This window comes from Petromyzon marinus, chromosome 77 (genome assembly GCF_048934315.1).
Source record: "Petromyzon marinus isolate PM22_M1 ecotype Great Lakes invasive population chromosome 77, UKy_Petmar_22M1.pri1.0, whole genome shotgun sequence".
NCBI lineage: Eukaryota > Metazoa > Chordata > Hyperoartia > Petromyzontiformes > Petromyzontidae > Petromyzon > Petromyzon marinus.
In genome coordinates this window covers 4570746-4642834 of record NC_133743.1, presented here as the reverse complement: position 1 = coordinate 4642834, position 72089 = coordinate 4570746, and the positions used below count along the sequence as shown (strand labels likewise).

General features: G+C 50.4%; 2 long non-coding RNA genes across 3 annotated transcripts; one reads left to right on the top strand and one right to left on the bottom strand.

Moving 5' to 3' along the window:
- Window positions 1-19870: 19870 nt before the first annotated feature.
- LOC142907319 (uncharacterized) lies at window positions 19871-58054 on the top strand. Of its 2 annotated transcripts, XR_012930944.1 has the most exons (6): window positions 19871-20013; window positions 26988-27120; window positions 27635-27737; window positions 29497-29895; window positions 40171-40307; window positions 51788-58054. It is a non-coding gene; the product is annotated as an uncharacterized LOC142907319 (long non-coding RNA). The 2 variants fall into 2 exon arrangements; XR_012930943.1 differs by having other exon boundaries at window positions 27635-29895.
- Window positions 58055-60266: 2212 nt separating this feature from the next.
- LOC116957583 (uncharacterized) lies at window positions 60267-66531 on the bottom strand. Its single transcript, XR_004405198.2, has 3 exons — window positions 64813-66531; window positions 62833-62926; window positions 60267-61056 (listed from the first exon to the last, which is right to left on the bottom strand). It is a non-coding gene; the product is annotated as an uncharacterized LOC116957583 (long non-coding RNA).
- Between the last annotated feature and the right edge of the window lie 5558 nt (window positions 66532-72089).

Sequence of the window (72089 nt, the reverse complement as noted above, 5' to 3'; positions counted from 1 at the left end):
ATACCATTAACCGTGGTGTGAGAGGTATTAAGAGTCAATGCCAGCGAAAGAGCTGCGGTCTGAAGGTCATCGTAAAATACAATTGATTAAGAACGGAAATGGTTTAAAACATCTTTCCAATGGCTACTAAGCCAGAATCCATCTTCTCGGTTGAAATTGTCTCTGTGCTTGTATATGTGAATGGTCTCATGAACGAATCTCTCATGGTAGCCGGTTGGTTTGCAAAGAACCTCCGTCCTGGAGAAGTCAATGTCATGTGAGCCCACTGAATTATAACAATGATCTGCCACGGCAGAGGAGTTCGTTCTACCGTGTTTCAAGTCTGTTTTATGTTCGCGGATGCGGTACGAGATATGTCGTTTGGTTTCTCCAATGTAGCTACTACCACAGAGGCACTTTAGTTTGTAAACGCCCGGGTACTGTATGTCTGGAACAGCATCTTTTACAGATGGAACCAGATCACGGATTTTATGTACTGTGTTGAATCGGACCTGGATCTTGTGTTTATTCAGGATTTTGGAGATATTTTTAGTGACCCCTGCAATGTAGGGTAAGGTGATGGTTTTGAGTGGCTCCACAAGAGGATCCTTCTTCATGACTGGAGTGATGGCTTTGCGGATTGTGAAGTCAGAGTAACCATTAGCCCTGAGAACCTGGTGTACGTGCTTGAGTTGACTGGTAATGTGTTCCTGGTCGGAAATGCATTGGGCTCTATCGTATAGAGTCTTGATGAGGGAGTTCTTCTGGGATGGATGGTGGTGGAAATCTGGTTTCAAGTAAGCAACTGTATGGGTAGCTTTCCTGTAGACAGAGTGGCTCATTGAACCATCATGTCTCCATTTAATTAAGACATTTAAAAAGGGTAGTTTGCCATATTTTTCGACCTCCATGGTAAATCTGATGGCTGGGTGTATGGAATTGATGTGGTCGCGGAATTGGTCTAGAGCAGGCTGGCCATGTGGCCAGATGACAAAAGTGTCATCCACGTACCTCTTCCACAAGGTCGGGCATAGAGTGGCAGACTGGATGGCGTCAGTTTCAAAATTTTCCATGAATACGTTGGCTACAACCGGAGATAGGGGGGAGCCCATTGGGGTGCCCTCAGTTTGTTTGTAGAAAGTTCCATTCCAGGTGAAGTATGTGTTGATTAAGCAATGTCTTACCAGGGGGGGTACATCAGTATGCAGTCCCTGATGAACCAGGTCTTTAATGATAGCGATGGTGTCAGGTACCGGGACTTTGGTGAACAAGGACACCACATCAAAACTGACAAGCAGGTCGACTGGGGACAGGGAAATACCCTTGATTGTCAATACCAGGTGAGTAGAATTTAGTACCGCAGAGGTGTTTTTTCCAGTGAAAAGTCGCAGTATATCAGCAAGAAAACGTGCCAGTTAATAGGTGGGGGAGTTGATAGTAGAGACGATGGGACGAAGGAGTATATCTTCTTTGTGTATCTTTTGAAGGACATATAATCTTGGTGGTCTGGCAGCAGAGGGTTTCAACGAAAACTGTTTGGTCTGATCAATTAATGCTGCTGAATCAGAGATGATTTTGTTCGTTTTGGTAACCAGGCTGTGGGTGGGATCTATTTTTATTTTTGTATAGCTGCCATCATTGAGTAGTTCTTGAATTTTGTTGTTATATTCTGTTTTGTCCATGATGACAGTGGCATTACCCTTGTCGGCTGAGAGGACGACAATATCATCTCTCTTTTTTAATTGAGATAATTCAAAGCGTTCATTTTTGCTGATGTTGCTAGGTGGCAACTTAGCGTTTTTGAGGGTTGCAGTGATTTCAGATCTTGCTAGGTCTGCAGAGATGTGACTCAAGCCCTTGAGTGCAACGTCGACATAGGCAATGATATCATTAACCGGTATGTGTCTTGGTGTGACAGCAAAGTTTAGACCTTTAGCTAAAACGGATTTTAGACCATGAGAAATGGAACTGTTACTGCGATTAATTACGACTTTGTTGACGTCTATCTTTTCGGTGTTTGGATCCGATTGTTTGTTGGAGAGGTGATTGAATTTGGAAATCAAATTGTCCCTACATTTGGTCGACATAGTTGCAGCCGAAGAGGTAGTCATATTGTCTACATGTTCCCAATCCGATGTAGACATTGTTGCTGTCAATGTTAAGTGTATTTTGTAGAGTGTCTTGTCTAACTGATCGAGTCCGGTGCGTGTAAGTCTGATTTTTCCCGAGATAAGAGCGAAGCTAGTTCTAGCTAGAATTCGTTTTGCATTGAGAGAAGTTGCAGCAGCAGAGGTTAGTGTTAATGCGGTTGGTATTACCTTAGAGTCGCGGCATCTCTTCAGAAAGGTGAAAGACTCAATTAGTTGAGCCTTTTTATCCTGGAGTCTGTTGAATGATCTTAAGGTTGTATGGAATCCCTCCCCGTAGAGGCGGTTAAATTTCGATTTAAAGCTTTCATGACTGCAAGGATTCATCTTCTTTGGTTCTTTTGGTAAAGTCAGGTAGAATGAGAATAAAACAATAAATTAATAAAATAACACTAAAATTCTCACGACGTTTCGGCCACAACGCAAGTGGCCTTCTTCAGGTGAAAGGAACAGATCTGTCGGGACGACAGAGCTTCAATGAATGCTAAGATTTGTAGCGTTTTTTAAGCTGGTTTAGAGAAGTGAGGCACCTTGTCAAAGGGGTTTACATACCAAACTGGAGAATTTAGTATTGAAATAGCTGAGTGATTGGCTTGTGACTGGTCATAGAAATAGCTATGTTAAAGTCAAAGCCTACACATCCACACAGGCACCTAGTACAAATAAAACAGGATAATTTAGCATTGAAATAGCTGAGTGATTAGCTTGTGACTGGTCACAGAAATGGCTATGTTAAAGTCAAAGCCTACACATCCACAGAGGCACCTAGTACAAATCAAACAGGAGAATTTAGCATTGAAATAACTGCGGGATTAGCTTGTGACTGGTCATAGAAATAGCTATGTTAAACGTCGTGAGAATTTTATTGCGTTATTTTATTTTATTATTTTATTATTTTATTCTCATTCTACATGACTTTACCGAAAGAACCAAAGAAGATGAATCCTTGCAGTCACGAAAGCTTTAAATCGAAATTTAACCGCCTCTACGGGGAGGGATTCCACACAACCTTAAGATCATTCAACAGACTCCGGGATAAGAAGGCTCAACTAATCGAGTCTCTCACCTTTATGAAGAGATGCCGTGATTCTAAGGTAATACCAACCGCATTTACACTAACCTCTGCTGCTGCAACTTCTCTCAATGCAAAACGAATTCTAGCTAGAACTAGCTTCGCTCTAATATCGGAAAAAATCAGACTTACACACACCGAACTCGATCAGTTAGACAAGACACTCTACAAATCACACTTAACATTAACAGCAACAATGTCTACATCGGATTGGGAACATGTAAACATGTAGACAATATGACTACCTCTTCGGCTGCCACTATGTCGACCAAATGTAGGGACAATTTGATTTCTAAATTCAATCACCTCTCCAATAAAAAATCGGATCCACATACCGAAAAGATAGACGTCAACAAAGTCGTAATTAATCGCAGAAACAGTTCCATTTCTGATGGTCTGAAATCCGTTTTAGCTAAAGGTCTAAACTTTGCTGTCACACCGAGACACATACCGGTTAATGATATCATTGCCCATGTCGACGTTGCACTCAAGGGCTTGAGTCACATCTCTGCAGATGTAGCAAGATCTGAAATCGCTGCAACCCTCAAAAACGCTAAGTTGCCACCTAGCAACATCAGCAAAGATCAACGCTTTAAATTATCGCAATTGTCGTCCTCTCAGCTGACAAGGGTAATGCCACTGTCATCATGGACAAAACAGAATATAACAACAAAATTCAAGAACTACTCAACGATGGCAGCTTTACAAAAATAAAAATAGATCCCACCAACAGCCTGGTTACCAAAACGAACAAAATCATCTTTGATTCAACAGCATTAATTGATCAGACCAAACAGTTCTCGTTGAAACCCTCTGCTGCCAGACTACCAAGATTAAATGGCCTTCCAAAGATACGCAAAGAAGATACACCCCTTTGTCCCATCGTCTCTACTATCAACTCCCCCACCTATAAACTGGCATGTTTTCTTGCTGATATACTGCGACCTTTCACTGGAAAAAAACACCTCTGTGGTACTAAATTCTACTCACCTGGTATCGACAATCAAGGAAATTTCTCTGTCCCCAGACGACCTGCTTGTCAGCTTTGATGTGGTGTCCTTGTTCACCAAAGTCCCAGTACCTGACACCATCGCTATCATTGAAGACCTGGTTCATCAGGTACTGCATACTGATGTACCCCCCCTGGTGAGACATTGCTTAACGAACACATTCTTCACCTGGAATGGAACTTTCTACAAACAAACTGAGGGGACCCCAATGGGCTCCCCCCTATCTCCGGTTGTAGCCAACGTATTCATGGAAAAATTTTAAACTGACGCCATCCAGACTGCCACTCTACGCCCAACCTTGTGGAAGAGGTACGTGGATGACACTTTTGTCATCTGGCCACATGGCCAGCCTGCTCTAGACCAATTCCGCAACCACATCAATTCCATACACCCAGCCATCAGATTTACCATGGAGGTCGAAAAAGATGGCAAACTACCCTTTTTGGATGTCTTAATTAAAAGGAAACATGATGGTTCAATGAGCCACTCTGTCTACAGGAAAGCTATCCATACAGATGCTTACTTGAAACCGGATTCCCACCACCATCCATCCCAGAAGAACTTCCTCATCAAGACTCTATACCATAGAGCCCAATGAATTTCCGACCAGGAACAAATTACCAGTGAACTCAAGCACGTACACCAGGCTCTCAGGGCTAATGGTTACTCTGACTACACAATCCGCAAAGCCATCACTCCAGTCATGAAGAGGGATCCTCTTGTGGAGCCACTCAAAACCATCACCTTACCCTACACAAGATCCAGGTCCGATTCAACACAGTACATAAAACACAGTACATAAAATCCGTGATCTGGTTCCATCTGTAAAAGATGCTGTTCCAGACATACAGTACACGGGCGTTTACAAACTAAAGTGCCTCTGTGGTAGTAGCTACATTGGAGAAACCAAACGACATATCTCGGACCGCATCCGCGAACATAAAGCAGACTTGAAATACGGTAGAACTAACTCCTCTGCCGTAGCAGATCACTGTTATAATTCAGTGGGCTCACATGACATTGACTTCTCCAAGACAGAGGTTCTTTGCAAACCAACCGGCTACCATGAGAGATTCGTTCATGAGGCCATTCACATATACAAGCACAGAGACAATTTCAACCGAGAAAATGGATTCTGGCTTGGTAACCATTGGAAAGATGTTTTAAACCATTTCTGTTCTTAATTAATTGTATTTTACGATGACCATCAGACCGCAGCTCTTTCGCTGGCATTGACTCTTAACACCTCTCACACCACGGTTAATGGTATGGTTTACAACATGGAGTATAACAGCGCCTCGCAGCTGTCTCTCTCCCCCTCCTCCATTCCGACCATGGATGAACTCGTCCGTCTGAACGGGGCTCGTAGCTATCTGTGGTGCGGAAGTTGAAGGTAAGAATCCACCCATTTTTACCCCATATAGCATTGATATATAACGACTTATTGTTGGTAGCTTAGCTGATTGGAGAATATATAGAGTAAATTGATAACATTGAGGTAGTTTTTATAAAAAAAAATTATTGGTTTACTATGTGGTATTCATTATATAGTGTAGTGTATACCCAGTTACTGTTAATAGCTCAGCTTATTGAAGAATATATTGAGTACATATATTATATTGATGTAATTTAAACTTAGGTTTTTCACATCGGTTAACTATATGATAGTCGAGTTGTTGCAGCCCCTTTAGTGTCTATGTACTAGGTGCCTCTGTAGATGTGTAGGCTTTGACTTTAATACAGCTATTTCTATGACCAGTCACAAGCTAATCACTCAGTTATTTCAATGCAAAATTCTCCTGTTTAATTTATACTAGGTGCCTCTGTGGATGTGTAGGCTTTTACTTTAACATAGCCATTTCTGTGACCAGTCACAAGCTAATCACTCAGCTATTTCAATGCTAAATTATCCTGTTTGATTTGTACTAGGTGTCTCTGTGGATGTTTAAGTTTTGACTTTAACATAGCTATTTCTAAGACCAGTCACAAGCTAATCACTTAGCTATTTCAATGCTAAATTCTCCTGTTTGATATGTAAACCCCTTTGTCAAGATGCCTCACTTCTCTAAACCAGCTTAAAAGACGCTACAAATCTTAACGTTCATTGAAGCTCTGTCGTCCTGACAGGTCTGTTCCTTTCACCTGAAGAAGGCCACTTGTGTTGTGGCCGAAACGTCGTGAGAATTTTATCGTGTTATTTTATTTAATTAATTTATTATTTTATTCTCATTCTACGTGACTTTACCGAAAGAACCAAAGAAGATGAACCCAGGTACCCTGTGAAGGCTATAATAAATAGAGTACCTCCTGCTCCTAGTGTCTCTGAGTGTATCACTACACGTGGATCGTAATGACAGTGGATGTACGCTCATTCTGAATTTTTACACAATGACGTTAAACTTCACATCTACCCTTCCTCCATGCTACATGCCGAAAAACCACTGCTTTGGTAACCAAACTGCAACGTCTTTTATTAATAAACCCGCATTTTCTAATTTTGCCCAAATTTTAACCTGGGTTGGATGTTGCCATCCTGCCGTGGAAACAATTACTCATTCGTGTCTCGAGCAGAAGATTGCAAGCCTTGTGTTAGAGAATGGCCCACTGAAGCTGTAATCACGGAGCTACTTCTGAGTACCATTCAAGTGCCCTCTCATCCACGTAATAAAGAGCAGGATCCTCCCTCCTGTAACGTTGGTCGTAACAATGTTCTTACTTCTTTGTGTTGTCAAGGACGACCGGGCTCACCTGGGTCTATCTCACTGTCACACTCACCTCTCTAGACACACTCACTCACCTGGGTCTGTCTCACGGTTACACTCACCTCTCTACCACACTCACCTAGGTCTGTCTTACTTTGACACCTCATTCCACACTCAAATTGGTTTGTCTAAATGTCACACTCACCTCTACCCACACACACACTCACCTGGGTCTGTTTCACTGTCTCACTCACTTGTCTTCCAACACTCACTCACCTGGGTCTGTCTTTCTGTCACACTCACCTCTCTACCCACACTAACCTGGGTCTCACTGTCTCACCTCCCTTCAAAAACACTGAATTCCTGCTGAACAACACGCGGTTCAACCCACAAGCACTTGGGAGAGCTAGAGGGCTCACATGCCATGTCCTTCACAGTCCTGTAATGCGTTTTATTTTTATTGCCCTAATTGAGTTTGGCAAAAGCCTGTGCGAGACTTTGAACAATGTACACACAGGACCGTCCGTAGGGGTGCTAGGCCAGGGGAAAATCCCAGAATGTGGGCCCCCGACGCCTTCAAATTCCACCGCAAGTATTACATCTGACACCCCCGTGACATTGAAGCGCAGGGCCTCCCAATGCTCGCGGCCCTGGGCGGTCGCTCCGATTCTCCGTATCCAAGGGGCGATTCTGTGTGCACAATGCAGACCTTGTAAAAACATGGTTTTATGAGGGCCTCATGCAATTTAAGTACAGAACCACATTACTGCCATGTGATGGTTTATTTTTCGCAGTCATTGACGACCAGGCTGAGATCATGAACTCGCTAGTCTTGAGAACCCACTTTGATCACAGGCGGGTGCCTGGATACAAACCCAGTTACTCCGTGGTCCCACTTCAGTGCTCTGACCTCTCGGTCACTGGGCCGCCTCTAAACACCCCCCATGTTAAATACATAAGTAGCAACCTGTATCGTGAGCAGCAGCATTCTTTGAATACTCTGCCAAAACAATTTGAATTGTGGAGTGTTGGCACAATTTCGCAATTGCTTTATCATACCTCTGGTTGCAGGAATAATTTCTACAAGACCGAGTTCTAGAGAGCCCCTTTACAGGATGTTTTCTTCTACTCTTCCACATTGGGCAGATATTTTAGAAGATGGAGTACCCACACTTAAACACACCACATGCACCTTGCTGCTTGATTGTGGCATACCCATTTCTACTGATTGGTGGACAGAGGCAGGGGGTTTAAGAAACTCAAACATTTGTTTCAACTGCTGTGGCAGGAGGGGAACGGATGGGCAGTGGGGCAGGGAGGTAGAGGGGCAGAGGAGAAGAGGTGCAGTGGAGCAGAAGGGCAGTGGAGCATTGGAGCTAGGGAGCAGTGGAGCAGTAGGGCAATTGAGCAGATGGGCAGTGGGGCAGTGGGACAGCGGAGCAGAAGAGCAGTGGGCCAAATGGGTAGTAGGGCAGTGGGGTAGTGGAGCAAAGGGACAGTTGGGCAGAGGGGCAATGGATCAATTGAGCAGTGGGGCAGTGGAGCAGTGGATCAGTGGGGCAGTGGAGTAGAGTGGCAGTGTTATGAAGGAGGCGAATCACCTGAATATCTTTTCCCACCGACATTTGTATGTGCTCTAAAGAAGGACCATCTCTCAAAACGGCTCTCATTATATATTTGTCCTTGTACCTCCACACAGCTGGAAAACCGCACACCCGAGCCAAGGCACATTTAACCAACGCAGGCAGCGCTTGCAAGCAATTCAACGAGATTTTGTCATCATGGGTTTATTTTACAGAGTTTCTAGTTCAAACAACAACAATGGTATTTAACCGTATTATTTACAGGGTGGCCCTGGGGCTTGCCATGTGGCAGGTGTCGTCCATTGTCCGATCCAGACCCCTCCAGGTCTCTCACCCTGGGTCAGCTGCCCCTTCCATGTCCTGGAAACCATGGCAAGGTCATCCCATGAGTACTGCCTGGATAAAAACCAGCATGGAAGGGGCCCAGGGTGGGGCCAGCTATGCTTTTGGGCTAGTCCCGTGTGTGTGTGTGTGGTGTCTTGGTAGCAATCGTTCTCCACTTCAACAGCTGTGGTCCCAGTGGCAACGTCTCTTTGGGGAACCGTGTGGTAAGTGTGTGGCATGTATCACGGGGTGGGTGGGTAGTATGGTGATAGTGGTCATGGTTGGCACCAATCCACGACCACCACCATCACCCCTACTGAGTGGTGGACATGCCACCACAAAGCAGCACGCGGCGGAGGAGTGAGGTGATCGCTCTTGCCACGTGAGCGAGGCCCCCTCGCTTCCTCTTCTTTCCCTGCATCACCTCCTCCACCACCTGCACCTCCTCCATCTCCTGCTCCTTTGTCTCGTCCTCCATTTCATCTTCATCCTCCACCACCATCTTCTCCCCCTTCTCTGTTTTCTTCGTTCTCTCCTCCTCATCCTCCGCAACCTCCTCGTCCACGGAGGTGGCAGAGGTGGTGGCGGTGGTGTCGGTGGTGGCGGTAGTGGTGGTAGTGGTGGTGTTGGTTGCGTTGGTGGTGGTTGCCATGGCGGTGGTGGTGGTGGTGGAAGTGGAGGTGGAGGTGGCGGCGGTGGTGGTGGCGTTAGCGGCAGGGGGGTCGGTGGTGGTGGAGGTGGTGGAGGTGGTGGCGGTAGCGTCAAGGGTGTCGGTGGTGTTGGTGGCAGCAGTGGTGGTGGTGCTGGCGGTGGCTGAGGTGACAGCGGTGGTGGTGGCATTGTCGGTGGAGTAAGTTGTCGTGGTGGTGGCAGAGGTGGTGGTTTCCGCGGTGGTGGCGGTGACGGCGGCGGTGGTGGCGGTCGTGGCGGGGGTGGCAGTGGTGGCGGTGGCAGTGGCAGTGGCGTTGGTGTCATTGGCGGTGGTGGCGGTGGCGGCGGTGGTGGTGGTGGCAGCGTTGCTGGCAGTGGTGGTGATGGTAGCAGTCCTGACGGGGCACTGCTCCTCCTCAAGGTACTTCTCCTCCATGAGGTGCTTCTCCTCATCCTCCTCCAGACAGTTCTTATCAAAAAGCTTCATTTCACGAAGTCGCTTCTCATCCGTGAAACACTTCACTTTAACGAGTCCCTTCTTGAGTAGATCGTCTCTGAAGCACGTCTCCTCTGTGCGGCACTTCACCCTTGCCAGGCGCTGCACCTCAAAGAGGCGCTCCTCTACCATGAGGCGTTTCACCATCCCATGGTCCTTCTCCTGGAGACGCTTCACCCCGCTGAAGTCTTTCAACTCCCCAATAATCCTCTGTTCAAGCAAAGATCACCACATTAATATTCAGACATGCACATGCAAACAAAAATTAATACCCACATGCACGCAAACATAAACGTGCACATAAACCCAACACAAATGCATACTCACACATCTTTGTACAGATGCAGACATCCACGTTCACTCATTCAAACTCGCTTTTAACACTCGCATGAATATACACAGTCAAGAAAATTTCAAATCAAGATTGAATATATAAAATCACCTGATAACATAACACCTTATCCATCAATACTTTTATCACATTGTACGTGTAGCCCTAACCCTTAATTATCCCAACCCCTACATACTCAAAATACATGTTACATCCTCATATATCCTCACATACCCCATACATGCACTTAAGTCTGTGATCGACTGGGAATATTTCATAGCAATTGTTGGCAACAATCATCACTGGCAATAGATTCCACAGAATGTTACATTATAAAGATCTGGTAGCCCATAATCTCGACAAATTTCACGCAGTGCCCATAGTGGGCAACTGGAATGGCTACTTCCAATCAACTGAACTAGCAGACGTAATTAATGTGACTGATTTATATCATTCTGTCCTCATTGGTAAGAAATGACCAATGCATGAGTGGGATGGTGGAGAGATTGGCTGATGGTGTCTGGAGCTCGTGTTGATATATGGAGAGGTGAGGTCGTGGAATGTTCTAGAGAGATGGTGTCTTGTGATGGTATAGATACATGATGAGGCTCTATGATGGTCTATTTAATTGGTGGTGGTGTGGTGAGAAAGGTGATATGGAGAGATGGTGTGCTAGTTTTGTAGAGAATGTTGTGTATTTGACCCCCACAGACCCCATACACACCTTTGGGGAGCGATGCTTGTAACCTTGGCCTGGGAAAGGGTCCACTTTATCCATAATGTCACCCCAGGTGGTCGACTGGCGCGACGATTCCCGGCCTGCGAAGAGCAGACAGGTAATTCAAAGGACGAGTAATGAATTAGAGACCGAAGAACATGGAGTTTCACAGAACGAATTTTAAGAACCCTGTAATTAGCTCTTTCCACACAACAGGAGCTGCTATTGAGAAATATTCATCACATGGCAGTAAAACTTTCCAAGTCATGTTTTTGTGGGCATGCTGAGACCATTAATTCCATAAGCTTGAGACCCCAGTTTAAACAAAAATGGCTGAAATTCAGATATAAACCCATCGTTTCTGGAACACTCGATCATTACGTCTTCCCATCACCACCAAGCCATGTCTTCTCAAAGTAATTTATAAAGGAGCCTCCTTCTCTGTATATAAGCCACGTGACGCAGGTATCTGGGACTTACCCTCATAGTCATCCACGATCTCGGCCCACTTGATTTGGCTATCCATGTTGTTGGGAAAGAGTAGATTCTGCGTGAAGTTGGATGGCCTGTGGAGTTTGGAACAACGCTAAGATTTAGCAACAATTTGAATCACTCATCCTCTCAAATATTACATATTTGGCCACTCACTGCACCAATACCATCACTTCCATGCCTGTTGCTTTCAAGCCAACGCCCGCACTTGTTTGCCACTCATACGTGCTTCTGATCACTCACTCATCGATCCACACAAACATGTTTATTCCACCAGCCTATTACATTAAACGTAATCGCCAAACTTAATGATATTTAATCCACACATGCATGTTAATGTACAGCCCATTTGCATTAATCGAATTCTTGATAAACAAAAAAACCCCTATGCCTTGTAGGCCTTGAGGGTCATATGACCTTACTTAAATTATTTGTTATAACCTGAGCATGACGTCGTGGGTGACGTGATGTCAGAGACACCACCCATGTGGCTGTGACATCACAGATTAGAGACAACTATGGCAGCAGCTGGGGTCTGAACATGAAGGCAGACTCCTCCCCAATGTTGAATAACATTCAATGCATAAAATGTAGGGCACAATTGTGCCAGCAATCAGAAAACAATAATTGTAGACATGTTATTCATACTCTGAGATTTAAACAAGTTATTAATTTTAAAATGCTGACTCGCTTGTGTCTAAACAGTGACAGTAAAAGCAACATATCAGGGCATGCCAAGTAACCTATCTAGCAGTCCTAATTTGATTGCACAAAATACAAATACCAACATATCAACAATAATGAGGCTTTAGTTTGCGGTCAAAATGTAAAATAAAGATAAACAACACTCATCGTCAACAGGGACGCTCACCTCGTTGAGGATTCGCTCTCCAACGTCGTCTGCAGCTGCTCCCTCGTGCGCGTTCCTCTCGACAGGCGGTGGAGGCGTGGCTATGACGTACCTGAAATGACGTCACTTCCGCGAGGCTCCGCCCCCACGCGCACAGCTGCCGCACCACGTGGTGCAGTGCGGGTGGTGGCCGTGGGTGGTGATGATGATGGGTGATGATGATGGGTGGTGGTGGTTGATGATGGTGGGTGGTGATGATGGTTATAGATGGGTGGTGATTATGATGGGTGCTGATGGCTGTTGATCATGATGGTTGATGGGTGATGATGTGTGTTGATGATGGTCGGTGGTGGTGGTGTTGATAGGTGGTTGATGATGATCGGTGGTGATGATTGTGATAGATGGTGATAATGATGGTTGGTGATGATGGTGGGTGTTCATGCTGATAATTGGTGTTAATGATGTAAGGTGGTGATCACGATGGGTGGTGATTATGATGGGTGATGATGCTGATTTGTGGTGAGGATAATGATGGGTGATGGTGATGTTGGGTGGTTGGTGGCAATTATGATGATGGTGGTCCCTGATAATGGGTGGTGGTGATGATTAGTCATAGTGATGATCATGGTTGATGGGTGGTGGTTATGATAGGTAAAAGTGATGATGGGTGGTGCTGATGATTGGTCATGGTGATAATGATGGTTGATTGGTGGTGGTTTTGATAGTTGGAAGTGATGAAGGGTGGTAGTGATGAAGGGTGGTGATCATGATGGGTGGTGGTGATTGGTGGTGATTGGTGGTGATTGGTGGTGATTGGAGATTGGTGGTGATTGGAGATTGTTGGTGATTGTTGTGATTGGTGGTGATTGGTGGTGATTTGTGATTGGTGGTGATTGGTGATTGGTGGTGAAAGGTGATTTGAGATTGGTGGTTATGGATGGTGTTTGGTGGTGATTGATGGTGATTGGTGATTCATGGTGATTGGTGGTGATTGGTGATTGTTGGTGATTCGTGGTGAATGGTTGTTATTAGTGTTTGGAGATTGGTGTTGTTTGGTGGTGATTGGTGATTAACAGTGATTGGTGGTGATTGGTGTTTGGCAGTTGGTGGTTATTGGTTGTGATTGGTGATTAACGGTGATTGGTAATTTGTGGTATTTGGCGATTAGTGGTGATTGGTGGTTCTTGGGTGGCGGTTGTGGTTGCTTGGGGGTGGTGGTGGGTGGTGGTGGTTGGAGGGTGGTGGTGGGTGGGTGGTTGTGGGTGGGTGGGTGGTTGTGGGTGGTGGTGGGTGGTGGTGGTGGTTGGTGGATGGTGGTGGTTGGTGATATTGGGTGATTGATCATGATGGGTGGTGGTGATGATGGGTCTGTGGTGGTGGTGATGATAGGTGATGGGTGGTTGTGATGAAGGATGGTGGTCATGATGGGTGGTGATGTGTGACGGTGATGTTGGGTGGCGATGATGATGGATGATGATGGATGATGATTATGTGATGATGAGGGGAGGTGGTGGTTGTGGTTGGTGGTGGTTGTAGTTGCTGGTGGTTGTGGTTGGATGAGTTGGTCGTTGGTTGTGGATGGTGGTGATTGGTTGTGGGTGGGGGTGGGTGGTGGTGGGGATGGGTGGTGGTGGGTGGTGGTGGTGGTTGGTGGGTGGGGATGGGTGGTGGTGGGTGGTGGTGGTTGGTGGGTGGTGGTGGTGGTAGTGTTTGGTGGGTGGTGGTGGTTGGTGGTAGGTGGTAGTTGGTGGGTGTTTGTGGGTAGTGGTGGTTATGGTGGTTGGTGGTTTGTGGGTGGTGGTTGGTGGATGGTAGTGGTTGGTGGGTGGTGGTGGTGGTTGGTGGGTGATGGAGGTGGTTGGAGGGTGGTGGTGGTGGTGGTTTGTGGGTGGTGGTTGGTGGATGGTAGTGGTTGGTGGGTGGTTGTGGTGGTTGGTGGGTGGTGGAGGTGGTAGTGGGTGGTGGTGGGTGGTTCGTGGATGTGGGTGGTAGGTGGTTTGGTGGTGGTGGGTGGTTGGTGGAGATGGGTGGTGGGTGATGGTGGGTGGTGGGTGATGGTGGGTGGTGGGTGATGGTGGGTGGTGGGTGATGGTGGGTGGTGGGTGATGGTGGGTGGTGGGTGATGGTGGGTGGTGGGTGATGGTGGGTGGTGGTGGTGGGTGGTGATGGGTGGTGGTGGGTGGTGGTGGGTGGTGCGTGGTGCTAGGTGGTGGTTGATGGTGGTGGGTAGTGGTGGGTGGTGGGTGGTGGTGGGTGGTTGGTGGTGGGTGGTCGTGGGTGGTCGTGGGTGGTGGTTGGTGGTGGTGGGTGGTGGGTGGTGGGTGGCGGTGGAGGTGCGTGGTTGCTAGTGGGTTGTCGTGGCTCGTGGTTGGTGGTGGGTGGTGGTGGGTGGTGGGTGGTTGATGGTGGAGGTGAGTGGTGGTGGGTGGTGGTGGTGGGTGGTGGTGGGTGGTTGGTGATGATGATTTATAATTGGTGCTGTTGATGATAATGATGATTGGTGCTGGTGATGATGATGATTGGTGCTGGTGATGATGATGATGATTGGTGCTGGTGCAGGTCATAACGCTGATGATTCGTGCTGGTGATAATGATGATGATTGGTGCTGGTGATGACGACTGATGATTTGTGATGACAATGATGATTATTGCTGATGCTGGTGATGATGATTGGTGCTGGTGATGATGATTGGTGATGATGATGAGCATGATGATGAGTGCTGGTGCTGGTTCTGATGATGATGGTGATGATTCGTGCTGGTGAAGATGATCATGATTGGTGCTGGTGATGATGATTATTGGTGCTGGTCATGATGATGATGGTTCGTGCTGGTCATGGTGATGATGATGATTGGTCCTGGTGCTGGGGATGATGATGATGATGATTGGTGCTGGCCATGATGATGATTATTGGTGCTGGTTATGATGATAATGGTTCGTGCTGGTGCTGGTGATGATTATTGGTGCTGGTGATGATGATTGGTGCTGGTGCTGGTGATGATGATGATTATTATTGGTGCTGGTGATAATGAAAGGTTGGGTTCATAATTGGCCGGTAGAATGAGTAGGTGGGTGGGTGAGTGAATGAGTGGATGGCTGAATGAGTGAGTGAGTGGGTGGGTGAATGAGTAGTTAGGTAAGTGAATGAGTGGGTGGGTGAATGAGTGAGTGGATGAGTGGTTGGGTAAGTGAATGGGTGGGTGGATGAGTTAATGAGTAGATGTGATGGTGAATGAGTAGATGGGTGTGTGAGTGAAAGGGTGGGTGAGTGATTGGGTGGGTTAGTGAACAGAAGGATAGTTGTGTGAATGAGTGGATGGGTTGTTGAATAAGTGAGTGGGTGGGTGAGTGAATGAGTGGGTGGGTGAGTGGTTGAGTTAGTGAATGAGTGGGTAGGTGAGTGAATGAATAGTTGGGTGAGTGAATGTGTGGGTGGGTGGGTGAGCGAATGAGTGGGGGGGAGCGAATGAGTGGGGGGGGGGGGGGTGAATGAGTGGGTAGGTGAGTTAATGATTAATGGGTGAGTGAACGAGTTGGTGGGTGAGTGGATGAGTGGTGGGTGAGTGAAATAGTAGGTGGGTAAGTTGATGAGTGTATGGGTGAGTGAATGAGTGAGTGGGTGGGTGAGGGAATGAGTGGGTGGGTGAGTTAATGAGTGGGTGAGTGAGTGAATGAGTGCGTGGGCGAGTGAATGAGTGGGTCTGTAAGTTGATGAGTGTATGGGTGAGTGAATGAGTGGGTGTGCACATTGATGAGTGCATGGGCGAATGAATGAGTGCGTGGGTGAGTGAATGAGGGAGTGGGTGAGTAAATGAGTGGGTGCGTGAGTGCGTGGGCGAGTGAATGAGTCTAATTGCAGTTTGGGGAAGGCGCCTGAAATCTAGGTGGGGGTTGGTGGATCACCACACACAAGATGAGTGGATGAGTTGGTGAGTGATCATGATGGGTGGTGATGATTGGTGGTGATTGGTGGTGATTGGTGGTGATTGGAGATTGGTGGTGATTAGTGGTGATTGGTGATTGTTGTGATTGATGGTGATTGGTGGTGATTGGTGGTGATTTGTGATTGGTGGTGATTTGTGATTGGTGGTGATTGGTGATTGGTGGTGAAAGGTGATTTGAGATTGGTGGTTATGGATGGTGTTTGGTGGTGATTGATGGTGATTGGTGATTCATGGTGATTGGTGGTGATTGGTGATTGTTGGTGATTCGTGGTGAATGGTTGTTATTAGTGTTTGGAGATTGGTGTTGTTTGGTGGTGATTGGTGATTAACAGTGATTGGTGGTGATTGGTGTTTGGCAGTTGGTGGTTATTGGTTGTGATTGGTGATTAACGGTGATTGGTAATTTGTGGTATTTGGCGATTAGTGGTGATTGGTGGTTCTTGGGTGGCGGTTGTGGTTGCTTGGGGGTGGTGGTGGGTGGTGGTGGTTGGAGGGTGGTGGTGGGTGGGTGGGTGGTTGTGGGTGGGTGGTTGTGGGTGGTGGTGGGTGGTGGTGGTGGTTGGTGGATGGTGGTGGTTGGTGATATTGGGTGATTGATCATGATGGGTGGTGGTGATGATGGGTCTGTGGTGGTGGTGATGATAGGTGATGGGTGGTTGTGATGAAGGATGGTGGTCATGATGGGTGGTGATGTGTGACGGTGATGTTGGGTGGCGATGATGATGGATGATGATGGATGATGATTATGTGATGATGAGGGGAGGTGGTGGTTGTGGTTGGTGGTGGTTGTAGTTGCTGGTGGTTGTGGTTGGATGAGTTGGTCGTTGGTTGTGGATGGTGGTGGTTGGTGGTGATTGGTTGTGGGTGGTGGGTGGGGGTGGGTGGTGGTGGGGATGGGTGGTGGTGGTGGTTGGTGGGTGGGGATGGGTGGTGGTGGGTGGTGGTGGTTGGTGGGTGGTGGTGGTGGTAGTGTTTGGTGGGTGGTGGTGGTTGGTGGTAGGTGGTAGTTGGTGGGTGTTTGTGGGTAGTGGTGGTTATGGTGGTTGGTGGTTTGTGGTTGGTGGATGGTAGTGGTTGGTGGGTGGTGGTGGTGGTTGGTGGGTGATGGAGGTGGTTGGAGGGTGGTGGTGGTGGTGGTGGTTTGTGGGTGGTGGTTGGTGGATGGTAGTGGTTGGTGGGTGGTTGTGGTGGTTGGTGGGTGGTGGAGGTGGTAGTGGGTGGTGGTGGGTGGTTCGTGGATGTGGGTGGTAGGTGGTTTGGTGGTGGTGGGTGGTGGGTGGTTGGTGGAGATGGGTGGTGGGTGATGGTGGGTGGTGGGTGATGGTGGGTGGTGGGTGATGGTGGGTGGTGGGTGATGGTGGGTGGTGGGTGATGGTGGTGGTGGGTGGTGATGGGTGGTGATGGGTGGTTGTGGGTGGTGGTGGGTGGTGGTGGGTGGTGCGTGGTGCTAGGTGGTGGTTGATGGTGGTGGGTAGTGGTGGGTGGTGGGTGGTGGTGGGTGGTTGGTGGTGGGTGGTCGTGGGTGGTGGTTGGTGGTGGTGGGTGGTGGGTGGCGGTGGAGGTGCGTGGTTGCTAGTGGGTTGTCGTGGCTCGTGGTTGGTGGTGGGTGGTGGAGGTGAGTGGTGGTGGGTGGTTGGTGATGATGATTTATAATTGGTGCTGTTGATGATAATGATGATTGGTGCTGGTGATGATGATGATTGGTGCTGGTGATGATGATGATGATTGGTGCTGGTGCAGGTCATGATGATGATGATTGGTGCTGGCCATGATGATGATTATTGGTGCTGGTTATGATGATAATGGTTCGTGCTGGTGCTGGTGATGATTATTGGTGCTGGTGATGATGATTGGTGCTGGTGCTGGTGATGATGATGATTATTATTGGTGCTGGTGATAATGAAAGGTTGGGTTCATAATTGGCCGGTAGAATGAGTATATAATGGCCAGGTAGGGTGTGGTCACTCACCAACTCATCCACTCATCTTGTGTGTGGTGATCCACCAACCCCCACCTAGATTTCAGGCGCCTTCCCCAAACTGCAATTAGACTCATTCACTCGCCCACGCACTCAATCACTCACGCACCCACTCATTTACTCACCCACCCCCTCATTCACTCACCCACGCACTCATTCATTCGCCCATGCACTCATCAATGTACACACCCACTCATTCACTCACCCATACACTCATCAACTTACAGACCCACTCATTCACTCGCCCACGCACTCATTCACTCACTCACCCACTCATTAACTCACCCACCCACTCATTCCCTCACCCACCCACTCACTCATTCACTCACCCATACACTCATCAACTTACCCACCTACTATTTCACTCACCCACCACTCATCCACTCACCCACCAACTCGTTCACTCACCCATTAATCATTAACTCACCTACCCACTCATTCACCCCCCCCCCCCCCCACTCATTCGCTCCCCCCCACTCATTCGCTCACCCACCCACCCACACATTCACTCACCCAACTATTCATTCACTCACCTACCCACTCATTCACTAACTCAACCACTCACCCACCCACTCATTCACTCACCCACCCACTCACTTATTCAACAACCCATCCACTCATTCACACAACTATCCTTCTGTTCACTAACCCACCCAATCCACTCATTCACTCACCCACCCATTCACTCACCCACCCTTTCACTCACACACCCATCTACTCATTCACCATCACATCTACTCATTAACTCATCCACCCACCCATTCACTTACCCAACCACTCATCCACTCACTCATTCACCCACCCACTCATTCACTTACCTAACTACTCATTCACCCACCCACTCACTCACTCATTCAGCCATCCACTCATTCACTCACCCACCCACTCATTCACTCACCCACCCAAAGACAAAGGTTCCCACAGGACAGCCTGCACAGACTGTCGGGGAAAGTGCTGTCAGTAGCGAGCAGCGCTTACTATGAAGGCCGCCACTGTGAGCACACGAGGGGGGTGAGGGTGGTCGTCACCACCACCGCGCCACGGCCGCCTTTGTCTCTCTCCCCTTAGCGACGACGTCCACCGCTACGCATCACGGCACCTGGTGGCTCATTTGAGGCCGACCTAGGGAAGGAGGCCACCAACAGCGGCACCGGCACCTAGCCTGGCACAGCAGCAGCAGTCAACCCATGGCACCTGCTGTGTCTGTCCCGTGACCTCCTCCTCATGCACCTAGCCTGGCACAGCAGCAGTCAACCCATGACACCTGCTGGGCCTGTCCCGTGACCTCCTCCTCATGCACCTAGGCTGGCACAGCAGCAGTCAGCCAATGGCACCTGCTGGGTCTGTCCTGTGACCTCCTCGTGCACCTAGCCTGGCACAGCAGCAGTCAACCCATGGCACCTGCTGGGTCTGTCCCGTGACCTCCTCCTCCTGCACCTAGCCTGGCACAGCAGCAGTAGCAGTCAACCCATGGCACCTGCTGGGTCTGTCACGTGACTTGTTGCACCTCGCCCGGCACAGCACGCGCCGTGGTGACGTCACCGTCGCTTCGTGACGAGTGGAGGGGAGGGGGTGAGGGGGGGGCAAGGGGGTGACGTCACGCGTCTTCAAAAGCGCGGGAAACCCCCCACCCCCGTCTCGCCCCAGCAATGGCGGCTGTCTCTGAGTCGTCCTCGCGGCCTCCTCCTCCCGCGATGGCGCCTCGGGCACCGCGGGGGAAACGCGGATCGACATCGGTGAGGGGGATCTGCGCGTCTCGTTGCTCCTCACCACCTCGTCAACCTCCACCTCACCTCGTCTCCCACCTCACCCATCACCTCGTCTCTCCTCACGCAGCACCTCACCTCTTCTCTCACACATCACCTCACCTCGTCTCTCCTCACCCATCACCTCACCTCGTCTCTCCTCACCCATCACCTCACCGAGTCTCACCTCACCCATCACCTCACCTCGTCTCTCCTCACCCATCACCTCACCTCGTCTCTCCTCACCCATCACCTCAACTCATCTCTCCTCACCCATCACCCCACCTCGTCTCTCCTCACCCATCACCTCACCTCGTCTCACCTCACCCATCACCCCACCTCGTCTCTCCTCACCCATCACCCCACCTCGTCTCTCCTCACCCATCACCTCACCTCGTCTCTCCTCACCCATCACCCCACCTCGTCTCTCCTCACCCATCACCCCACCTCGTCTATCCTCACCCATCACCCCACCTCGTCTCTCCTCACCCATCACCTTGTCTGTCTCCTCACCCATCACCTCAACTCGTCTCTCCTAACGCAGCACCTCACCTCGTCTCTCCTCACCCATCACCCCACCTCGTCTCTCCTCACCCATCACCTCACCTCGTCTCTCCTCACCCATCACCTCACCGAGTCTCACATCACCCATCACCTCACCTCGTCTCTCCTCACCCATCACCTCACCTCGTCTCTCCTGACCCATCACCTCAACTCGTCTCTCCTCACCCATCACCTCACATCGTCTCACCTCACCCATCACCTCACCTCGTCTCTCCTCACCCATCACCTCAACTCGTCTCTCCTCACCCATCACCTCACATCGTCTCACCTCACCCATCACCCCACCTCGTCTCTCCTCACCCATCACCTTGTCTGTCTCCTCACCCATCACCTCAACTCGTCTCTCCTAACGCAGCACCTCACCTCGTCTCTCCTCACCCATCACCCCACCTCGTCTCTCCTCACCCATCACCTCACCTCGTCTCTCCTCACCCATCACCTCACCGAGTCTCACATCACCCATCACCTCACGTCGTCTCTCCTCACCCATCACCTCACCTCGTCTCTCCTGACCCATCACCTCAACTCGTCTCTCCTCACCCATCACCTCACATCGTCTCACCTCACCCATCACCTCACCTCGTCTCTCCTCACCCATCACCTCAACTCGTCTCTCCTCACCCATCACCTCACCTCGTCTCTCCTCACCCATCACCTCGTCTCTCTCCTCACCCATCGCCTCGTCTCCCACCTCACGCATCACCTCGCCTCGTCTCTCCTCACCCACCACCTCACCTCGTCTCCCACCTCACCCATCACCTCACCCATCACCTCACCTCGTCTCCCACCTCACCCATCACCTCACCTCGTCTCTCCTCACCCATCACCTCACCTCGTCTATGAGATGTTAACTACCTCGCCTGGTATCCAGGAGGTCGTAGGTGCGATGCCGACCCTGACGCCTGCTGCTGTATATTTGGAGTCTGCGTCTCTCATCAGGGTTATGGATCTGGGGCACCTCCTCACCCTTCCGTAGCCCGGGGGACTGTCTCTACACACAACTTAAATCTTTACTTGAAGCTTTCGTGACTACAGGAATTAATATTCTTGGGGCTTTTGGTAAAGTCACGTAGATAGGTAAAGAAAAATAACAAAAAACTACGACGTTTCGATCGCAACACAAGCAATCGTCATCAGGAGGAAACAAGGAGGTGGAAAGGTGCTGATGCAGGCCGTTTTAAAAGTCTTTGACGACCGCTTTTGTTGCGATCGAAACGTCTTAGTTTTTTGTTATTTTTTGCTACTTTCTTTGAACCTATCTACGTGGTGACTTTACCGAAAGACCCAAGAATACAAATACAACTTATTGGGTAGTCAGAATTCATCAGCACCAACCTGTATGTTGAACCTCTTTAGCGCCGTACGTAGCCAACCGTGCAAATCTGTAGGTCTCTCTGGGTGTCTATGTGACCCATTGTTACTTTAAAAAATTGTGGCAACGAAGTGACACATGGTAATAAAAGCAACAGTTAAAATGTGTTGGATTTAGTAATGGCATGCCAAATGATGAGTTATATAGCCTGAAAAATAGGGTAAATACAAATAGATTTTACAAGGAAAAGTGATTTATATTTACTAAATATCTGAACAATGGTAATTTAGATTTACTAAATATTTGGTGGAATCTGATTAATATTTATTAATGATCTGGGTGAAATTGATTTACATGTACTAATTGTCTGGGTGAAATTAACATAAGCTTACTAAATATCTGGATCAATGATTTGGATTTATTAAATAAAATACTTAATGTCTGTTGCCATAACATTTATATTTCTTATCCACCCAAAAGCATGCCTTCATGGTGCCACAATTCACTTACGTTAAGTCAACCGAGCACCATGAAAAAGATAAGAACTATGAAAAGGAACAGCAGGTTAACATTTATTTGTGCAATTTTGTCTCAACATGTTTATCCAACATATTACAAGTACAAAATAAAGAGGGGCTATGAAAAAACAAAGACAGAAATCATGTATCTGTACAATAGGGATACAATACCTGAAGTCTATTAATGATTTGTGGGCATTACAGGCACAGATTACTTTTTTGGATGTGATTCAAGGTTTTAGTCTTGTTAGTGCATTTAAATTACGACAATCTATAAAAAAATCTGGAAAGATACTTTCATAATATTTATTTCTTATGTGCGCAAATTGAAATCCTAAGGGCCAATGTGTTTATAAAACAGCTAAAAGAGATTAAAACATCACGTGAATTGATCCACAATCCAGGTGGACCTATCTTTTTTAACATGCACAATTACAAGCATGGCTTCCTAACAAGTAAACTAGCACAGCCTACAGATGTTCCTTGCATCTTACATCTATTCCTGTCGAACAAACACTTGCAATGGCCTAGGTCAGCGTCACATCAGAAGAAAGCACAATGTTAGAACACCAAAGAAACAGCCAAAAAAATTAAAGCAAACATTGAACAAAAATAAAGATGGCTTTAAATGACAAATCGGTGCATTCTCTGATAGCCTATCAGATGTATAGGCCTATAACGCAAAACTTTGACAGTCAGACTCGGTTATTAGAAACTATAAGCTACCTCTGCATAACAAGCTTTTAAGCGCTGTCTACTACTGCACTGACCTCTCGCTCCTTTGCTTGAATAGGCCCGTAAAAACAGGGACCTGAACAGTTAGAACAGTGACTTGACAATTCCCTTTCATTTTGCAAGGGTCGCTTTTCTAAAGCTAGTAGTTTATTCTTGAGGCTGTTCACTTTTGGGGACAGCTTTGAACAATCCAGCTCGAGGAGGAGTTTCTGGAAGACTTCCAATGTGTAGCTGAGCTCCTTGGGATAGGCAAGATTCAATGCATAAGCCAACCCAACGAGCATGAAGCAAGTCCTTGGAAAGTTACCCAGAGCATTCAGAACTTTCATGCCCTCTACCACGATACCGATGTCTTCGGGACCTTCTGAAGTATTAGTCTTGATGTTGTAGATTTTCATCCTTTGTAGAGCAAGGTCCTGCGACACAGTCTTCATCAGCATCCTGAAATAGCAATAACAATGTTTAGTTCAGACTGTACAGCCAAAGGAGAAGGTCAAAATGTAACATCCCCCAAATGGCTTCCACCCCTTTGGACATGAAAAACTGGGGCTCTCATAGCTATTGCACATATTGCACCCCATTCACATCAGTGTTTTTGAAAAATCTGAGATAATGTACTTGTGTAGTGAGTTCCGGAGACACTAGTAGACTCCACGTATTTATTACACACACCCCACTAACTACTGTACACTAACTACTCGTACAGCCTATCTCACGTATTTCTTCCACACAGCCTATCATATGCCGCCTACGTAGCATGCCTACCCCGACTACGCTCCAGGTCCTCCGGCTATGATACCTTACGGGAGGCTGTCTGACCTGACCCAGCCAAGGTACAGGTCCAACCACTGGCTCCTCAGACCTGGCTCTTACAAGGACATCAGGTAAGAGAGTCCCAGGGTCCACCACTGGCCTCACAGAGCCCCGGCTCTTACAAGGACAGCGGGGTTAGGGGTCCAAGGTCCTACTCTAGCAGGTCTTCAGTCTTCGGTCTTCAACTGCCACGAACCTCTGCAGAGGTCCGCCTTATATACGGTTCTCAGTCGAGGGGCAGGGCTCTGTGGGATTGTAGAACACCCCACAGCCCCCACCCGTTGAGAGGGGCTGCGGGGGATTCTAGAACCACCCCACAGCCCCCCCTCTTCTGGGTTGCCTGTCGTTGTAGGCAAGTGCAGCCGCAGCCCACAGTGGAGCCATGCCTTGTGACCCACCGTCCATTTGTGGTTGGAGGTATGTCGGCCCGTCAATCATTCATTGGCGAGCTGCCTCTTGGTCGTGTTCGTCAATCCAGCCTCCCGTGCTTCCCGGAGCCTATCGAGGTTGAACCAGAGCGATTCCTCGATTCTATTAGCATCTTTGGAGGGGACCAAGCCCAATTGGGCCTCAACAGGGGGTTCGTTGTCACGGCCATACATAAGAAAAAAGGTGAAAACCCCGTTGATGCGTGGGGGGGCCTCACAGAAATGCTCAGCAAATCTGAAAACCTTTTCCTGGGGGTCGGAGATTGGATCACCATTTCTTCCCCTAATGATGGTAATTGGTGTGGCGCTGCAGGTTACTTTTTTGATGGAGTTAAATAGGGAGCTGTGATCGCGGGCCACTGAGGCAGACTCCATCTCCGTAGCAACCTGCGACCACCACCCATTCTTGCAGCGCCTCACGGCTCTCCGAACCTCTGAGCGAAAGCGGTAAGCCTCATCATTCTCTGACGTGGAATGCTGTAGCCGATGAGAGTGGGCATGTCGCTTTTTCTCAACCATCCTGAACACCTCTTTTGTCAGCCAGGGTCTCTGGGGAGGTCTGGACCCCGTACCCAAAGCAGCCATTGCAGCTGCATGAGTCACAGTCCTAAACCTCGCCGATTTACCCTCGACATTAGGAGGAGTAGGGGACGATGCCAACCCCAACCGCACGCGGTGATGAAATTCTCACTTGCAACTTTCATCAGCTGAGACCAGGCCACTTTAGGTTGGAATGGGGTCCTGGGTGTACACCCACCACCGGAGTGGAAGAATGGCAGGTGCATCTTACAGATGACTAGTCGATGGTCAGAGGGCAGATCAGCTCCACGGTAGGTCCTGGTGTCAAGTACATGGGCATCCACTGGTCCGTCACTATGTAGTCCAGCAGATGTTCTTGCCTGGACCCGGCATGCATCCATAATGTTGTGTGGATGCGCCAATGCCAGAACAATGTGTAGGTAATTACAAGCCCATGGGCTGAACAAAAATCTAGCAGCCTCCTAGCGTTATTTAGCTGATCTGGCCCATGCCCTCCAATCACTCCAGACCAGGTGCCAGCATCATGACCAACTCGGGCATTGAAGTCACCCAACAAGATGACTCTATCCTGAGGGGCCACTTTGGCTAGCACCTGTGACAGGAGGTAATAGAAGGCATCTGACTCATTGGCTTTGCCTGTAGCCCAAAGTAGCCTGGGGCTTACAGCTTCCCCACACCTCACCGCCACGCTCCCACGCCCCCTTCATTCTTCTGTTCAAAAGAAGAGCCACGCCCTGTTGTTTGTCAGTCTGCTGCCGCGAGTAGAGGACTGTCCACCCCTCATGGTGACAGGAGCCAGAACTGGTCCACCGGACCTCCTGAATGCCACAGATATTCAGGTGGTACCGGTCCAGCTCCCGACAGAGGAGTGGCAGCCCCTCCTCCGCAGTGAGCGTTCGAACATTCCACGTGGCCAAACGAAGTGGCTTTTCATTGTTTCTGGAGGAACCCCGAGGGTAGAGATTCAATCTCCTCGCTCCGCCAATTGGGGTTTGGCCAGGAGACGTCATAGACGCCTGTCCCCCCGGGGCCTCCAGCACAAGCTTATTAGTTACATATTTAAGTCGTAGTTTCGTGGTAATCTTTTGAAGGTGGAGGGGTTACCAACCCCTCGCACCCATCCATAGCCCCCGTTTAACCCCTGTGGTGGTCACAGATGCCATGAGGGGAGGAGCCATTCGGAATTAGCCCTCCCCCCAAAGCACTGTCCACGATAGAGTTGCCCGTCCGGCACCGTGAGGAGGTATGGGTTGTTTTGCCGTACCGGCACCCACACACACACGTCAGGCCACTCACATTGATTGTCCACATAGAAGCTGCAACCAAAATCGGTGACTCTCATGTGGCCGGCCTGAGAAAGCATCACGTTGTCCTGGACGCACACAGGGAGGCGAGGGGAGGTCACGCTCAGAGGTTGCCCTGAGAGCTGTCAGCCAGCAGTGGATCGAACCACAGCACGACCACGAACAACGACAAAGGCAAAGGTCCCCTCGTGCAGCCGCTAGCAGGCTATAAGGCCAAGTGCTGTTAGTAGTAGCGAGTAGCAGCACTGCCTATGAAGGCTGTCACTGTTGCACACACAGAGGGGGTGGGTGGCCAGTACCACGCCCGGCCGCTTTTGTCTCCCCCATTGGGCGATGTTTACTACACACCACCGCTACAACAGGAGCGAGCGTGAGAGCGTCGTGGGGAGCGTGCGCGCCCCCAGAGTGCCCTCCGCTCTCACCGGCTTGGATGACCGCGTGGACGATGCCACGGGACTTGGCGTGGGCCAGGAAGCGGACGATGCCCCTGGTGTACGACCTCAACGCGGCGTCGTCGATGCGCCAGATCACCGCTCGCTTGCTCAAGTCGTAGAGGCTATCCCGGCGGCGGCAGCAGCAATGACGACGATAACGATGATGACGATAATGAAGATGATGATAATGACAATGATGATGACAATGATGATGACAATGATGATGACAATGACGATGACAATGACGATGACAATGACGATGATAATGACGATAATGATGACGATAATAACAATGGTGATGATGCATTCTTCAACAGCTCCAGCACGAGACAGTTGTGTCCGCGGAAGTAGAACGAGAGCAGGACGCGGATGACGCCGTGCAGCTCAGCACTGCCCTCCCCCTGCAGCTCCGTGATCACCTTCAGCTCCATCCTCTGCATCTCCATCTTGGTAGGGCTGCGTGCACACAGCAAGTCTGTGGGTCTCTGTGGGTATCTATGGGTGTCTATCGTTGTAGATGCCACCACGGGATTTGCCCTCGACCATAGAGACAAACCAAACTTCACAAATGTCGGCCAGCTCCTCCTCCTGGCGCTCGGTCAGGCGAGGCTCCTAGAGAGCCAGGATCACTGCACACGTGACAACAACAACCTAAACCATAAACTTTGGTTTTTTTCTTTACCGAAACAACCAAAGAGTGTTTTTTTACACACACCAAAAAGCACAGCAAGTTGGCACAGTAGGGGGCGCAGGTGGTGCATCAGCCAGTCGTCTGAGTCAGTCGACCCATGGCACCTGCTGAGTCTGCCCCGTGACCTCCTGCCAGCGGGCGTTCGACACTTCACGTGGCCTCAAGGTGCACATGGCCTGGCACAAGCGTCGTGGTGATGTCACCGCCATTTAGTGGCAAATGTCGGTTGTTGTGTGTGTCTAAGTGTCTGTGTGTGTGTGTGTCTGTGTTCAGTCAGGCCAGGAATGTGTGTACCACAGTGAATCTCCCTGCGACACAGTGGACAAGCCATGCCGCGCCGCTGCAACTCGAAGACGCAGTGGCGGCACGTGGCAAGGTGGCCGCTGTCGCCGTGAACCAACGTGCAGCTACGTGGCTCACACCGGCACACCACGCACCCACCCACAACACCACCACCACCACCCACACCTCCACCACCACGCACCACAACACCACCGCCCACAACACCACCACCACCCACACCACCACCACCCACAACACCACCACCACCCACAACACCACCACCACCCACAACACCACCACCCACAACACCACCACCACCCACACCACCACCACCCACACCAATGCCACCCACACCACCAACACCACCAACCACACTACCAGCACCACCACCCATGCCACCACCCACCCATGCCACCACTACCTACACCACCACTACCCACACCATCACCACCCACACCATCACCACCCACACCATCACCACCCACACCATCACCACCCACACCATCACCACCACCACCCACACCACCACCGCTACCGGCTGGAGTGTAAGAAGGAGAGGCAGTGGTGGAGGTGGTGTTGACGCTGGCACCGGCTCGCCTGTTGTCGGCCGTCACTACGGAGAATAACTTTATGAGCAGCGCTGCCACCGAGTGTGAGATCTCTGAGTGGGAATCCCTCCACACCAAACAGTTCCTCCAGGGGGTCCCTGTCACACCTCACCAGGTACTGCCTCTCTTCATCGTAAAGTCGCCTCCGCTTGATGTACTGTTCCACTTAGTGGAACACCTGCTCCACCGTGAATGTGTCGCCCTCGGCACCGACCGACTGCAGCAGTGGAAGCATCCGAGGCACCGGCTTCAGGAGTGTTCCTCTGAGCTTGTCAGAGACATGTACAATTCCATGCACTCTATGTGTTCTGTATTTGTACTTTGATAGTAACGACAGTGGATGTACATTCACTCCGAGTCTTTACTGTGTCATTAAACAGCATGGGGTACACAATGACGTGGAAATTCACATCTACCCTACCTCCGTGCTCCATGCTGAAAAGCCACTGCAGTGGTAATAAAACTGCAACGTATTTTATTCATCAACCTGCATTTTCTTATTTTTCCCAAATTTTAACCCGGGTTGGGCTGTCGCCACCCTGCCCTGAAACCAACTATTCACTTGCAATGGTCTGCTAGAGACTCGTGTCTCTAGCAGACCATTGCAAGCCTTGTGTTAGAGAATGGCTCACTGAAGCTGATATCACAGAGCTACTTCTGATTACCCTTCAAGTGCCCTCTGGTCCACTGTTCCCCAGGCAGTTGACCACAGTAAAGAGCAGCACCCTCCCACCTGTCCTTTAAGTAGGAGTAACATTGGTCATAACAATGTTCTTTTCAATGAAATTTATCCAAATTAAGTGCAGAACCACATTGCAGCCATGTGATGGTTTATTTTGTGCTGTCAATGACGACTGGGCTAAGATCATTAGCTCGCTAGACTTGAGAACCTGCTTTGATCACAGGCGGGTGCCTGGATTCAAACCCAAGTACTCCGTGGTGCCAGGTCAGTGCTCTGACCTCTGGGTCACTGAGCCGCCTCCAAACACCCCCCACGTCAAATACAGAGCAGCAACCTGTATCGTGAGCAGCAGCATTCTTTGAATACTCTGCCAAAAAATGTTGATTGTGGAGTGGTGGCACAATTCCCGCAGTTGCTTTCTCATACCTCTGGTGACAGGAAGAATTTCTACAAGACGGAGTTCTAGAGAATATTTTGGTCTACTCTTCCACACTGGGCAGATGTTTCAGAAGAGGAAGGAGTACCCACACTTTAACACACCGCATCCGCGGCCCCTCTCCTAGGTGGGCGTCCCCAGCCCGAATTCTCGCCGGAAGCCTCTCCCAGCCTCCCTGCTCGACGAGCCAGGCCCCGCACGCGTTCACCAGCAGGGCGGCCACCGCGTCCGTCACGGCCGCCGTCTTCTCCGCGTCGCTCAGACGTACGCAGTCCACCAGCCTCTTCGCGAGGGAGGAGCGAGCAGAGCACCACCAGGACCATCATGCGGCCCCAGCTCGTGGAGCCGTTGCGGAGGACCTCCCAGGCCACATCCACGAGCAGCCGGCAGGGCCCTCGGTGCGCCACCCACTCCACTGCATGAGGAACAGGTTCCCCAGGCAGTTGACCACCTCCTGCACCAGCTGCGCTGGCTGAACCTTCTGCAGCTGCTCCTGCACCTGCAGCCACTCCGTCTGTGTCGCCAGGTGAGCCATGTAGCCGGCGATCAGATTCGCTGTCAAGACGGTCAGCAGCTGCAGTACTTCCTTCTCTTCTTCTCTTCCTCCCCCTCATCTTTTTCCTCCTCCTCCTCCCCCTCCCCATCTTCCTCCTCCTCCCCGTGTCTCATACCTCCTCCCCGTGTCCCACTCCCTCCCCCTGTCTCCCTCCACCTCCCTGTGTCTCCCTCCTACTGTAATGTTTTGCTTTTGCAAAACACATGCTAATTTGTCAGTTACTCCCGAGATATATGGTATTTCAATTGTTTTAACAATCTGATCGCTTTCAGCAGTGTTGCTTTATGATCGTGATTTGGCATTCAGTGCTCTGTTAATTTGAGCATTATTGTAGCCATTCTGTTGTAGTGCTTTAACATGTTTAATCTCTCTCACGAGACTTTCACCATCTGACACTTTTAGCCCGATGTATGAGCGTCTTGATAAGAGAGGATTTCTGCACTGGGTGATGATATGAATCTGCATTCAGATAGGCATCAGTGTGTGCATTCCCTTTCTGTAAACGCAGTGCTATTTAACCATTTAGGCCATGTCCAAGCAAAATATTTAGGAACGGGAGTGTGTTATTCACCTCCATTTCCATGGTGAACTGGATGGCTGGGTTGTGTGCATTGAGATGATTTAGAAAATCATTAAGTGTATCTTTACCATGTGGCCAGACAACCAAAGTGTCATCAACATATCCAAACCAAAAAGATGGTTTGAATGTACTCGAGGCAAGTGCTCTTGTTTCAAAGTTTTCCATGTGCAGATTTGCTATAGCAGGAGATAAAGGAGAGCCCATTGCTGCTCCTTCCTTTTCTTTAAAGAAATCACCTCCATAAGAAGTGTTATTTAAACAATGGTGAGCGAGTTTCAGAATATGTTTTGGTAAACCTGTATTCTTTACTAGTGTATCAACTAATTTAAGTGACTCATTCACTGGAACCTTAGTGAATAGAGAAATCACATCAAAACTCACCAGAATATCATTAGGGTTAAGTTTAATATCTTTAATCACATTCACAAGATGTTCCGAATTTCTTATGAATGAAGATGTCCTCCCGATGTAGGGCAGTATTTGTTTAGTTATATATTTTGCTAATTTATATGTGGCAGAGCCAATTGCACTGACTATGGGTCGTAATGGGATGCCGATTTTATGAATCTTTGGTAGCCCATACAGTCTAGGTGGTTTTGAAGCCATTGGCTTAATTCGGTCTTACGTTCTAAAGTATTAATAGGATCTCGTTTAGTTTTAATGTAGGTACTTTTCTCTAGTAAATCTTTAATTTTATTATCATAATCGGCTTGTGACATCACTCCAGTAGTGTGGCCTTTATCAGCTGCAAGGATTTTAATATCTTTATTTAAACGAAGCTCTCTTAAGGCTTTTGTTTTGTTCGAGCTAATATTTACTTTTTGTACTTTGCTATTCGCAATTATTTTGGCAACCTCGTGTCTAGTCATCTCTGCCTCATTATGTGGAAGGAGTCTTACCACTGATTATACCTCAGCAATTATCTCATCCACTGGAATTGTGTGTGGGGTAACGGCAAAGTTAAGGCCTTTAGAAAGGACGGAGATCATGTCACTGGTTAAAACAGTGTTAGTCAAGTTCATTACGGTTTTGTTTTTAAATTGTTTTTTAGTAGGGATTAGTTTATTATAAAGTCTAGAGAATGTATTAATTTGGCTAGTTTTTGTTAGATTAAACACATTATCAGCCGATTGTTGTGTTATGGTATCGATTATATTCCAATAATGCATGGATACACTTGCTTATATCTAAGGGCAACTGCCTTAGAGATTCTGAAATGTAAGATCATTCACTCTTGTACTGTATTCTCTCTATTAATAATAATTTGCTAGCTTTGTGTAGTATTTGGTTAGCTTTAGCAGACTTTATGTGATGTGTTATTTTAACTGCGTTTGGTGTATTACCTTCGAATCTCTGTACCTTTTGAGGAACGCCAGTGAAGATATCAATTCCATCCGCTTGATGCGGAGCTTCTCCAACTTTCTGGTTTTAAGAAAAGTATCCTCCCCATAGAGGTTGTGTTATGGTATCGATTATATTCCAATAATGCATGGATACACTTGCTTATATCTAAGGGCAACTGCCTTAGAGATTCTGAAATGTAAGCTCATTCACTCTTGTACTGTATTCTCTCTATTAATAATAATTTGCTAGCTTTGTGTAGTATTTGGTTAGCTTTAGCAGACTTTATGTGATGTGTTATTTTAACTGCGTTTGGTGTATTACCTTCGAATCTCTGTACCTTTTGAGGAACGCCAGTGAAGATATCAATTCCATCCGCTTGATGCGGAGCTTCTCCAACTTTCTGGTTTTAAGAAAAGTATCCTCCCCATAGAGGTTAGTCAGTTTAACACGTAGGCTTTCGTGACCAATATTATTCATAATAAATGTGTTTGGGTTAGATTGCGTTATTAATAAATGTGTCGTAACCCTCCACCACCCGACACGGCCAATCAGTAAAAAAAAGTGTCACGTTGACAAAAGACAAAATAGTTCACTACTTTAGCCCACCGGTGCGTTGAAGAGTGAATCCACAACATTTACAATTTTTTTAGTACGACGTTTCGCTGGTAATTATGATTTAAAAAATGTTATTCAGTGTCTCAGCGGAGAAACAAAACAAAGCAAAAACCGAGGGGCTGCCCCCTCCCTCACACCGCGATGGCCCCGCTCGGCCACCGACCCATCCGCAGGACCGGAGTCGCCCCTGACACAGCACTCGTCACATCTGTGCCTGGAGGGGCTGCCTCCCCTCCAGCCATGCACGCCCTCTCCCCCGGGCACCAGTAAAAGCCCCCCCCCCCCCCCCGCCTGGCCGCCCTAACCCACCCTGGGTAGCGGCAACTTCCATCTTTCCCTGGCGACTTGGTGTCCCAGTCTCACCCGGTCCACCTCCACCACCCTCTCCAACAACCTCCTTGCCACATAGCATGCCTCCAATGGGGACATCTGGGACCCCTCCAGCTCCTTCTTGCGTGCTTTCCACAAGGCCTCCTTCGTTGCTCCTATTATAGCCCACGCCCGGTCCCTGTCCTCCCTTCCCACACCCCGCAGTTCCCCCCACATAATGTCCCATGTTGTCACCCTCAATAGTGCGAACCGGGCCAACAACGGCTTGCTCCGCCTCCACACCTCCTGGGCAAAGGGGCATGTCGCCATCACGTGCACTGCACTTTCGTCCCCGTTGCAGCCCCTCGGGCACTTGGGGGTGTGTGCCATTTGGCGGCCGTACATAAAACCCCTCGTCTCCAGCTTGTCCCGGACCGCCAGCCATGACAAATCCCTCTGTTCCTTCGTGAGTGCCGCCGACTACATATTCCTCCAAATTTGTCGGTGCACCTCCCTCCTCGCACCTGGCACCTTATTACAGGCCTCCTCTTTCTCCGCCTCGGCCCACACCTCTCTGGGGGTCCACCGGCCCCCCCATCGGTTCAGGCCGTGCTGCCCAATGTAGTCCCCGACCACGTCACTGATCCAGCCCCCCGGCCAGTCCAAAGGTATACTCCTCTCTGCCTGGGTCACCCCGAGGCCCCGCAAACGCCACGTCAGGCGATACCGCATGTAACACGCCGCCTTGCCCCGCGGCTCTACGGAGAAGAACAGTCTCATCGCGTTACATACAAAGGTCGAGTTCAGGGTGTACTCCACATTTGGGGCACCCCTCCCCCCATTCCCAACCCGCATACACCACACAGCCATCCTCACCCTCTCCATCCCTCCCCCCCAGATAAACCCGAAAAGCGCGGAGGTCAAAACCTTGACCTCCTTCTTACCAGGTGGGAATACCTGCGCCAGGTAGCTTAAAGTTGGCAGTATCTCCGTCTTCACTACCATAATCCTGCCAGCCATCGTGAGCCGCCTCCCTGCCCACTTACCCAGGCGACCCTTTGTCTTCCTTACCCTTTTCTCCCAATTATGCTCCCCTGACCTATCCCTACAAAAGGTCACCCCTAGCACCATTATCTCTTCTGTCTGCAAGCTCAGTTCTGGCGGCTGACCCTCGAACAGCCTCGAATCCCCAAAGGCCATTAACTCGCTCTTTCTCGCATTGACCTTCAAACCGGAGGCCGCACAGAACCTCTCTGTCCCCTCCATTGCTCTCCACACCGACGCAACGTCCCTACATAGCACGGCCACATCGTCCATATACAAGGTTACCTTCCCTTGCTCCCTGTTCCCCAGCATTGTCACCCCCCTAATCCTTTGATCGTCTCTTATTACCTGCGCTAGAGGCTCCATACTCATAACGGATAGGACCGGGGACATCGGGCATCCCTGCCGTACCCCGGACCCTACTTGAATGACCCCCGAACATTCCCCGTTTATCAAAAGTCTAGCTCTGAGCCCACCATAGAGTCGTGCCACCCACTCCACCAGGGGCCCACTCATTCCCATCTTCGCCATCACCGCCAGCATGTATTCGTACGAAAGGCGGTCGAAAGCCTTGTCCAAATCCAAGCTCAGAATCCCCAGCGGGCACCCCCTCTCTCTCTCCCCTTCTATCGCCTCCCTCAGTACCACCAAGGAGTCCGCGATCCTCCTCCCCGGGACCGCGCATGGCTGATCCGGCCCTACCACCTCCCCCACCACCTTCCCTAATCGTGCCGCGACTATCCTTGCCAAGATCTTGTAATCCGCGTTTAGGAGAGTTATCGGCCGCCAGCTTCCCAAGTCCTTACGGTTCCCTTTATAAATAAACGTAACCAGACTCTCCCGCATATCATCCGGCACCTGGCCCTCTAAAGTTTCCCTACAAATTTGCAGCATATCCTCCAGGAGTTCCCAGAATTTGACGTAGAAATCCGCTGGGATCCCATCCGGGCCTGGGGTTCTGTTCCTTTTCAACCCCTTTACCGCCTCTTCCACTTCTCCCTGTCGAATCTTTTCCTCCAGCATCTCCGAGTTCTCAATCCTCTTCCCCAATGCCCCCAGCAGCTCCTCCCGCTTCCCCCCATCTATCCCCTTCCTCCCATACAACTCCCTATTGAAATCCTCCGCTACGCTCATCATCCCTACCGTCGTCGTCTGCCTACCCCTGGTAGGACTTACCAATTCCCTCATTGCGTTATCTCCCTCCCTATCTGTTTTGAGGAAAAACCTCGTGCACCTCTCCCCTTCCTCCGTTGCCCTGACCCTCGCCCTATACACTAACTGCCTAGCCCTTCTTTCCAATACTGAAGCTACCCTCCCTTTCAACTCCTCTATCCTTTCCCCCATCGGGAACCTTAGCTCTAGCAGCCTGTACATTTTCTCCAGCCTGGCATTCCACTGCCTCAATTCCCTACCCAGTCCCCTCCTCCTACTATGGTGCTGAAAGAGCGTTTTTATCCTGTCCTTTATCTGGCCCCACCATTCCACCCTCGTGGGGAATCAGTCCTGCAAGGTCCTCCAACTTTTGTATTTTTGTACGAAGTCCCCCACCACTTTCTGGTCCTCCAACAGACCCATATTCATCTTCCATACTCCTTTCCCTCTCCTCGCCCCAACTGGTACCGCGAGCTCTGCTACGACCATTTTGTGGTTCGAGAGGGGAAATGGCTCCACCCCCGCACTTTCCACTTCTACTTTGGCAGAGGCGAAAATAAAGTCTATCCGCGACTACGTTCCCCCGTTCTTATCCGACCACGTATACCCGGGCCGTGCACCATGCACCCTCCTGTATGCATCTACCATACCAAGGTCCTCCATCAGCTCTTTCAGCTTTCTGGAGGAGGAATCCAATTTCCTCCTCCCCTTTGCCGACACCAGGTCTGCCAAATATAGCGGGCAGTTGAAATCACCCCCTACGATGACTTGTCGCCTGGTGGCCAATAGGGTCACCAAGCTCTCCCACACCTCCACCCTTTCCATGCATCGTACCGGGGCGTACACGTTCACCAGCCACAACTCCACGTCTTGGTAGGATACATCCACACACAGGAGCCGGCCTGGTATCACCTCCTGGGTCCCTTCCACCCTCATTTCGCTCCTGCCGAGGAGGGTAACCACCCCTGTACACCGGTTCCCATTGCCACCCGACCATACGTAGTGGCCGTTCCAATCTTCCAGCAGGACTTCCGAACCCAGGGTGTATGGCAGGTGGCACTCTTGAAGGAAAGTCACGTCTCGTCTGGTGGTCTCTAACAGGAGCATGATTGCCCCTCTCCTTCCCTTCCCCTTCATCCCTCATGTTTATAGATGCCACGGAAAGGTCCATGCCGAAGTGTACTTTATTCTGTTTCCGATTCCGCTGCACGCTCCCCCCCTCCGCCCTTGTCCGCCTTCTCTCTCCCTTTCTTCCTCCCCTTCAACCTCCGGGGCTTTCCCCGGTTCAACCGTCCCCCCCCTTCCGCCCTCCTCCACCCGGACTCCTCCGTGTCCGGCGAGGAGTCTGAAAGGCCCGTGTCATGCTGGGGGGCCAGCCCCTTTTAGGGCTCTGTCCAATTTCCTATTCCTCCCAACCGTTTCCTCCCATGCCCCTTCAGCTCCTTCCTCCACCCGTTGCTCCCCCTCGCCCTCCTCCTCGCCCATTGCCTCCGCCCAGTCCCCCACTGGGGTTCCTGGGTCTTCTCCCCCGTCTTCCCTCCCCTCCTCCCCCCGCTCCCAGTCCAGTGGTGGTGTTGCTTCCCTCCCCACAGGTCCCTCTCCCTCACTCCCCCCGGGGGGTCGTGGTTCCGCCGCCTCTTCTTCCTCCTTCCCACCAAGCTCCCGGCCCGATGGGTGGGTGGGTCGGGCAGTGGGTGGGTGGGTGGGTCGGGCGGTGGGTTGGTGGGTCGGTGGGTGGGTGGGTCGGGCGGTGGGTGGGTGGGTCGGACGGTGGGTGGGTGGGTGGGTCGGACGGTGGGTGGGTCGGGCGGTGGGTGGGTGGGTGGGTCGGGCGGTGGGTGGGTGGGTGGGTGGGTCGGGCGGTGGGTGGGTCGGGCGGTGGGTGGGTCGGGCGGTGGGTGGGTCGGGCGGTGGGTGGGTCGGGCGGTGGGTGGGTCGGGCGGTGGGTGGGTCGGGCGGTGGGTGGGTCGGGCGGTGGGTGGGTGGGTCGGGCGGTGGGTGGGTGGGTGGGTCGGGCGGTGGGTGGGTGGGTGGGTCGGGCGGTGGGTGGGTGGGTGGGTCGGGCGGTGGGTGGGTGGGTGGGTCGGGTCGGGCGGTGGGTGGGTGGGTCGGGTCGGGCGGTGGGTGGGTGGGTCGGGTCGGGCGGTGGGTGGGTGGGTCGGGTCGGGCGGTGGGTGGGTGGGTGGGTCGGGTCGGGCGGTGGGTGGGTGGGTGGGTGGGTCGGGTCGGGCGGTGGGTGGGTGGGTGGGTCGGGTCGGGCGGTGGGTGGGTGGGTGGGTCGGGTCGGGCGGTGGGTGGGTGGGTGGGTCGGGTCGGGCGGTGGGTGGGTGGGTGGGTCGGGTCGGGCGGTGGGTGGGTGGGTGGGTCGGGTCGGGCGGTGGGTGGGTGGGTGGGTCGGGTCGGGCGGTGGGTGGGTGGGTGGGTCGGGTCGGGCGGTGGGTGGGTGGGTGGGTCGGGTCGGGCGGTGGGTGGGTGGGTGGGTCGGGTCGGGCGGTGGGTGGGTGGGTGGGTGGGTCGGGTCGGGCGGTGGGTGGGTGGGTGGGTCGGGTCGGGCGGTGGGTGGGTGGGTGGGTCGGGTCGGGCGGTGGGTGGGTGGGTGGGTCGGGTCGGGCGGTGGGTGGGTGGGTGGGTCGGGTCGGGCGGTGGGTGGGTGGGTGGGTCGGGTCGGGCGGTGGGTGGGTGGGTGGGTCGGGTCGGGCGGTGGGTGGGTGGGTGGGTCGGGTCGGGCGGTGGGTGGGTGGGTGGGTCGGGTCGGGCGGTGGGTGGGTGGGTGGGTGGGTCGGGTCGGGCGGTGGGTGGGTGGGTGGGTCGGGTCGGGCGGTGGGTGGGTGGGTGGGGTCGGGCGGTGGGTGGGTGGGTCGGGTCGGGCGGTGGGTGGGTCGGGTCGGGCGGTGGGTGGGTCGGGTCGGGCGGTGGGTGGGTCGGGTCGGGCGGTGGGTGGGTCGGGTCGGGCGGTGGGTGGGTCGGGTCGGGCGGTGGGTGGGTCGGGTCGGGCGGTGGGTGGGTGGGTCGGGTCGGGCGGTGGGTGGGTGGGTGGGTCGGGTCGGGCGGTGGGTGGGTGGGTGGATGGGTCGGGTCGGGCGGTGGGTGGGTGGGTGGGTCGGGTCGGGCGGTGGGTGGGTGGGTCGGGTCGGGCGGTGGGTGGGTGGGTCGGGTCGGGCGGTGGGTGGGTGGGTGGGTGGGTCGGGTCGGGCGGTGGGTGGGTGGGTGGGTGGGTCGGGTCGGGCGGTGGGTGGGTGGGTGGGTGGGTCGGGTCGGGCGGTGGGTGGGTGGGTGGGTCGGGTCGGGCGGTGGGTGGGTGGGTGGGTGGGTCGGGTCGGGCGGTGGGTGGGTGGGTCGGGTCGGGCGGTGGGTGGGTGGGTCGGGTCGGGCGGTGGGTGGGTGGGTCGGGTGGGTCGGGTCGGGCGGTGGGTGGGTGGGTCGGGTCGGGCGGTGGGTGGGTGGGTCGGGTCGGGCGGTGGGTGGGTGGGTCGGGTCGGGCGGTGGGTGGGTGGGTCGGGTCGGGCGGTGGGTGGGTCGGGCGGGTGGGTGGGTCGGGCGGTGGGTGGGTCGGGTCGAGCGGTGGGTGGGTGGATCGGGGGGTGGGTGGGTCGGGTCGGGGGGTGGGTCGGGTCGGGTCGGGCGGTGGGTGGGTGGGTCGGGTCGGGCGGTGGGTGGGTCGGGTCGGGCGGTGGGTGGGTGGGTCGGGTCGGGCGGTGGTCGGGTCGGTCGGGTGGGTGGGTCGGGCGGTGGGTGGGTCGGGTCGAGCGGTGGGTGGGTGGATCGGGGGGTGGGTGGGTCGGGTCGGGGGGTGGGTCGGGTCGGGTCGGGCGGTGGGTGGGTGGGTCGGGCGGTGGGTGGGTGGGTCGGGTCGGGCGGTGGGTGGGTCGGGTCGGGCGGTGGGTGGGTGGGTGGGTCGGGTCGGGCGGTGGTCGGGTCGGGCGGTGGTCGGGTCGGTCGGGTGGGTGGGTCGGGCGGTGGGTGGGTCGGGTCGAGCGGTGGGTGGGTGGATCGGGGGGTGGGTGGGTCGGGTCGGGGGGTGGGTCGGGTCGGGTCGGGCGGTGGGTGGGTGGGTCGGGCGGTGGGTGGGTGGGTCGGTCGGTCGCTGGGTGGGTGGGTCGGTCGGTCGCTGGGTGGGTGGGTCGGTCGGTCGCTGGGTGGGTGGGTCGGTCGGTCGCTGGGTGTGTGGGTCGGTCGGTCGCTGGGTGGGTGGGTCGGTCGGTCGCTGGGTGGGTGGGTCGGTCGGTCGCTGGGTGGGTGGGTCGGTTGGTCGGTCGCTGGGTGGGTGGGTCGGTCGGTCGGTCGCTGGTTGGGTCGGTCGGTCGCTGGGTGGGTGGGTGGGTCGGTCGCTGGGTCGGTCGGTCGCTAGGTGGGTTGGTCGGTGGGTGGGTGGGTCGGTGGGTGGGTAGACAGACACCCACACAGACACACAGACACCCACACACAGACACCATCCCAGGCGCGTCAGGCCACTCACATTGATTGTCCACATAGAAGCTGCAACCAAAATCGGTGACTCTCATGTGGCCGGCCTGAGAGAGCATCACGTTGTCATGGACGTGCAAGGGGAGGGTAGGTCACGCTCAGAGGTTGCCCTTAGAGCGGTCAGCCAGCAGTGGATCGACCCACGGCACGACCACGAACAACGACAAAGGTTCCCTTGTGTAGCCGCTAGCAGGCTGTAGGGGCAAGTGCTGTTAGAAGTAGCGAGTAGCAGCACTGCATATGAAAGCTGACACTGTGGCACACACAGAGGGAGTGGGTGGCCAGTACCACGCCTGGCCGCCTTTGTCTCCCCCATTGGGCGATATTTACTACACACCCTACTGCTACACCAAGAGCGAGCGTGAGAGCGTCGTGGGGAGCGTGCGCACCCCCAGAGTGCCCTCCGCTCTCACCGGCTTGGATGACCGCGTGGACGATGCCGCGGGACTTGGCGTGGGCCAGGAAGCGGACGATGCCCCTGGTGTACGACCTCAACGCGGGGTCGTCGATGCGCCAGATCACCGCTCGCTTGCTCAAGTTGTAGAGGCAATCCCGGCGGCAGCAGCAGCAACGACGACGATAACGATGATGACGGTAATGAAGATGATGATGACTGATGATGACAATGATTATGATAATGACGATAATGATGACGATGACAATGACGATGGTGATTATGATGATAATGATGGTGATAATGACGATAATCACAATGGTGATGATGTGTACTTCAACAGCTCCATCCAGCACGAGACAGTTGTGTCCGTGGAAGTGGAACAAGTGCAGGACGCAGATGACACCGTGCAGCTCAGCACTGCCCTCCACCTGCAGCTCCGTGATCACCTTCTGCTCCATCCTCTGCATCTCCATCTTGGTAGAGCTGCGTGCACACAGCAAGTCTGTGGGTCTCTGTGGGTCTCTGTGGGTCTCTGTGGGTCTCTGTGGGTCTCTGTGGGTCTCTGTGGGTCTCTGTCGGTCTCTGTCGGTCTCTGTGGGTGTCTATGGGTGTCTATGGGTGTCTATGGGTGTCTGTGGTTCATAGTAGTTTTACAGCGGTAATGATCTTAGTGAGAGTTTCAGTTTATAGTTCGAGAGTTTTACGGAGGTTACCATTGTTCTTTACTATTATACTCATTATTTTGTAACCATGTTGTATAAACTTCCATTTATGATCTATTATTGTATTAATTTATCATTATTATGACTGCAGCCGCAATGTTAAGACCACCACCACCCACACCATTTTCCAACCACACCAAAACACCACCACCCACCCACACCACCACCACCATCCCCATCACCCCTACCCCTACCCACTTGGTGGGCAGTGCCAGCATCTTGACAGCCACCAGGAATCCCATCTTGTGGTCCACGCACCGTAGCACCACTCCCTGCTGTCCCTTGCCAATCTTCTCTCGCACCTCGAACCGGTATTGGAGCTTCTCCTGGGGTATCTAAGAAGCAGCAGAAGCAGCATCAGAATCGGCAACAGCAGAATCGGCAGCAGCGCCGGCACGGCCAGTCAAAGTCACAATCACGATGTGAATGTTTAACGCTTAGTGGTAGGAGCAACAGTGGTAGTAGTGAGTAGTAGTTAGTAGTAGCAGTATTGTTTGTGTGCATCTTTGTGTGTGTCTGTGTTCATAAGAAGAGCCACACCCTGTTGTTTGACAGTCTGCTGCCCCGAGTAGAGGACTGTCCACCCATCATGATGGCAGGAGCCAGAACCGGTCCACCGGACCCCCTGAATGCCACAGAGATCCAGGCGGTACCGGTCCAGCTCCTGACAGAGGAGTGGCAGCCTCTCCTCCGCAATGAGCGTTCGAACATTCCACGTGGCCACACGTAGTGGCTTTTCGTTGTTTCTGGAGGAGCCCCGAGGGTAAAGATTCAATCTCCTGGCTCCGCCAATTGGGGTTTGGCCAGGAGACGTCATAGACGCCTGTCCCCCCGGGGCCTTCGGCACAAGCTTATTAGTTAGATATTTTATACGTGGTTTAGTGGTACATTTTTGAAGGTGGAGGGGTTATCAGCCCCTCACACCCATCCAGAGCCCCCGTTTAGCCAATGTGGTGGTCACAGATGCCATGAGGGGAGGAGCCAATCGGAATTGGACCTCCCCCCACAGCACTATCCACGACAGAGTTGACCGTCCGGCACCGCGAAGAGGGAGGTTGTTTTGATTTAAAGCTTTCGTGACTGCAGTAATTCATATTCTTAGTTTTTTCGGTAAAGTCACGTTGAAGAGAAACAACAAAATAACAAAATATATATAAAACAATAAAAAAAAATTCTCACGACGTTTCGACCATAACTCAAACGGTCATCATCAGGTGTGTCGGTTTGCATAAATGTATTTTGAAAACGGCATATTTATTTATATATTAAAAAAAACGTTTGCATCACGCACAACGATTGGCAGTTTGCCCAGGACTAGTCCATCTATTTTTTGAAAAGAGGAGGGGGGAGACGAAATTTGTTTTTATGTATGCTGTCTGAAAGCCACTGTAAGCGTGAACAATCAATCAAGAACTGAAATGATTTATCAAATCTTAGCAATCATTGGAAAGATTTGATAAATCATTTCAGTTCTTGATTGATTGTTCACGCTTACAGTGGCTTTCAGACAGCATACATAAAAACAAATTTCGTCTCCCCCCTCCTCTTTTCAAAAAATAGATGGACTAGTCCTGGGCAAACTGCCAATCGTTGTGCGTGATGCAAATGTGTTTTTATAAATAAATAAATAAATATGCCGCTTTCAAAATAAATTTATGCAAACCGACACACCTGATGATGACCGTTTGAGTTATGGTCGAAACGTCGTGAGAATTGTTTTATTGTTTTATATATATTTTGTTATTTTGTTGTTTCTCTTCAACGTGACTTTACCGAAAAAACTAAGAATATAATAGGGAGGTTGTTGTTTTGCCGAAAGAATGAAGGGGGCGTGGGAGCGTGGCGGTGAGGTGTGGGAAGCTGTAAGCCCCAGGCTACTTTGGGCTCGCCTTCCCATCAATCAGAGGCGAGGAGTGGTGGTCGTGGTTACTTATGCCCCCACGGAAGACGAACATCCGTGGAGGGATGCAGGCAAAGCCGATGAGTCAGATGCCTTCTATGACCTCCTGTCACAGGTGCTGGCTAAAGTGGCCCCTCGGGATAGAGTTATCTTGTTGGGTGACTTCAATGCCCGAGTGGGTCATGATGCTGGCACCTGGTCTGGAGTGATTGGAGGGCATGCGCCAGATCAGCTCAATAACAACGGCAGGAGGCTGCTAGATTTTTGTGCAGCCCATGGGCTTGTAATTACCAACACGCTGTTCCGGCATCGGCGCATCCACACAACATCATGGATGCATGCCGGGTCCAAGCAAGAACATCTGCTGGACTACATAGTGACGGACTAGCGGATGCGAGCCCAAGTCCTTGACACCAGGACCTACCGTGGAGCTGATCTGTCCTCTGACCATCGACTTGTCATCTGTAAGATGCGCCTGCCATTCTTCCGCTCCGGTGGTGGGTGTCTCAGTTATCTGATGAAAGTTGCAAGCGAGAATTTCATCATCGCCTGCGGCTGGGGTTGGCATCGTCCCCCACTCCTCCTGATGTCGAGCGGCAATAAATGGGTGAGGTTTAGGACTGTCACTCATACAGCTGCATTGGCTGCTTTGGGTACACGGTCCAGACCTCCCCAGAGACCCTGGCTAACAGGACGTGTTCAGGATGGTTGAGAAAAAGCGACAGGCCCACTGTCATCGGCTACAGAATCCCACATCAGAGAATGAGGAGGCTTACCGCAGCCTTCGCTCGGAGGTTCGGAGAGCTGTGAGGCGCTGCAAGGGTAGGTGGTGGTTGCGGGTTGCTGAGGAGATGGAGTCTGCCTCAGTGACCCGCGATCACAAATCTCTAACTCCATCAAAAAAGTAACCTGCAGCGCCATACCTATTACCATCATTAGGGGAAAAAAACAGTGATCCAATCTCTGACCCCCAGGAACAGGTTTGCAGATTTGCTGAGCATTTCTGTGAGGTCCTGGGGGAGGGAAAATCCCTCAGCCAGGAAAACATCATGGCACAAAGTGAGAAGGACCGTGCTTAGGCTATGGTGCCTCAAATATTGGAAGAAGTCACCCCCTGTGAGTGGCTGGCTGAGGTGCCATCTGTTGAGGAAGTACTGAAGGCGATCCGGAGTCTGATACCAGGAAAGGCAGCGGGCAGAGATGATCTGCCAAGCGAAATGCTGAGGGAGGGTGGCGTTTGTGCACGGACTGCCCTAAATGGCATCATAACAATAGTCTGGACCACTGGACGGGTTCCGCAGGATTGGAAGGATGCCCTGGTGGTCCCCCTCTTTAAGAAGGGGGACCGCACAGACTGTAACATCTACAGGGGCATCTGACTCCTCAGTGTGCCAGGAAAGATCCTGGCAAGGATTATTCAACATCGCCTTGCCAGGCACGCTGAGGAGAGGCTTGCGGAGCCCCAATGCGGTTTCATGAAAGAGCAGTCCTGCACAGATGCCATATTTTCTGTCCGCCTGCTACAGCAGAGGTGTAGGGAATTCCAACTAGACCTACATCTCTGCTTTATTGACCTGGTCAAGGCATATGATACCATCAGTAGGCCTGGGCTCTGGGTTGTTCTTCCTGCTTTTGGAGTACCTGACCCTCTGGTCACGATCATTAAGGACCTTCATGATGGTGAGCGGGCCCAGGTAAAAACTACGTGGCCGGGAGTCAGAGCCATTCCCTGTACACCTTGGGGTGCGACAGGGATGTCCTCTGGTTCCCACATTATTTAACATCTATTTTTACCACGTAGTTCGTGAAGCTTTCAATAGCTGTACCGGGGGAATCTCCATATGGTACAGATATAATGGGAGGCTGATCAATGCCCGAGTGCGGTCCAGGGATGGCTCCCTATTGCTCAACCACGTTATGTATGCCGATGATTTGGTAATAGCTGCTCATTCAGAAGAGGAGTTTGAGACGCTGCTGCTGAGACTGGAGTGTGCCATCAACCCCACCAAAACTAAGCACCTGTCTGTGTATTTTGTACCATCGGACAATCCACCACCCCAACTCCCAATCGGTGATGGGGAGGTAGTGGAGAGAGTGGAGAGTTTCCCATACCTGGGCAGTGTGCCTATGACTGGCTCCAGTTTAACAGCAGAGGTCTCACTCCGAATCAGTCGAGCGGCAATATCTTTTCATCGGTTGCGTAACGCTGTGTGGAAGCTACCTGGTCTGTCTCTCCACACTAAGCTTCAGGTCTTTTCGGCCACGATCATTCCTTCCCTTCTCTACGCTTGCGAAACGTGGACCTCCCTAATGGAACATCTTCGCCGGTTAGAAACATTTAGGCTAGCCTGCCTACGATCCATCCTGGGTTTAACCAGAATGGATTGTGTGAGGATCTCACAAGTCCTTGAAAGATCTGGGCAAGGTCCCATCGGTGAGCTCCGGCAGGCAAGGCTGCGTTGGCTGGGTCATGTAGCCCGCATGCCCAGCCACCGCATGCCGAAACAGCTTTTGTTCAGCCGGATCGAGGGGGCTAAACGGGCGTGGCACGGGCTGGAGAAGAGATGGAGTGATTTAGTACAGGAGGACGTGGAGCTGAGTGGACTTGCCGATGACTGGAACCAGCGGTGTCAAGATTGGTCTCTGTGGAGGAGGCTCGTGAAGGATGCTACTGGGCAGTTGAAGGTAGTCGCCCTCCAACAACAACGGAGGGCGGAGGATCGACGCTCGCAACAACGAGCGGATCGCCGGGTGGCTAAAGCACAGCAGATTGGCACAGTAGGGGGCACAGGTGGTGCATCAGCCAGTCATCTCAGTCATCTTAGTCAGTCGACCCGTGGCACCTGGGTCTGCCCCGTGACCTCCTGCCAGCGGGCGTTCGACACTTCACGTGGCCTCAGGGTGCACATAGCCTGGCACATGCGTCGTGGTGGTGTCACCACCACTTAGTGGCGAATGGCGGTTGTTGTTGTTGTGGGACTCTGTGGGTGTCTCTGTGAGTCTCACAGGGATGTAGTTGTTGGTCGTTATGGGTGTATCTATGGGTCTCTATGGGTGTCTCAATGGGTGTATCTATGGGTTTCTCTGTGTCTCTGTGAGCCTCACAGGGATATATTTGTTTTCTTGGTCGTCGTAGCCGTCGTTGTAGATGCCACCGCGGGATTTGCCCTCGTCCATAGAGAAAAACCAAACTTCACGGACGTCGGCCAGCTCCTCCTGGCGCTCTGTCAGGCGAGGCTCGAAGAGAGCCAGGATCGCTGCACACGTGACAACAACTTAAACTATAAACTATGTTTTTTTTTTCTTTACTGAAAGAACCAAATAGTGTTTTTTACACACACCAGGTAAGGGCCCCCCCACTATAACTACGTCGTCGTCGCGTGGAGATTTCTAGAGGCAGCCAAATCCTCGAAATGCATGTTTATACAGACATGTATAGACCCACGGAGGCTCACAGAGACTGACAGTCCCCCATGCGACATGGCCACTGTGAACACCCCCATGCAGCATGGCCACCGTGACATCCCCCTATGCAACATGGCCACCGTGACATCCCTCATACATCCCCCCTTTGCAACATGACCACTGTGAAGACCCCCATACAACATGGCCACTGTGAAGACCCCTATGCATCATGGCCACCGTGACATCCCCCTATGCAACATGGCCGTGGTGATGTCCCCCCTTCACTGTGGCCGTGTGCCCTCACTGCTGTTCTTTACCTTCGGGTGATTTGCTTTGGATGCTGGCGGTGCCGGCTGCGGACATGGCGCTCCACGTGGTGCCTGACGGTCTGTGACTCCCACATGTTCTGGCTGGGCTCGTCTACAACAACAACCGCCATTCGCCACTAAGTGGCGGTGACGTCACCACGACGCTTGTGCCAGGACATGTGCACCTTGAGGCCACGTGGAGTGTCGAACGCCCGCTGGCAGGAGGTCACGGGGCAGACCCAGATGCCACGGGTCGACTGACTGAGATGACTGCCTGATGCACTACCTGTGCCCCCTAATGTGCCAACCTGCTGTGCTTTAGCCACCCGGCACTCCGCTCGTTGTTGTGAGCGTCGCTCCTCCACCCCCCGTTGTTGTTGGAGGGCGACTACCTCCAACTGCCCAGTAGCGTCCTTCACGAGCCTCCTCCACAGAGGCCGATCTTGACACCGCTGGTACCAGTCATCGGCAAGTCCACTCAGCTCCACGTCCTCCTGTACCACATCACTCCATCTCTTCTCTAGCCCGTGCCGCGCCCGTTTAGCCCCCTCGATCCGGCCGAACAAAAGCTGTTTTGGCATGCGGTGGCTGGGCATGCGGGCTACATGACCCAGCCATCACAGCCTTGCCTGCCGGAGGAGCTCACCGATGGGACCTTGCCCAGATCTTTCAAGTATTTGTGAGCTCCTCACACAATCCAGTCTGGTTAAACCCAGGATGGATCGTAGGCAGGCCAGCCTAAATGTTTCTAACCGGCGAAGATGTTCCATTGGGGGGGGTCCACGTTTTGCAAGCGTAGAGAAGGGAGGGAATGACCGTCGCCGAGAAGACCTGAAGCTTAGTGCGGAGCGACAGACCAGGTTTATTATTTTATTCTCATTCTACGTGACTTTACCGAAAGAACCAAAGAAGAAAACCAGGTAGCTTCCACACAGCTTTACGCAACCGATGAAAAGATATTGCCGCTCGACTGATTCGGAGTGAGACCTCTGCTGTTAAACTGGAGCCGGTCATAAGCACACTGCCCAGGTATGGGAAACTCTCCACTCTCTCCACAACTGCCCCATCATCGATTGGGAGTTGTGGGAGTGGAGTGTCCGATGGTACAAAATACCCAGGCAGGTGCTTAGTTTTGGTGGGGTTGATGGTAAGGCCCCACCTCTTAGTGGCACGCTCCAGTCTCAGCAGCAGCGTCTCCAACTCATCTGAATGAGCAGCTATTACCAAATCATCAGTATACATAACGTGGTTGAGCAAAAGGCAGCCATCCCTTGACCGCACCCGGGCATCGATCAGCCTCCCATTATATCTGTACCATATGGAGATTCCCCCGGTACAGCTATTGAAGGCTTCACGAACTACGTGGTCAAAATAGATGTTAAATAATGTGGGAGCCAGAGGACATCCCTGTCGCACCCCAAGGTGTACAGAGAATGGCTCTGACTCCCGGCCACGTAGTTTTACCCGGGCCCGCTCACCATCATGAAGGTCCTTAATGATCGTGAGCAGAGGGTCAGGTACTCCAAAAGCACGAAGAACAACCCAGAGCCCAGGCCTACTGATGGTATCATAGGCCTTGACCAGGTTAATAAAGCAGAGATGTAGGTCTTGTTGGAATTCCCTACACCTCTGCTGTAGCAGACGGACAGAAAATATGGCATCTGTGCAGGGCCGCCCTTTCCTGAAACCGCATTGGGGCTCCGCAAGCCTCTCCTCAGCGTGCCTGGCAAGGCGATGTTGAATAATCCTTGCCAGGACCTTTCCCAGCACACTGAGGAGTGAGATGCCCCTGTAGTTGTTAGTCTGTGCGGTCCCCCTTCTTAGAAAGGGGGACCACCAGGGCATCCTTCCAATCCTGCGGAACCCGTCCAGTGGTCCAGACTGTTGTTATGATGTCATATAGGGCAGTCTGTGCACAAACGCCACCCTTTCTCAGCATTTCGCTTGGGAGATCATCTCTGCCCGCTGCCTTTCCTGGTCTCAGACTCCGGATCGCCTTCAGTACTTTTTCAACAGATGGCACCTCAGCCAGCCACTCACAGGGGGTAACTTCTTCCAATATTTGAGGCACCGCAGCCTCAGCAGGGTCATCCTCACTTTGTGTCACGATGTTTTCCTTCCTGATTTTCCCTCCCCCAGGACCTCACAGAAATGCTCAGCAAATCTGCAAACCTGTTCCTGGGGGTCGGAGATTGGATCACCGTTTTTTCCCCTAATGATGGTAATAGGTGGTGTCGCTGCTGGTTACCTTTTTGATGGAGTTAAATAGAGATTTGTGATCACGGGCCACTGAGGCACACTCCATCTCCTTAGCAACCCGCGACCACCACCCATCCTTGCAGCGCCTCACGGCTCTCCGAACCTCTGAGCGAAGGCTGCGGTAAGCCTCCTCATTCTCTGACGTGGGATTCTGTAGCCGATGACAGTGGGCCTGTCGCTTTTTCTCAACCATCCTGAACACCTCCTTTGTCAGCCAGGGTCTCTGGGGAGGTCTGGACCGCGTACCCAAAGCAGCCATTGCAGCTCCATGAGTCACAGTCCTAAACCTCGCCCATTTACCCTCGACATCAGGAGGAGTCGGGGACGATGCCAATCCCAGCCGCAAGCGATGATGAAATTCTCGCTTGCAACTTTCATCAGATAACTGTGAGACCAGGCCACTTTAGGTTGAAATGGGGTCCTGGGTGTACACCCACCACCGGAGTGGAAGAATGGCAGGCGCATCTCACAGATGACTAGTCACAGAAATGCTCAGCAAATCTGCAAACCTGTTCCTGGGGGTCAGAGATTGGATCACCGTTTTTTTCCCCCTAATGATGGTAATAGGTGTGGCGCTGCAGGTTACTTTTTTGATGGAGTTAGAGATTTGTGATCGCGGGCCACTGAGGCAGACTCCATCTCCTCAGCAACCCGTGACCACCACCTATTCTTGCAGCGCCTCACAGCTCTTCGAACCTCCGAGCGAAGGCTGTGGTAAGCCTCCTCATTCTCTGACGTGGGATTCTGTAGCCGATGACAGTGGGCCTGTCACTTTTTCTCAACCATCCTGAACACGTCCTCTGTTAGCCAGGGTCTCTGGGGAGGTCTGGACCGTGTACCCAAAGCAGCCAATGCAGCTGTATGAGTGGCAGTCCTAAACCTCGCCCATTTATTACCGCTCGACATCAGGAGGAGTGGCGGACGATCCCAACCCCAGCCGCAGGCGATGATGAAATTCTCGTTTGCAACTTTCATCAGATAACTGAGACACCCATCACCGGAGTGGAAGAATGGCAGGCGCATCTTACAGATGACAAGTCGATGGTCAGAGGGCAGATCAGCTCCACGGTAGGTCCTGGTGTCAAGGACTTGGGCTCGCATCCGCTGGTCCATCACTATGTAGTCCAGCAAATGTCCTTGCTTGGACCCGGCATGCATCCATGATGTTGTGTGGATGCGCCGATGCCGGAACAGCGTGTTGGTAATTATAAGCCCATGGGCTGCACAAAAATCTAGCAGCCTCCTACCGTTGTTATTGAGCTGATCTGGCCCATGCCCTCCAATCACTCCAGACCAGGTGCCAGCATCATGACCAACTCGGGCATTGAAGTCACCCAACATGATGACTCTATCCCGAGGGGCCACTTTAGCCAGCACCTGTGACAGGAGGTCATAGAAGGCATCTGACTCATCGGCTTTGCCTGCATCCCTCCACGGATGTTCATCTTCGGTGGGGGCATAAGTAACCACGACCACCATTCCTCGCCTCCGGTTTATGGGAAGGCGTGCCCAAAGTAGCCTGGGGCTTACAGCTTCCCACACCTCACCGCCACGCTCCCACACCCCCTTCATTCTTTTGTTCAAAAGAAGAGCCACACTCTGTTGTTTGTCAGTCTGCTGCCCCGAGTAGAGGACTATCCACCCCTCATGGTGGCAGGAGCCAGAACCGGTCCACCGGACCTCCTGAATGCCACATAAATCCAGGCGGTACCGGTCCAGCTCCTGACAGAGGAGTGGCAGCCTCTCCTCCGCAATGAGCGTTCGAACATTCCACATGGCCACACGAAGTGGCTTTTCGTTGTTTCTGGAGGAGCCCCGAGGGTAGATATTCAATCTCCTGGCTCCGCCAATTGGGGTTTGGCCAGGAGACTTCATACCCCCCGGGGCCTCCGCCACAAGCTTATTAGTTATATACTTAATTCGCGGTTTAGTGGTAATTAATTGAAGGTGGAGGGGTTACCAGCCCCTCGCACCTGTCCAGAGCCCCGGTTTAGCCCCTGTGGTGGACACAGATGCCATGAGGGGAGGAGCCAATCGAAATTGGACCTCCCCCCCACAGCACTGCCCACGACAGAGTTGCCCGTCCGGCACCGCGAGGAGGTAGAGGGTTGTTTTGCCGTCTACACTCACACCTCCACCCACACTCGCTCACCTGGGTCTGTCTTACTGTCACACTCACCTCTTCCCTCGCTTACCTTGGTCTGTCTTACTGTCACACCTCTCTAACCACACTCACCCGGGTCTGTCTCACTGTCTCATCTCATCCTCCCTTCAAAAACACTGAATTCCTGCTGGACAACACGCAGTTCAACCCAAAAGCACTTTTTAGAGCTACAGGGCTCACACGCCATGCCCTACACAGTCCTGTGATGCGTTTTATCTTCACTGTCTATATTGTGTGTGGCAAAGGCCTGTGCCAGACTTGGAAAAATGTACACACAGGGCCGTATATAGGGGAGCGAGGGGCAGTGGATCAGTGGGGCAGTGGAGTAGTGGCAGTGTTGTGAAAGAGGCAAATCACCTGAATATGTTTGTCTCTCATATATTGGTCATTGTACCTCCACACACACAACTGGAACACCGCACACACAACTGGAACACCGCACACCCAAGCCAAGGCACATTTAACGAACCCAGGCAGCATTTGCAAGCAAGTCAATGTTATTTTGTGTCATGGGTTGATTTCACAGAGTTTATAGTACCAACAACAGCAATGGTATTGAACCTTATTCTTTACAGGGTGGCCCTGGGGCTTGCCACCTGGCAGGTGTCGTCCATTGTCCATACCAGACCCCTCCAGCTCTCTCACCCTGGCACTTCTGCCCCTTTCATGTCCTGGAAACCATGGCAAGGTCATCCCATGAGGACTGCCTGGCTGAAACCAGCATGGAAGGGGCCCAGGGTGGGGCCGGCTATGCTTTTGGGCTAGTCCCGTTTGTGTGTGGTGTGCGGTGTCTTCGTAGCAATCGTTCTCCACTGTAGTCTAGGCATCTGCTGCTCAGCTTCATTCCACAGCTGTGGTCCCAGTGGCGCGGTCTCTCCGGGGACCCATGTGGTGTGTGTATGTGGCATTTTTCACGGGGTGGGTGGGTAGTATCGTGATAGTGGTCATGGTTGGCACCGATCCACGACCACCATCACCCCTACTGAGTGGTGGACATGCCACCACATAGCAGCATGCGGCGGAGGAGTGAGGTGACCGCTCTCGCTACGCGAGCGAGGCCCCCTCGCTTCCTCTTCATTCCCTGCATCACCACCTCCATCTCCTTTGTCTCATCCTCCTCCACCTCTTAATCCTCCACCACCATCTTCTCCCTCTTCTCTGTTTTCTCCGTTCTCTCCTCATGCTCCTCAACCTCCGAGGTGGCATCGGTGGTGGCAGCAGAGGTGCTGGAGGTGATGGCCGTGGTGGCGGTGGCAATGGTGGTGATGGTGGCAGCGGAGGTGGTGGCAGCGGAGGTGGCGGCAGCGGTGATGGTGGTGGCGCCAGCGGTGGTGGGGCGGAGGTGGCCGCGTTGGTGGTGGTGATGGTAGTAGTCCTGGCGAGGCACCGCTCCACCTCCATGAGGTGCTTCTCCTCGACGCTCTTTACGTTGGCGAGACACTTCTCCAGACGCTTCTCTTCCGTGAAGCACTTCACTTTAACGAGGCGCTTCTTGAGGAAATAGTCTCTGGAGCACTTCTCCTCTGTGCCGCACTTCACCCTGGCAAGGCGCTGCACCTCAAGGAGGTGCTCCTCTACCATGAGGCGTTTCTCCGTCGCAAGGTCCTTCTCCTCCTGGAGACGCTTAACCCCGCTGAAGTCCTTCAACTCCCCAATTATCCTCTGGGTTCAAGCAAAGATAATCACATCAATATTCAGACATGCAAGCAGAAATTCACTTAAGCTTTTCAGATTCATTTATTAGGTATAACACTGAGCCATGTGGCTCTTGACTCGGGTGCAACCGCAACAAACAAAAACATGAACAAGGAACATCTTAAAGTGACTACACGCAACAGAAAAATCCAGGAAAAGACAGCAAAGTCTTCCAGAAAAGCACCGTATATCAACACTGTGTGCAAAAATCCCGGTGGGATGCAAGTCAAATAAGAATCATAAGACAATTTAGATTAAAGTTATCAGGCTAACTCTGTACTACAAGAAACAAACATGGCTAAACCAAAACGTTTTCAAAATCACCAAAATAAAGCTATAAAAAATAATGTAACAGTGATCATAGGAACTGTGATTCAAATTTAGCAATTAGGCATAAGGTGAACTAGGAAAAAGTGGCTGGAAAATGATTTTCGTTCCCACACCTGGGCACTACTTTTTAAATGAATTTTTTCATAGACAAACCCATTATCGACTATGTTAAAAGTTATCCGAAAAATACCCTGCAGTTTTTTTGTCACAATCCATAAATGTATATAATTGTGAATTGGAAAAAACGAAAATCTTATGCTGCTGGTTTTGTTTGTAACTTTATTTATATACATTTTAGCAACACAAAATATCTCTCAAACTCACATTTATACATGTACCTAAACACTTGAGACAGGTTTTGGTGAATTATATACTTAAGTGTGAATGTAGACCATGAAATATGGCACATTTGTGTAAAATATGCTTCAACTTTACGGATTGGCACTAAGCAAAATTAAACATAAACATTATAAATTTAGCAAAACTGTGATGTTTTATACATCCAAATTTTCAGTAGGTACTGTGTAATCACAGAAAGATACAAATATAAGCACACTTTGGCCCAAGTTGGCTGAAATGACTCGAAATGCTGTCCCCTTATTTTTGAATGCTGCCAAAAAAATTACAATTCTACAACAGATTCTTTACAGCTCAAAATCACCTTAAATTATAACACAGTGCATATTTACTCATCGGTATCATCCCTATCACTATCAGAGCCATCATCCCATGTAGGTCTTCTGTTTCCTGTGAAACATTTGCACAATTTTGGCACCGACATAAATCAGTACAAGACAGTCTTGCAGACATACAGGAACATCTTCCAGTCTCACATTTGCTATGCTTGCAACTGCAGTGGACTGCCTGCAACACACTTTCAGGGGCAGGATTTCTGGTCATCCAGGTCACTGTTAACTCATCATCCTCGAGGTGCCACCCATTGCCAACGGGTGAAGGGGCACACATTATACCTTTCAGAGAATGTCTCATTATGGCTGCTTGGTAGGTTGCCCTTTTGCAGTGTTGGTACAGGGCGTCACTTGTCGGGGGCATGGATAGTTCTGGCAAAGCTGATGATGCCATACAGAATGCTTTGTATCTTGCATCGTTCACATTTTCGGCAGATGACTGGCCATACAGGTGGCACACATGTGTGCAAAGTAGCTCAAAGGTAGACTGGTCTAGGTTAAAACTGCTACCCAGATTTGTAAAAGCAGTCAGATATTGCTCTTTCTCACAAGCAACAGAAAATGCCTTTCTTTTGCCTTTGCCATAAAAGGCACTTGTAGAGAAACAAACTGAGAAGGTATGGATCCCAATAAGTGCCAAACAGACACTTGTGCCAAGAGCTGATGACACCTTAGCTAAGTCAATGAGCCTTGTTTTGTTGCCAACCCCCGTGAAAAAATACAACCTACATGGTAAATCTGGCTGCAGACTTAAAGCAATCACTGCCACATCAGTATCAGGGCTCTTGATGACTACAGTTTGATGTTCCTGTGCAGCATGTTGTGCATGTTAAAACACCCTGGTGTCACATTCCTCATGATCACATGTCAGATCTTCAACAGCACTGAGAGTTTGTAAACCGTCGATTACAGCCACGCAGTGACACAGGTCTCCATGTGCTATGTACAAGCTTAAGTCCTTGCCCACAGTGGTAAGATCAGCCTCTCGCCACACAACATAGAGGCATTCTGCCAGTTCTTCTTTGTTTGTTCCATCTGATAGAAACTTTTTCCATTGTGTTGGTGTCTTCTGATCCCGTCCATAAATTTTCACCAGTTGTGTACCACCACCAGCTCTACGTGACCGTTCTAGGTTTTTAATACTCATTTTCGGATACTGGTCAATCACAAAGTCTATCCGTGTACAGTTGTGTTTCAGAGCAAGCTTGACTATGTACTGCAGTATGGTCTCTGCAAGCTCTCCAAAGGTACTTGGTATTGATAGAATGGCTTGAATGACTGCCATGCCATTAAAGAGAATAGCTCCATCTGTCGGAACTTTGTCAACTAAACAGTCTCCACCTTTCGATGGGAGCTAATATGTCAACTGATGGTGATAACAGTCTTTGGTCCATAAACTCTTTGACAGCATTTTCCCCCTTTTCTGGAGAAAATCCCTCATGATTTCTTCAGCTGCTACTGTCCTAGAGCTAAGACACACAATGCCATCTTGGTGTATGTCAAAAGGATTTAGTATGGAATCTATGGTGGAAATTATTCTGGTCACAGCCCTTTCATCAGCATGAATTCGTGTGCTGTCAAGGTCTTTTCGTTTCCTTATATTGGGAGATTTACCTGCCATTGCCTCACATTGTCTTGCTATGGCAGCCCTTTCATGTTGCGACAATATCCAGTGATATACTGCAGCCCGATTCTGTGTTAACCCTGCCTGTCCAACCACCCTTTGTCTTGGAATCTCTGTTGCATGTTTGCTCAATGGCCTGGTCACAAGCAATCGAGGCAAATCCATGGACACTTTGACGTTGGACAGTCCACTGGACTTTAACACTGAGCTCACTATGGCAAGAAGGATGTGTGAGGGGCAAATTGACCATTTCCAGCCAGTATGAAGGTAAATACCTAGCATAATTTACACGACTGTACGCAAAAAACCATGCCATCATCAAGTGCACTGTTGACAGGTGAAGCTGCCAATCAGATTCTGGTGTTGCTTTCACAAATTGAAGGAGTATCTGTACCATGTCGATGTATGAACTCCAGAAGGCAAACGTTGGGTTTTATGCACTTCCTCTTTTAACAAAGTCTTCATATTTCGAACACATTTTGTCAAATTTCTCATTTGCACACAAAACATCCATTGTTCTGTCCGGGAATGCACATTTGATCTCATTGATGACATCCAGACACTCATATCTCTCCTCTGGTGGCAGAGAATCTAAGAAGGTGAGAAGTCTGATGTGTTGCAGACTCTCGTACAGAAGTTTGTGTGCCCTCATGCTGCGCTTGTAATGATGACCACTGATCACTCCATTGATGGATCCTGGGGCAACAACTTCGGACTCAATGAGTATGTCTTGCAGTCGTGCATCTCCAAACCTTTTTCCTAGAATGCTCAGGTAGGACATGCAGGTGTGAAATTCACCTAGTCTAATCACTATACGCTGAGTAAAGTCATCTTTCCAGCGGATTTGCTGTGCTTTAGCATATATAGCTTGGTCAAAAACTAACACTATATGGTCCAGTTCTAGCTAATTAGCAATTTGGACACTTCGCTTCAGAATTGTGTTTACTGTTGACATTTCTGTTGGTGAAGCCTCAATGACTGGAAGATAATACAGTGCTGACTTTTGCAGAGTGCCATCACCTTGACGTAATGTATGGAAACCTGTCCAGCTTGGTATTGTGCATCTTTCAGCATCTATGGACTTTACAAAAACATATGCCAGTTCAGTTTGTACAGCAGACACCGTGTTCAATTTGTATGTGTCCGCCTGTAATGGAACACTTTCCTGATTAAACAAGTGCTGTGGTCCTTGTCTTTTAGAATGATGGTACTGTTCGACAGGGATGCTAGGGGGTACTTTCAATGAGGAAACTCCCTTCTGTAGTGGTTGTCTGTTGACACAGGTTCAACTACAGAACTTTGCAGCATAATCCCATTTCTTTGGTGGGTAGTTCCACGACCTGACAGTGTCTCCTCCCCAAAGTCAATATTGTCCCATACAAGTACCGTAGGAACCTTCTTTGAGAATCCCTTTGGTATTTTGTTTCTGCCCTCTACCAGTTGAAGTTGGGCAAGGCTAGTGTCTAGACTGACAACTGTGTCCCATGATGCACAATGTCCTAGTCTATTTAGAAGTGACGCAATTTGTGATGAACCTGTTAAATGGCGAACCGTTAGACCAAGACAATGATTTAGGGGTCTGCCTCCGACCCTTAGATGCAAGATACACAATGTCTTGACAGATAGATATCACTTTTAGGTTCAAGTCATCTGGAATATCAACATAATAGGCCAGTGTTGGTTCCTCAGTTGCACCAATAATCCAGGAAATCAGATTGTACAGTTCAATTGGAACGACAGATTTTGCCTCGCTCACATTTAGGTCATCTGATGTGGGTGGCCACGGGCATTTCATACCGGGAGAGTCACACAGAAACATCTTTAATATTAATGTGTCCTCGTGTCCTCTGCAGTATTGATGGAGGCCATTGGACCAGCTTTTTGCACTAGCCCTGTTTTCACAGTCACTTTCGCTAGTTACCTCAGTTGACTGTTGTTTCTGTACCTGATGGATGAGGTAGCCTATCAGCTTATCTGCAGACAATGTCTCAACGAAAACCATCTCACTTATGTTGCGCTTCTTGGGGGGAGTGAAACATCAGCTGGGGGGAAATCACGGGCCAACCTCTTCAATTTATCCTGCCTGAATCAAAAAGATAGAGTGAAAGATGATCACAATGGTGTAAATAAAGATATATTCACACTGAATTTGTTTTTAAGTTAAAATACACTGTTAACAGATTCTACACGTTATAAAATATGATTATTATGAATTCCATTTTTGTTAGAAAAAGAATGTTGCTTAAACGTTCTTTCCAAAGATCCCAAAGACATTTGTGGTATTCAAATTACCTGTAGTTTGACGCTTCAAGATCTTCATGGTTTTTTCACCAGATTTAAAAGATCCTTCTTAGCCGAGTCATTGTTCTATGGCGGATGATCCTCTCACAGAAGATCTTGTAGCTGGCATCGAAGGTTGGCTCATTTCTGAAAAGAAAGCACGTTAAAAACAGAAAAGATGTATTACTTTGTGCCATAACTATTGCACAATGGCTTCAATTTTATGTCGTATAAATAGTGGCAAATCGAAACCTGACAAAGTAATTTGAGATTTTTTTTATTCTTCAGCAAGAAAATTATTTCTCGTTTCTTCTACCTTAACAATTTACTAAACATTTTTTCATTTTGAATGACTGGTGCAATAGTTGTGCAGTCAAGACTGTGTTTACAGACAAATCGATAATATAGATGGTCATTGCTTTACTTTTGAAATGTGAAAATGTGAGGGAATTATTAATTATTATTTAATAATATAAAATATTAATAACTCACTGTTCTTCTGAGGTCACAGTAACTGATGCACTAGACTTTGTCAAGAACCTGGTGTACTGTCTATAACAGGACTTGTGGTATCGCACCTCCAGAGACGCACATTCTTTGTCTCGAATATGCACAAGAATGCTAGTGTCTTCATCTCAGCAGCTTTCAGCAACTCGCCTGTAAATAAATACATACTGATTAAAATAATAAAAAACTGTGTTAAGAGTTAAACAATATTGAGTGTTCTGGCTGTATGCAAAACAATGCAAATCTGTCTCTGACTGTAAAATAAACATTACATAAATTATGTAATTGTAATTGAAAGTTAGCCATGGTACCCAGCATAAGGGAATAAAAGTTCAAACGTGTTTGTGTGTGTGTTTTGTTTTTACCTACCTGCTGACAACGTTTCTGCCTGTGAAAGATGGTCCTTCTGGCGTTTGCCTCCCACAATAATGTACTTGTCCGTTTTCTTACAAATTATGCAAAAGGCAGGAAGCACAGGACCAGCACAAGCTACTGGCAGGCTGGTCCTGGACCTAAGTTTCTTTGTCGGACAATCAACTGTAGCGATACTAACGTTACTACCCGATGGCACAGACTGGCCTTGATCTTGAGCTTCAGGACGCTGTGTGGCCCGTTTCTCGGCCGCATCCAAGCGCTCTTTGTCAATGAAACGCCTGTAGCAAGTGGAGTGAAACCCAGCGTCTTCGGGAACATTGTCAAACTCGATTTCTAGACAATGTTTGTATGTTTCTGCTATTCTCTGATTCTCACCTTGCAAAAGAAGCCACCGTTTGACGCAGTTTTTGAATGTATCCCACCGTGTGCGTGTAAAATCCTTTGTTCTTTCTTTATGGGCATGAGATGCATGTAGCATTGTTTAAAATACTTTTTACGGACTTTTGAAGGAGGTCTGGCCGTAATTTCCTCTTCTTCACTACTTGATATTGACAACAAGGGCGCAGCCATCTTGGACTAATGTTTACCTGTCCCAAAAAAGCGGCCACCTTATTGGTCTAGCGGGAAGCACGTGACGATTGTTCCGCGAAGCCTCATCACTGATGATCAAAATATAATTACGCGAGGAAATAACTATTGCCGACTTTAAACAGTAATAAAAATAAACTGCAGGATTACACATGGAGAACTTTTATTTTCACGCCCAAAAACAATGGATATTTTTATTAGAATGAAAATAATTTAGTGCCCCATATATGGGAACGGGATTAAACGTAAAACGTCTTCACCTTACGGCCTAAATAAACGATACATACATAACATGTACGACCAAACTTTGCAGCCATAGCTGGCTGCATGACTCACTCCATAACAGCTGGAGTATCAGTCGCAGTATAAACAAAATTCAATACCTTTAAAGACCAGCACACTATTCAAGTGTACAACTATTGTACAATTTATTGAAAATGAGATTTGGTAACAAACGTATTTCTTTTAAACAACAGACAAATATTAACAAGCACTGTTTATTACATGAACTTTGTTTAACTTTTTAGTCCCAGTTGAGACATTCAGAACTATGACAAAACAAATAATTGTGCTCTGATCTAATGTGCAATCTGTGGCATATGAAGTTAATAAGGTGATGTTGTCTGGTCCTGTACATATCAAGTACAGTGAGGGGAAAAAAGTATTTGATCCCCTGCTGATTTTTTTACATTTGCCCACTGACAAAGAAATTATCAGTCTATAATTTTAATGGTAGGTTTATTTTAACAGTGAGAGGCAGAATAACAACAAAAAATCCAGAAAAACGCATGTCAAAAATGTTATAAATTGATTTGCATTTTAATGAGGGAAATACGTATTTGACCCCTCTGCAAAACATGACTTAGTACTTGGTGGCAAAACCCTTGTTGGCAATCACAGAGGTCAGGCGTTTTTTGTACTTGGCCACCAGATATGCACACATCTCAGGAGGGATTTTGTCCCACTCCTGTTTGCAGATCTTCTCCAAGTCATTAAGGTTTCGAGGCTGATGTTTGGCAACTCGAACCTTCAGCTCCCTCCACAGATTTTCTATGGGATTAAGGTCTGGAGACTGGCTAGGCCACTCCAGGACCTTAATGTGCTTCTTCTTGAGCCACTCCTTTGTTGCATTGGCCGTGTGTTTTGGGTCATTGTCATGCTGGAATACCCATCCACGACCTATTTTCAATGCCCTGGCTGAGGGAAGGAGGTTCTCACCCAAGATTTGACGGTACATGGCCCCGTCCATCGTCCCTTTGATGCGGTCAAGTTGTCCTGTCCCCTTAGCAGAAAAATACCCCCAAAGCATAATGTTTCCACCTCCATGTTTGACGGTGGGGATGGTGTTCTTGGTCATAGGCAGCATTCCTCCTCCAAACACGGCGAGTTGAGTTGATGCCAAAGAGCTCCATTTTGGTCTCATCTGACCACAACACTTTCACCCAATTGTCTGAATCATTCAGATGTTCATTGGCAAACTTCAGACGGGCATTATCTGTGCTTTCTTGAGCAGGGGGACCTTGCGGGCGCTGCAGGATTTCAGTCCTTCACGGCATAGTGTTTCCAATTGTTTTCTTGGTGACTATGGTCCCAGCTGCCTTGAAATCATTGACAAGATCCTCCCGTGTAGTTCTGGGCTGATTCCTCACCGTTCTCATGATCATTGCAACTCCACGAGGTGAGATCTTGCATGGAGCCCCAGGCCGAGGGAGATTGATAGTTATTTTGTGTTTCTTCCATTTGCGAATAATCACACCAACTGTTGTCACCTTCTCACCAAGCTGCTTGGCAATGGTCTTGTAGCCCATTCCAGCCTTGTGTAGGTCTACAATCTTGTCCTTGACATCCTTGGAGAGCTCTTTGGTCTTGGCCTTGGTGGAGAGTTTGGAATCTGATTGATTGCTTCTGTGGACAGGTGTCTTTTATACAGGTAATAAGCTGAGATTACGAGCACTCCCTTTAAGAGTGTGGTCTTAATCTCAGCTCGTTACCTGTATAAAAGACACCTGGGAGCCAGAAATATTTCTGATTGAGAGGGGGTCAAATACTTATTTCCCTCATTAAAATGCAAATAAATTTATAACATTTTTGACATGCGTTTTTCTGGATTTTTTGTTGTTATTCTGTCTCTCACTGTTGAAATAAACCTACTATTAAAATTAGACTGATCATTTCTTTGTCAGTGGGCAAACATACAAAATCAGCAGGGGATCAAATACTTTATTCCCTCACTGTAGATCCCACCTCACCTTGAGACACCATATCAAACACCTTCCACATCCATTGATCAATTTGTATTTGTTTCCTGGTTGGATAGCTGACACCATTTTCCTGAGGTCAGTCCGTCGATGTCTGGCTTTAGGTCTTGTGCAGTAGCAATCTGTAAAACAGCGTGGAGGTTGTCATCGGTGATGCATGATCTGTGCTTGGTCTTGTTCAGATTCCTAACTGAAAACATTTTTTCCATGCTTTATTTGTACTTCATCCACGGTCTCCTGATGTTTTCAGTATTTTGGTAGCAGATGAATCCAAACGTTTTTCTAGAATCTCAGTGAGCACGCGGAGTGGAAGCTTCCTTCAGGCACGCAAACATGGACGTGCAGATAAACCCAAACACAAATGCATACACATCTATGTACAGATGCAGACATCCACGTTCACTCATTCAAACTTGCTTAGCACACAGTAGAATATACACAATCACCTGATGTTAACATAACACCTTATCCATCATTACTTTTATCACGTACGTGTAGCCCTAACCCCTAAATATCCCAACCCCTACAGAATCCAAATAAATGTTACATCCTCATATATCCTCACAAACCCCATACATGCGCTTAAGGCTTTAATCGACTGCGAAGATTTCATAGCAATTGTTGGCAACAATCATCACTGGAAATTGTTTCCACAGAATGTTCAATTATAAAGATCTGGAAGCCCATACTCTGGACAAATTTCACAGCAGCGCCCATAGTGGGCACCTGGAATGGCAATTTCCAATCAACTAACAGACATAATTCATGCGACTGATTTATATAATTCTGTCTTAATCTTATATATAAAAGTCTCAGCATACACGCGCTTGAGAGGGATTTGGCATAGGCTGTACCGTTTTCCCATCCGTAAACATTAAAGTAGTTAAATTAACTTTTTAGTGCTTTTTTCTTTATTTATCCCCCCACCCCGCTCAAGCTGGATGGGGGTTGCCCCTAGCAACGCACGCGTGTCATCGGTGGAGGGTGGGGGGGGATTTCTCCCTCATCAATATGCTAAATTCCTCTGATATGTAAACTCCTTTGTCAAGGCTCTCTCCTCCTCCCACCCAGCTTAAAACACGCTGCCAAGCTTAGCGGTGTTCATTAAGACGCTGTCTTTATGACAGCTCTGTTTCTTCACCTGAGGACGGCTGCTTGTGTTGTGGGCGAAACGTGAGAATTTTATTATATTGTTTTATTTTTATTATTTCCCTTCTACATCACTTTACCGAAAGAACCAAGAATACTACTAAAGAGTAGCAACTACTCACTCAGTAGATACTACTGTACAGTCAGTAAATACAACTCCAGAGCAATAGATACCACTTCCTCTGTATATAGGGTGTGTAGGTATATATACCTACGTGCGGGTAAAGATATTTTTTAGGGCGGGGGGGGGGGTCGACAATTTTCGGAAACCTTTTGAATTAACTATTTACCCCCCACTTTCTATAACTTTTTGAACTTGTGCAAGCCTCTTATTATTTTATTGGTCGAGAAATGGACAAACGGCCTACCGGGCTTTCACAATAGCTTAGTATTTGTGTATGTATACATACGTTTTTAAGAGAACATTTGAAATATATTTTCTATCCGCGCAATGCCAGTACTTCCCGCGAGTTGGTAATAAATGGCCACTTCAAGTGTTTGCATGGTGGGGAGATTGGGTGATGGTGTCGGGAGCTGATGTTATATGAAGAGGTGAAGTAGTGGAATGTTCTAGAGAGATGGTGTCTTGTGATGGTATAGAGACATGATGAGGCTCTATGATGGTGTATTTAATTGGTGGTGATGTGGAGAGGTGGTGTAGTGATATTTTGGTGTGATGGTGTGGTGACACTGTGTGCTAGTTTTGGAGAGAATGTTGTGTGATTGACCCCCACAGACCCCATACACACCTTTGGGGAGCGATGCGTGTGACTCTGGCCTGGAAAAGGGTCCACTTTGTCCATAATGTCCCCCACGTGGTCGACTGGCACGACGACTCCCGGCCTACGAAGAACAGAAAATTAATTCAAAGGACGAGTAATGAATTAGAGAACAAGTTAGTTAGTTAGTTCATTTATTTGGTATAGCCCTGTGGGCTCTTGAATCGGGTGCAACCGCAACAAACAAAAAACATGAACAAGAAAACATCTTAAAGTGATTATGTGACTGTGCAAACAGAAAATCCAGGAAAAAACATCAAAATATTCCTGAAATAGCACCGTACACCAATGCTGTGTGCAAAAATCCCAGTGGGATGCAAGTCAAATAACAACAACAACCACAAGACAACTAAGATTAAGGCCATCAGTCTAACTCCGTACTACAATAAACAAAAACATGGCCAAAACAAAAAAAAACTTTTCGAAATCACCAAAATAAAAGCCATAAATCCAATGTAACAGTAATCATAGGGACTGTGACCGAATTTTTAACAATAAACTACATAAATAAATTATTACACCAAAATCTAGAGCCATATTTTAGGCCACTGAAAAGCAGTGGCAGCTAGGGTTGTACAACTCCTCTAGAGCAGTTTTGAGTGAAGATCTCATAGGTAGTGATTCAAGTTGCAGTTTATTAGCAATAGCATTCCAGACCCTGGGGGCATCAATAGCAAAGGCCCTTCCTCCAGTTTTTGTACGGCAATAGGGAATGTGAAGCTGGTAAATGAGCGAAGACCTGAGATCAAATTTGTTCTTTGAAACAGAGGAGATCCAGTAGGTAGTCTGCGGAATTTTTTGTAAGTACATCGTGAATAAATAAGATCTGGTGCACAAGCCGTCGAACATTAAGAGATGTTAAGTTTGACCCAATGTAGAGATCACAGTGGTGAGTCCTATATGGGCAGTTAAATGCAAATCTTAAGGCCGAGTGATAGATGGAATCAAGCTTCTTCAGTACAGTACTTGGGGCTGATTTATACACGATGTCACAGTAGTCAAGTAGAGGCAGTATGGTAGCTTTTATAAATTCCAAACGGAACATTGGGGGGAAGCAGTGCTTGTGTCGATACAGAAAACCAATTTTTATTTTTGTCTTTTTACCAATATAATCAATGTGATCTTCAAAACTAACAAAGGACCTGGAGTGTCACAGAACTAATTTTAAGATCCCTGTAAATACGTTTTACCACACAACAGGACCTGCTATTGAGAAATATTCATCACATGGCAGTGAACCTTTACAAGTCATGTTTTTGTGGGCATGTTGAGACCAATTCCATAAGCTTAAGTTCTAAACCCATCCTCTGCCACACTCGATCATTACGTCTTCCCATCACCACCAAGCCATGTCTACTAAAAGTAATTGATCAAGGAGCCTCCTATGTATATGTAGGGGTGCTATGGGGAATAAACACATGGCACGGGAAGGTGTGGTTCACCCACACCTTGGTGGCTACAACGTCCGCTAAGGCTCCAGTGGGTATAAAGTGCGGGGAGCCAGGGAGCTCGGGGCAGAGTGTGGGGCCCGAGGCTGAAGCAACCAGTGAAGAAAGAAGGCCAGCTAGGTGAGACCCTGGAACTCCTGTGACCGCTGCCCTTTTCAGGGCCGGCACAGCAAGCCAGTGGTGTGGCCCCAGAGCCCCAGAGTCAGAGTCCTTCTAAGGGCCGGTCTGGTCGGCGGGGTGCCGAGATCTGTGCCTAACCAGGGCCGGATCTGATAGCCTCCCTTAGAGCCCTACCAGGAGGAACTGGGAGCCTAGAGCTTAGGCTAGAGAGCCTGGGGTGTGTTCCTGAGTTATACGGGTGGAGGGGCCGCTACCCCTTCTAGTGTAACCCTTGTTAAGGTTTAAATAAATAGTGCTGCTTCTATTCTGCCATCTCCGTGTCCTGGAACCCACTACAACTGGTGTCAGAAGTGGTCTTAAAATGGACACAAGGAGTACAAACCGATCACAGGAACCCCAGGAGGAGGACGGCTCGCCTGGGATTGCGCCAGAGGCCGCGGCCGACGATCCTGGGATACCCCAGATGCCCCAACAGCAGCCGCCGCTGGAGGAGTGGCCGCCGATGGAGGACGGGTTGCAGGCGGCTCACTCTCGACTGGCTGAGCTGCTGTATGCCGCGGCTTCCACGCTGGAGGAAATTAACCGCGCGGGGCTGCGGGCGCAAAGGCGGCAGAGAGACGAACGCCGTTCAACGGCCATTCCCGCCGAAACACAGTCACCAGATTTCGGATTTGCCGCCATGACAGTGTCCGCCACGGCGATTGGAGGGTCGCAGCTCCACGTGGACGCTGTGGGCCAATCAGCGGTGGTGACGTCATCACCAACGGACGCCCGCTGTCAGGACCAATCGGCGGGCGCATCGTCATCACCTGCGCGACCGCCGATGGGTGTCCCCAGCCCCTCCAACACCGGCGGAGAGGCCGGAAATGGCGCGCGGCACCTCTCAGAGACGAAGCCATCGTTTCAACAACGCCTGCCGGTGTTGAAGGAGTTCGTTTCAGATGGCGGCGACTGGGGGGCCTTTCAACGCCGCTTTCTTGCTCATCAAGAGATGGCCGGCTGGACGGACAACGAGGCGTTGAGTGCGCTACCGGCCATGCTGGACGATGACGCCCTTGCTACGCTCACCCTGCTGCTCTATTTAAGACCGGGAGCAAGTGAGGGTTTTACCATTCTGGCGAATTGCCCGATGAAGCTGGATGTAATTACCAGCGAAACGTCGTACTAAAATTTTAAATGATGTTGATTCACTTTTCAACGCAACGGTGGGCTAAAGTAGTGAACTATTTGTCTTTTGTAAACGTGACACATTTTTTACTGTTTGGCCGTGTCGGGTGGTGGAGGGTTACGACACATTTATAAATAACGCAATCTAATCCAAAAACCTTTATTATGAAGAATAATTCTTAACATAATTTTTTGAAAAAAGGCCTATATATACAACATGGTGATGGTGGTTAGTGGGTGGTTTTGTTGGTTGGTGGGTGGTGGTGGTGGTTGGAGGGTGGTGGTGGTGGTGATGGCTAATGATGGGTGGTTATTATGATGGGGGGTGATGATTGTAATGGGTGGTGATGATGGATGAGGGTGGTGATGATGGTGGGTGATTGGTGGTGATGATGATGGGTGGTGCCTATAATGGCTGGGTGGTGGTGTTGATCATGATGGGTGATGGTGTGTGATGATGGTGATGGGTTGTTGTGGTGGTAATGATGATGATGATTGGTGATGATAATGGGTGGTGGTTATGATGGGTGATGGTGTGAGATGATTGTGTTGGCTGGTGATGATGATGGGTGTTGATGCTGATGATGGGTGGTGGTGGTGGTGGTTGTGATGATGATGGGTGTTGGGATGTCATGATGAGGTGTGGTGGTTATGATGGGTGGGTGGTGGTGGTGATGATTGGTGATGGTTTGTGATGATGGTGATGGCTTGTGGTCCTAATGAAGATGGGTGGTGATGTTGGTGGAGGTGGTGATGTCTGGTGATGGGTGGTAGTGATGATGGCTGGTAATCGGTATTGGTGGTGATGATGGGTGGTGATTATGAAGAGTGGTTGTGATTATGGTGATGGATGGTGATAATGATGGTTGGTGATGATGGTGGGTGTTGATGATAATGATGGTTGATGGCTGGTGATGATGATATGTGGTGGTGGTCTTAATGATGTTGGGTGATGGTGATGATCGGTGGTGATGGGTGGTGGTAATGCTGGGTCATTTGTGGCAATGATGATGATGGTTGGTGGTGATGATGGTTATAATGATGGGTGTTGATGATGATGGGTGTTCCTGCTGATGATGGTTGGTGATGATAACGGGTATTGATGCTGATGATTGGTTTTGATGATTATGGGTGGTGAGGACGATGGGTGGTGATTATGATTGGTGGTGAATGTGACGGTGGGCAGTGGTGGTGGTGGGTGGTGACGATGGGTGGTGATGGCTGGTGGTGATGGGTGGTGATGGGTGGTGCTGATGTTGGGTGGTTGGTGGTGATGATGGTTATAATGATGGGTGTTGATGATGATGGGTGTTCCTGCTGATGATGGTTGGTGATGATAACGGGTATTGATGCTGATGATTGGTTTTGATGATTATGGGTGGTGAGGACGATGGGTGGTGATTATGATTGGTGGTGAATGTGACGGTGGGCGGTGGTGGTGGTGGGTGGTGACGATAGGTGGTGATGGCTGGTGGTAATGGTGGTAATGGTGGTGATGGGTGTTGCTGATGTTGGGTGGTTGGTGGCGATGATGGGTGATGGGTGGTGGTAATGATGATGGGTGGTGGTAATTATGGTTGGTGATTGTGATGGGTGATGGTGGTGGTACTGATGATGATGGGTGGTGGTCATGATGATGATGGCTGGTGATGATAATGGGTGTTGATGCTGATGATTGGTGGTGGCGGTGGCGGTGACGACGGACGGTGACGACGGGCTGTGACGACGGGCGGTGACGATGATGGTTGGCGATAATCGTGATAATGATGGATGGTGATTATGATGGGTGATGATTGTAATGGGTGGTGATGATGATGGATGAGGGTGGTGATGATGATGGGTGGTGGCTATAATGGCTGGGTGGTGGTGTTGATCATGATGGGTGATGGTGTGTGATGATGGTTGGTGATGATGGGTGGTGGTGATGGTGATGATGGGTGGTGATTATGATGTCTGGTAGTGATGAAGGGTGGTCGTGATGATCATGGGTGTTCACGATTATGGTTGGTGGTTTTTATAGGTGGTTGATGATGATGGGTGTTTATGCTGATGATGGGTGGTGATGATGGGTGGTGGTGACAGTCGGTGGTGATGATGATGCTGGATGATGGGTTGTGATGATGATGATGGGTGGTGATTATGATTGGTGGTGGTGGTAGTGGTAATGATGATTGGGGGTGGTGGTGATGGCTGTTGATAGGTGGTGGCTATGATGATGGGTGGTGGTGATGATGCGTGATGGGTGGTGGTGATTATGATTGGTGGTGATGGGTGGTGGGTGGTGGTGGCGATGATGAATGGTCATGGGTGTTGGTTGTGATGGTTGGGTAGTGGTGGTGATGATTATTGATGGTGTGTGATGATGGTGATGGGTGATGTGTGTGATGATGGTGATGGGTGGTGGTAATGATGATGGGTGGTGAGGGCTTGTGGTAATGATGGTTGGTGATTATTATGGGTTGTGATTGTGATGGGTTGTGATGGGTGATGGTGGTAGTACTGATGATGATGGGTGGTGGTTATAATGGGTGATGAGGGAGAGGAGAGGGGGGGAGAGGGGGGGAGAGAGGGAGAGGAGAGGGGGGAGAGGGGGGACGGGGGAGAGGAGTGGGGGGGGGAGAGGGAGAGGAGAGGGGGGAGAGGAGATGGGGGGAGAGGGTGGGAGATGGTGTGAGAGGGAGAGGAGAGGGAGGGGAGTGGGGGGGAGAGGAGAGGGGGGGAGAAGGAGAGGAGGGGGGGAAGAGGGGGGGGAGAAGAGAGGAGGGGGAGAGGTGAGGGGGGAGAGGGGGGGAGAGGAGGGGGGGAGAGGAGAGGGGGGGAGAGGGGGGAGAGGAGAAGGGGGGGAGAGGGGGGACGGGGGAGAGGAGAGGGGGGGGAGAGGGAGAGGAGAGGGGGGAGAGGAGATGGGGGGAGAGGGGGGGAGATGGTGTGAGAGGGAGAGGAGAGGGAGGGGAGAGGAGAGGGGGGGAGAGGAGAGGGGGGAGAGGGAGAGGAGGGGGGGAAGAGGGGGGGGAGAAGAGAGGAGGGGGAGAGGTGAGGGGGGAGAGGGGGGGAGAGGAGAGGGGGGGAGAGGGGGGAGAGGAGAGGGGGGAGATGAGAGGGGGGAGAGGGGGGAGGGGGAGAGGAGGGAGGGGGAGAGGAGAGGGGGGGAAGAGGGAGAGGAGGAGGGGGGGAGAGGGAGAGGAGGAGGGGGGGAAAGGGAGAGGAGAAGGGGGAGAGGGAGAGGAGAGGGGGGAGAGAGGGAGAGGTGAGGGGGGAGAGGAGAGGGGCGAGAGGAGAGAGGAGTGGGGGAGAGGGGGGAGAGGAGGGGGGGGCGAGGAGAGGGGGGGGGAGAGGGGGGAGAGCGAGAGAGAGAGCGACATGGAGTACGAAGAGAAAGGGTAGAGAAAGAGGGGGGAGGGGGGTAGAGAAAGAGGGGGGAGGGGAGCAGAGAGGGGCGAGGAAGGTAGCCCTGGAGGTGAAACGTCCGGCCAGCAGCCTTGGCATTTTCTGCGCTCTGGTCGGAGCCAGAGTGTGGCTGGAGTTCCGCCATGCTCGGCTGACCCACGCCGTGCCGGCCTTCAAGGGGTAGTGGGCGCTGGAGGAGGCCGTGTGCTCGGTGGCAGATGACGGAGAGCTCTGCATGCAGATGAGCTACCCGTCGGAGGCCGATGGACTGCGAGAAGGGCTGCGTTCAGATGCAGCACTTGTCGTAGTTAAAAAAAGAAGAGAGCGAGAGGGAGAGAGCGAGAGGGAGAGCGAGAGAGAGAGAGAGAGCGACATGGAGTAGGAAGAGAGAGGGTAGAGAAAGAGGGGGGGCGGAGAGGGGGTAGAGAGAGAGGAGAGGCAGAGAGGGGGGTAGAGAGAGAGGGGGGGGGGGCAGAGAGGGGGGTAGAGAGAGAGGGGGGGCAGAGAGGGGGGTAGAGAGAGAGGGAAGGGGAAAGAAAAAAGAAAAAAAAATGGGTCTTTCATTTAAAAGGGGGGGGGGGGGGGTTACATAAAACAAAGCATTACAAAAAAAACGAAATGGTGAACGGATCAAAGTGCCGACTACACCGAGCATCTTCTTGTTTCTTCTGATCATAAAAAGGAGAGTGAGGAGAGGGAGAGGTGGGGAGAGGGAGATGGAGACACGGGGAGAGGGAGAGTGTGTGTGTGGCTGTGTGGGTTGGAGTTTCTATGGCACTGAACGTCCTAGCAACGCCGAGTTGACTTCCTGGGGGCGTTTAACCAACTCCAACTAAGAGGCACTCCACACACAGAGACACACACAGACGAACAGATACACGGACAGACACAGAGACAGAGACATACAGATACACAGACAGACACACAAACACAGAGAGACACACACATAGAGACACAAATACACAGATACACACACAGAGACATACAGACACACACATACGCATAGACACACACAGACTCACAGAGACACACACAAACACACACAGCCACACAGAGACACACACAGACACACAGAAAAATAGAAACACACAGACACACAGAAAAATAGAAACACAGACACACAAACAAACACACACCACGTGAGGTTTGGGTGGCGGAGGTGAGTGAATGAGTAATTAATTATCATCATAACTAAAACTATCCCCGTGTCTCTCTCTCCCCGTGTCTCTCTCCCCGTGTCTCTCTCTCTGCCCGTGTCTTTCTCTTTTCTTTTTTACGATCAGAGGAAACAAGAAGATGCTCGGTGTAGTCGGCACTTTGCTTCGTTCATCATTTTGTTTTTTTTATGATTTGCTTTATGTAAACACCTCCCCCCCCCCCTTTTAAATAAAATATTTAACAAAAGATTTCTCGCGCTGCTATCCTTACCCCTTCCCTCTCTCTCTACCCCCTATCTTCCCCCCCCCCTCTCTCTCTACCCCCTCTTTTCCTACTCCATGTCGCTCTCTCTCGTCCTCCCTCTCACTTTTTCTTTTTTTTAAACTACGACAAGTGCTGCATCTGCACACAGGCCTTCTCGCAGCCCTGTTAGAGGCTACCTGGAGTAGCTTTGTCTGTAGAGTGATGGCCAGAAGAGCGAGGGATGCATCACCGATAAGTGGAGTCTTGTACACAGGTGATTCACTCACCACTCACTCGCTCACTCACTAATGGCTCACCACTGACTGACTGACCGACCACTCACTCACTCAGTCACTCACACAATGACCAGCATATTCACTCAGCGACTCAACCCACTCACTCACTCACCCACTCACTACCCACTCGCTTACCCACTCGCTCATTCACTCGCCCACGCATCCACTCACTCACACAATCATCCACTCACTCGCTCAGCCACCCACTCACCACTCACTCACCCACTCACTTGCTTACTCACCCACTCACTTGCTTACCACTCACTCACTCAACCATTCGCTTACGCACGCACATACTCAGTCACTCACTAACACGATCACCACACACTCACCACTCACCCACCCGCTAAATCACCCACTCGCTCACTCACCAAATCACTCACCCAATCACTCAATGACCCGCCCACCCACTCACCACTCAACCACCGACTCACTCAGTCACCCACTCACTCACTCACCCACTCACGCATCTTCTCACCACTCACCCACCCGCTCAACAACTCACTCATCCACCCACTCATATTCACACCCACACACCCACTCAATAACCAATCCACCCGCCCACTCAAGAACCCACTCACCCACACCCATTCACTCACCCACTTACTCGCCACCCACTCACCCACTCATTCGCTTAACCCTCAACACACTCACTCACTCACCCACTTACTCACCACTCACCAACTTGCTCAGCCACCCATTCACTCACCTACTCATCCACCCACCCACTCACTCAAGAACCCACCCACTCACTCAGTCACCCACTCACCCACCCACGTACCCACCCACTCACTCACCTACCAACCCACCCACTCACTCACCCACTCACTCACTCACCCACCCACTCACGCATCATCTAACCACTCACCCACCCTCTCACCCACTCACCCACCCACTCACGAACTCACTCACCCACTCACTCAAACTATCAGTTTCACACCTACACACACACTCACTCAATCACAAACTCACCGGCCCACTCAAGAACCCACCCACTCGCTCAAGAACCCACTCACCTACACATTCACTCAATCGCCCACACACCCAATCACCCACACATCCACTCATCCACACCCACTCACTCAGCCACTCAGGTACTCACCACTCACTAACCCACCCATTCACCACTCACTCACCCACTCACCACTCAATCACCGACTCACTCACCTGCTCATGCACTCACTCACCCACTCACTCACCCACTCACCAATTGGTTCAGCCACCCACTCACTACTCATTCACTCACTCACTAACCCACCCACTCACACACCACTCATCCACTCACCAACTTGCTCAGCTACCCATTCACTCACCTACTCATCCACCCACTCCCTCACCCACCCACTCACTCACCCACTCACTCACTCACCCACCCACTCACTCACCCATGTACCCACCCACTAACTCA